Below are 68,742 nucleotides of genomic sequence, written 5' to 3'. Positions count from 1 at the left end.
TCCCTGTTATCGAGGTCTGTGTAAGCCCAGCTCAGCAGGTCCTAAGTCCACAAAGCATCTGCTCCCTGCATATCCCTGCAGGAAATCCCCGCTCTCTGGCCACCATCCCACCATTTACAGGCAGACGGTGACTGGGCAGATGGCAGCAGTGCGCAGAGTGTCCCCACAGTAACATGAGCTCTCCGCAGCCCAGTGATTCCCTACCTTCTCATGGCTTGTTTCAGGTGTTCATCTTCCCTGAGCCTGGGTGAACTACTACTTAATTAACGCTGTTAATGCCAACATTTAGGTATGCTTTTCAGTGATACTTGAAGATTTTTTAGATGTCAGACTTCAGTCCCAGGTAGTGGTCTAAATCCTGGCATCCCTCAGGTATCCATGGTCTCCTGGGTGCAGAAAAGGAACTCCTGAAGGCACTTATGGCTCAAAATAACATCTCAGGCGTACAGTGCCCCATGGACCACATGAGGTTCTACTCACGCTCCTCCTGCCTACAGTTTGGGGCAGAGGCGCCATCTTTGTCCATCCCTCTGGGTGCTGGGCACCTTCTTTCTGTGCCCAGAAACCAAGGCTTCACCTCCTCCTTCATGAGACCTGCCGCCCCTGCACTGGGGTCTGTTGCCAGCACCCAGGCATCTCCAGTTCCTCCCCACTGTGGGCATGGCCCCCACGGGTAGCCCCACAGGTTGAGAATTGGTCGTGCCCTGGGGACACGGTGGTACAGGACAGGCACCAACCCAACCATAGCACAAACAGGGGGGATGACCCTGTCTGTACTCAGCTTCCCTGGCTCCCCAAGTGCTCTGAGGCAGGGACAGCCTGAACTCTGCTCACATCGCCACTGCTCCTCACATGCAGGCCAAGGCTTTCCCAGCGCTGCAGTCCCTGGCTGTTGGAGATCTGTCATTACCCCTTGTCTGCTCCATGTGGCTTCTTGTGATGACAGAGCCTCCGTCCTCTTTGTAGCCACCCTTTAAGTAGGAGACTACTGTGATGAGGTCTCCCTCGAGCCTTCTGTTCTCCAGGGAGAAAAGATTTTCCTCCTTCAGTCTTTCCTTATAGGATAGGTTCTCTAGCCCTTTGGTCATCTTTGACACATACAAGGTGATAGCAGCAGGCGGCAGATCAGGATCAGTGGAGGCCAAGTCAGGGGACTCAGATCCCAGCAGTGGCAGCTCCCATCTCCAGCACATTAGTGACCAGGCTTTCCTAGGTGGTTTAGCCCTGGAACCTGATCTACCTGATCATCCCAGATCAAACACAATATTCCTGAGCAAGTCTCAAATAGATGTGCAAGAGAAGAGGAGGAGTAACCACACTGACTGTGTTTCTCCTGGGCAGCTTAAAAAAATATACGGCTCATGCTCAACAATAGTCATAGATGACCGTGCAGTCAATCAATCTGATCTTGGAAGCATGATAAAGTGCATCATTAGCAATATTCTACTGTATAAAGAACAGAGATTCAGAGAGATGACTGGATGTTTTTGAGGAAAAATCTCATCCTCTCACACAGGAAGAAGTTCCAGATGACTACTACAAGCATGGCCCTGATCGCAAACACAGTTTGGACACTTTCAGTGTTCCACAGCTGATAGCTCAACATGCAGTTTGGTTTATCTGGAAAGGCTTTTAACCTATGCAGAGATTGACATATGCCCTAGTAACTGAAAGAGGATAGTCCCAGGAGATGTAATTCTGGCTTCTACGCTTGCTCCATGCAGTGACAATGAGGATGTCATTCCCCAGCAAGGTTAGAAGATACATGGAGAAGATAATGGCACACGGGACCATGTGCTCACCTAGAGAGGTCGGGAAGCCCAGAGGAATGACATCAGTTACAGGCGTAACTTGTTCTCCTTTGCCATGGCTCTAAAAATTACAAAGGAGGTTATCTCAAAGTACAAAAAAAAAAGAAAAAAAGAAAAAAAAAAAAAAAGAATGTGACGGAAGGCCCTAACCAGTACAAATTTCAGCTCGAGATTGCAAATAATCACCTGCATGATCATCCACATTAAGCCAATTCTGTCCCCGGAGGAATGCGTTCTCTTAAACCAAAAGTGAACATAAATGGAATTTAAGGATGCTATAAAAATAGCAAAGTGCAGTGGGTTTTTTTCCAGTTCAGCTACTCCTGACATGTAGCTCTCAACAGTTTGAAGATGATAATGAGAATTTTTTTTTTAAATGTACTCCTTTTTGACTCTGAGCCATGCTATTCTCCCTTGTGTGATTTTATTCTTTCAAAGAATAATTGCAATTTCCCAGTTCTCAGAAAGATGTCAAATGGGAGTCTTGTCCATGTTCTTTCCTGACTGTGTTCCTTGTCCTGTCCTCCACCTTCTTACTTCTTGCTTATGTTTATGTGGGATCCACACCGAGCTGAGGGGCATTCTGAGACCAACACTCCTGTTTGTGTGTGAGAAAGTCAGAAAACCACCTCCGGGAGGACATCCTGGGGGCGATCCTACAGACGGCCATGTGGAAGAATCATCCCCTGAGCTCTCCACAGACACAACGTGCATCCAGTTTTCTAACTGTAGGTGTAGGCGAGGAAGCACAGAAGATGTGAACATGTTAACTGAGCAGGTTAATGCAGAACCTGTCTTTGCTTCTCAGTGGCCATCCACCTTTCCGTCCCTCTCAGGCACATGACACCTCTTTTCTTCACGTGCCTCATTCTCTTTGCCTCCTGATTGTCCCTGTTCTGTCTCTCCTTCTCACACATCCCAATTTGATACAGACTAAGTTCTGCCTGTCACTCCAGAAGGCTTCACTGCTTACACATACACTTTTACTGTCTCAGAAAGGAAAACTCAGCTAAACCATCTTTGTAGCCACCAGGGCTGGTTTTGTCACCTTCCCACACAGTTGCTCTCCAAGGTCAGCTCTTTGCTCCACCAAATGGATTTAGCATGACACGGTGCACAGAGGGACAAACTCATTCCTAGAAATGGACTGAACAGCTGGCTTTTGTCAGGAAATGGGGGCACCGGGATTCTCACCAGCAAAACAACGGTGATTCCCCTGAGATGGAGGAGAGACATGAAAAGCAATGGATTGGCTTGGGGCATGGGTGGGAATCCAGTAGAACAGACAGTCTTCCCTAGTCTCTGGATAATGGGTCTTTTTCACATGCCGAGGGTTTGGCTGATGTCCAGGTGCGTGGCTAGGAAGGGATTTTTCCTTCCTCGGGCTATTTTGGCTAGGAATACACCCACAAGAGCAGTCGTGTCTCACCACAAGGGCTCCTTTCTGCAAGAGTGTGCTTCAGAATGAGAGCGGGAAAAGCCAGTCAGATACATCTTCTTAATACTCATTCCCATGCCTCAGTTAGTTTCATCTCAGGGGGTTTGATGGAGCCTGTTGTGGTTCATACGGCATCCCTCAATAGCTCTCCCCCAAGTCCAGGCACTCCTTGAACTTGACGGTTTTATTGGGCTATTTTGCTTTTTTTCCCAAGACCCTGGATCTGAACTCAGACCAAAAAGTCACACCAGCATGCTGTTGCTGACCTTTGTCTTTGCTACACAGGCTGGGGAGGCAGAGACCCAGCCTCACCACAACCCCGGCATGCCACTGCTGGACAAGCTTAGGTCTACAAGCACGCAGTGCTGGGGAGGGAGACACTGCACAGGGAACACACACAGACACACTTTTTCTGTGTGATCGCGCATGCTGTGGTTACCAGTGTGGGCTCAGTGGAGAGACAGGTGGTGCTGTCCTGCAGCTTGGCATCCTGCACATGGAAAAACACCGGGGATTTCTCCACAGAAAGCACAGAGGAGAACCTCTCTGAATATACACAAGGTTTGGATTTATCCATCCACAGCAGGATCTGAGAGACCTGGGTCAGCGACCCCTCTTGCTCCAATCCTTCTAGCCTGAAAGACACATCTCACCAAAGACTGCAAGTCCCATCAGGTTTGCCAGAAAAAAAACAGGACTATGTCATGCTTTCCCTTTCACAGGTTGACCACAGAGTTTCAAGAAAGAGGGAGTTGGTGCTTGCAGGTTCACATGTTCTTCCTCTGTCTCCAAACCTCACTGTGGAGAGTAGAGAAAATCTCTTTAACTGCTGCTGCAGACAGACCTCCTTACACCCCCACACTGCTGACCCAGGGAGGCTCTCTAGAGACATGATAGACTGGTGCTCGTCCCAAGGAAAGGAATCAAGTTGCAATCTTTGCTATGTCACAGGTTCCCTAGGGCCAGGGCCAGGTCTTTCAGCACTTGGAGATTCTTACTTGAGCAGTGAGGCAGCAGCTGGGCTTTTCACAGACCTCTAAGTCAGAAGGTATTTGAGCATCCTCTCAGGCAGACATGCCTGCTGTAGAACTGCTGCCTCCAAACTCCAGGTCACATGGGACAAAGGGGCCTTGGGCACCTGAAAAGTCGTGTTGTAGATTAAGGAACAGATCATGCAGGCCACTGCCAGGCAACAGAAGGCTGCCAGGAGCCTTCCAGTATCTTGTGTGTCATGGTGATCTTCCAGGCAGCTTCTCTCCCTAGCTGGCATCATGACTCACAAGTCCATGATCCTCCCTCCTCTTCCTTAGTTTTCAGGTGACTCATGTGGAGGGAAAATTCCTACTGACTCTGGCCCAGTCCCCTCCCTCAAGACAACCTGGGGAGGTCAGCTTTTACCTCCTGATTCCTCAGGCTGAACATGAGGGGATTCAACAGGGGCATCTTTGTGGTGCAGAAGTCAGAAGACCACTCTGTCCTCGGGTACTTGAGACCATGGGCAAATAATTGGTGGCCACTACATTGAGGTAGGCAGCGCAGATGGAGAAGATATGACACTTGCCCAAGACAGAGTGGACTCTCAGGACAGACAAGATGACGCAGACGTAGGAGGTGGGGATGGAGGTGAAACGGGTGATAGTGATGATCGTGCCAAGAAAGATCACCACCCTCTCACTGAGGCTGGTGCCCCCACCAACTGGCCTTTGCACATCTTGGATGTTCTCGGGAGCTGGATGGAGCCGAAGCTTATGTTCACTCTATCCATTCAGAAAGACACGGGGAAAGGAGTAGGGATCCACACAAGGAATCTGTGGAAGAAGGGATGGGGCTGCCATTCAGTGTTTAGCATCTCAGGTCTGGGAATGATGGCCAGGATGGGGCAGTGTCTCTGGGGAAGCTCCCCAGAGCAGAGATTGCCAGTCTACTTGGAGCATCTCCATGAACACCCAGGCCAGAGCTTGGCTAGCCCTGTGCCCCAGCATGGGGGAGATGAGTCAGGTCCCTCCTTTGAATTGCTCCTTGCACTCCACAAGAGCTACAAGAGAGTTCCGAGTTGTGCACGGGCAGGCGGTAACTCAGATCTTTGTGACAGGAGGTACTTGCCACTGGTGTGGGCTGAGTTGTGCCAGACTCCCTCCTCAGGTTAAACAGGTCTCCCCTTGACCACCAAGAGTCACTAGGCCATGGCTCCACCATGCATGTCCGCCCTACTCAGAGGAAAGGCACCTCCAGGGTGCCTCTCTCCTGCCCTGTCCTGCTGACGAGGGGAGTAATAGAGTGGCTTGGTGGGCACGTGGCACCCAGCCAAGGTCGACCCACCACAGCAACACAATCCAGTGTGTCACTCTGCTGCCATCACTGTCCTTCAGAGGTCAGAAAGAGTGAGAAGAGCTAAACTTCATTGGCAAGTGGGGGAAAAGAAATCTAACTTCTCTATCAGTTCACCTTCTTAAAAGAAAGACTGAAATTACGTCGTTCAGCTGTCATCAGCTGGACTGTTTTGCCTTCATGCAAATGGCACTTGCAGTTCCACAATTAAGCAGTGAAACAATGAGGCCACTGGGAGGGGGCTGACGGACTGTGAGCGCTGTACCCTGAAGTGATGACAGTGCAGCATGGACCACCTGGACATTCTCTTCACTACAAGAAGGACATTGAGGTGCTGGAGCATGTCCAGAGAAGGGCAACAAAGCTGGTGAAGGGTCTGGAGCACAAGTCTTATGAGGAGCGGCTGAGGGAACTGGGGTTGTTTAGTCTGGAGAAGAGGAGGCTGAGGGGAGACCTTATCACTCTCTACAACTACCTGAAAGGAGGTCGTGGTGAGGCGGGTGTTGGTCTCTTCTCCCAAGCAACAAGTGATAGGACAAGAGGAAATGGCCTCATATTGCTCCAGGGGAGGGTTAGGTTGCATAGTAGGAAAAATTTCTTCACCGAAAGGGTGGTCAGACATTGGAACAGGCTCCCCAGAGAGGTGGTGGAGTCACCGTCCCCGGAGGTGTTCAAGAAGCGTGTAGACATGGCACTTTGGGACGTGGTCTAGTAGACATGGTGGTATTGGGTTGATGGTTGGACTTGATGATCCTAGAGGTCTCTTCCAACCTTAAAGATTCTAATAATTCTAATAATTCTAATTGGACAGTCAACTGCTCAAAGGAATTTCAGTTCCAGAAAGGACTTGGATCCAGCAGTTCTCAGATCTCAGTGAGTATGAGCTTCATTTCTCAGAAACACATTCTAGGATAAAATTACTGCTTCTCTAGCCTTACAAGAGAGAGTATTTCATAGAAAGTTAAGATTTTAAATTGGGGTGTGTGGGGGTGTGTGTGGGTGTGTGTATGGGGGTGCGTGTGGGTGTGAATACACTAATATTAAGGGACTATCACCAGAAAGTCTTCCACAGTCATAGACGATGCCTATTCTGTGTCTTGAGTCTGCCCGGAATGCCATCAGGAGTGGAAATGGATGTTTCCACAGAAGACAACTCAATGCTAAAGTAATAGAATAATAGAATCATAGATCATCATGCACTGGGTTGGAAGGGACGATTACTGTAGTTAGTGTCTGGGTCCCTATCTTAATCATGGTGTCCTCATATGTGGCTTGGGTCTCTGTCTCAACCATCGTGTTCTTTGATGTAGTTTGGATCCCTGGCTCAATCAAGGCATTCTCAGCTGTGTTTTGGTCCCTGTCTTAATCACGGTCCTCTGATAGAACTGAATTGTAGCTTGACAGGCACAGGCCAAGCCTCAATGCAGTGCTAAAAGCTGCTGGTTTTCACTGGGGTAGGCAAGGCATCCTTTTATTAGGTGGCATGTCAATTTACCAGGAATGCTACCTTGTTCAAGTGTAAAATCCCAGACTATGGGAGGTGATGACTGTCCTTGGCATTTGCCCAAATCCTTCCACACACCCTGCCACCCAGGGACCGGCCACCTCTCAGGGCACGTTTCACTGTTGCCGCACCCAAAAGTTGTCTCTTGTTATGCCAGCATGACACCAGATTCCGCAAACCCCACAATAAGTCAGCAGTGTTACTTAGTAGAGCTGTTACTTAAACAGCTCAAGGGTGAACAGGGTCCTCGAAGCCTGCACAACAAAACAACCCAGGTGGGAAAAGGCAGGTGTACTCCCTCATCCTCTCCACAAGACAGCTCCCCAGCACAGTAAGGGCCTCAATGCCAGGGCAAAGCACATAGCTTTTGCTTCTATTAGCCTGCTCCAAGTTCAGCCAAATAAAGAGATAAGCAGTGCAGCAAGCAAACTCCCTGACCCACACAAAGGCCTGCCAGTTAGAAACTACTACAGCCATAGCACACTCAATTCAAAACTGCCGTTGTCTCGAGCCCCATGTCGAAGGCGAAAGACTGGAGTGAGTTGCCCTTGTCTGGCCTCCCGGTGCCCATCGTGACACTCTCTCACTCCCCCTACTCAGTGGGAAATAAGACTAAAAAGTCATGGGTTGAGATAAAGGCAGTTTCATGAATAAAAGCAAAGGTTGCATGCAGAAGCAAAGCAAAAAGATTTATTCGCTACTTGCCATCGGCAAACGATTTTCAGCCCCTTCCTGCACAACAGGGCCAGAGTACGTGTAGTGGTGCCTTCAGAAGACAAACGTCCTGAAAACAAATGCCCCCCTCCCCTTTCTCCTGCATTTTATTGCTGAGCCTGACATCATATGGTATGGAATATGCCTTTGGTCAGTCTGGGTCTGCTGTCCTGGTTATGTCCCCTCCCAACCTCTTGCCCACAGCCAGCCTACTGGCCTTTAGGAGGTGGGGTTGGAGAGACACCTTTGCTGCTGTGCAAGCACTGCTCAGCAATAGCCAAAACTTTGCTGGTGCATCAACACCATTCTAGCTACAAATATGAAGCAAAGCACTATGAGGGCTGCTGTGGGGGCAGCTAACTCCATCCCAAACAGACCCAATACCTGTGTTACAGCAAAATCAAATGTAGCATGCAATTCAAACCAAGACAGTTGCTGCTAAAGACATCTATCGTATAGCCCTACCCCTGTGACAGTTAATGTTTATCCAAACAATGTGCTCTTCTTCTGTTAATTAAGATGAGATTGTCAAAAGGCAGAAGCGTAACTGATATACTGCTAGTTTTACCAAAAAACCTTGAAGAATTGCTGAGGATTGCCAAAGAAGTAGAAAACTAGGGGAAAGGTAATTCCAACGGGGGGAGACCCCAACCACCGACTTCACGGACCACCCACCCTAATTACACCACCGACTCAAAAGAAAGAACTACTAGGCATGCGAACTAATTTACACAGGAGGCTAAGGTTCATTAACCAATCATATAATGATAAATAATACATATGTAGTAGAAACATGAATATGTTAATATTAAGTGTGTAAATGACTGTTGATTTGTAGAGTCGGTGTGCTGGCTTGGGGCAGTCACCCATATCTGTGCGAATACGCAATAAAATACCTCTGCTCTGTGTGTTTATTGGCGTATCGCACACTAGGTAAACAACCCCCCAGTTTTGGGACAACACCTGTGTGCTCACATTTGAGTAAGCGTTTGTGTTGGTGGAGGTACACTGTGTGTGTTTTCACCTATGTATATGTGTGAGAGATGTGCACACACATCTATGTGCACATGCTTGGGGCAATACATGAAGGTGTGTCCAAATAACCACGTATATATGCGCACTCTTTGTGTGTGCATGTGAGCACGTTTTTACATGCACTTTGGTGTATGTGGTTGTGAAATTCCTTTCATTTGCTTATAAGTCAATAGGTGAGGTCAGGATGAAGACAAAGGGTCCAAGTGAAACCTTCAGTGAAACTGTGGTCTGACTCGGACATCCCACAGGGGCAAGATGCTGTGACTGTCCCGGTTCGCCCATGCCTGCTGCACCATTTCTAATGGATGTTATCTGGATAACAGCCCCTCTGCTTGCAGACCTCTTTGCTAAGAAGCAGGAGTGGTGACACTTGGGAATTGGACCCTCCCCTTCCTCCATCCCAGCCCAGGAGACAGGAGCAAAAGAAGGACATGTGGGGAAAAACTGAGACGACTCCTTCAGCTCAGAACAACATAACAGACCACCTGGAGAGTACCCAGTAAGAGTAAACAAGCACTCCACCAGCCCTGTCCTGGGACAGCTGAGTGGTCTTGGCCTCCAGAGATGGCAGGCATCCCAGTCTAAGAGCTCAGGGGCTAGATACGGCGTCCCCTGATTTCCTGGGGATGACAATGAGCAGGGTGAGATTCTCCCTCCCGATGCTTTTCTGCAGCCCAAAGCCAATGCCTGAGACTCTTGCAGAGGTGGAAGGGGGCATGGGGACAGTTGGACCCGTGCACGTGTGGGGGATAGGGAGGGAAGAGAGGGCCCTGCTGCTGTGGTATCCTCTATTTCCCATCAGCAAGCACGACTGTGCAATAACTACAGATGTGGAAAGTCTGTCTGGAAGAAGGGAAGCAAGTCACCAAGAGGAATAGCCCAAGGAGAAGCACAAAAGAGGACTTCCTTCCCAAAAGGGGCCAACATTTCACCATCTCCTAAAGTGTCCTTTCTTCCACTGCCAGAAGTCCCCGAGGGGAAAAGGGTATTTTCCTCATCCACCCGGGGAATAGCAGCAGGCTTTGGGGTGTGTGGCCTTCAATTAGATGTCCATTTTCCCCCAGGGTCCAGTTACTGAGACTCAAACTGAGATTTCAAGATCTTGGTGGCTGAAAACAAAAGCAGTCGTCAACTCCTTTGGCTCTCCCTGTGCTACCTACAGGGACCATTCTTCCTCTCTCAGGACAGCAACATCAGGACCTCCGTCCCTTGGTCTCAGACCCTGCCTGACTCAGAACCAAGTCAATGAGCTGCTGAGTGTACTTGGCATTGGCTTGATCATGAGAGGCCTGTGTCCAGTCGCAAACATTAATGACACTCCATCAGAAGCATCTGCTCAGGGATGGCCTGGCGGGCAGGATTCCTCAGTCCGTCTCCCTGTACATAAAGTTAATCCCACTCCTTCAGTCTCCTTAGCACTGGGGAGAGGGGACATATCCTGGCCTGGAGGAAGATGCAAAGGTGTTTACCAGCAGAGCTGAAAGACTCCAATTATTATTATGTTGAATTAAACTAAGATTCCATGCTAGTGTGAACCTGTCCTTGCTGAGGCTTGAAATTTGCTGGGGCAGAGTGTGAAATTTGGAGAGGCAGGAAAAGGAGGGCTCAGGAGACAGAGCCTGTGCACTTGGCAGATCTCTGCCGGGTCAGTGCCATCACCGTTCAGCTGCTCCTTCTGGCCTGGGGAACCTGCTGCTCTGTGATGCTCATGGCCAGAGCAGTGGAGAGCGCCCCTGCGTTGGGCGGCACGCTCCCTCATGATGAGTGGCGCACAAGGACACTCAAATACCCGTGATCATGCAGATCTATGTGGAGTCATGCACAATTTTGCGCACCCACATGCATTCACAGAGATCCATATGCGCAAGTGTCCACACAAGAAGCACACATGCATTAACAGAAGTTAACTGTGGACTTAAATGAGGGGATGCTGGATCTCACCCCAGCAGGGAAGGTCTGGAGCACCTCGAGGTAGAATAAAGCTCCGGACACATCAATGCAATAGGACTCCCAGAGACTTCCGAGACCGGGCAGGAGGACAAACAGGCTGGCAGTATTCTCAGATATTCTCAAATCAAATCCCAGCAACACCGCCCACTCACCTGAGGAAGTGACAACAAATGCCTGTCTGGCAAGCTGGGAGGGAGCAAGTTGGGAGGAAGGGATGGAGGAAGAAACAAGGGTATAACATGCCCTCTCACACAGAAGCCTTTGGGTGTCTGGCTGAGGATTGTGCAGATGCAAGTAGTTAGGTCCAGGCCACAATCACCTGGGGATGGGACCTTTCTGGCACTTTGGTCCACATCTTCTGCCTGTGTATTAACACACTCCTGTCCTTGAAATCCTTGTGCTTGTCATTCTAGCACACCGTGGGGGCTGTGGTCTCTCCAACTTGTCCAGCTGCTACTGCAGCGGAAGGTGCTTCCCCTCCTAAAGCTGCTAGCGAAGGCTCTGTCACGTGGTGACCCCTCACCATTCCCAGAGGAAAGGTAGAGTGGGAGATACTGAGTAGACCCCATTCAGGACCTGTCCCTTGGAGCTAAGGAAGGTTTCTCCAGAGCCAATGGCCATGAGGCCCTGCCTTGCTTTGTCTCTCCTGAGAAATGTCTTTGCAGCCTCAGAATATGTCCTGCAGGTGTGGACCCTGACCAGTGCTGGGCTCTGGTGAGGAGCCTGGGGCCCACAGGAGGCCCTTAGAGGGCAGCATCCCTACAGGCTCTTGTGGTCCTCTTGCTCTGCTGGGGAGGTGGCTCGGACAGAAGGTGGTGGTTAAGGATGGCACATTTTCCTGTACTGTGGGAAGAGGGAAGCGAAAGAGTTGCATCGCAGGAAGAGAGGATGGGGTGTTGCCTACATGTCCCAAGGGTGGCCAGAGGCTTACCAAATTATTGTTTTCACCAACAGAAGCCATTAGAGGATGTAATCTACCTGAGGAAGGGAAGGCCCTGAACTGCTTGCAGGAGACTGCTGAGCATGCTGACACGCATCCACTCAAAGTCCTGCTTGAAGATCTCTGCAGCAGGAATTAAACCCGTGCTCTGACCCAGCACACCTTGCAGCCCCTCACAGACAAAGCTGAAGGGGGGAGAAAGGAAAAACTGTTGAGAGGATGGGTAACCACAGATGTGAAGTGACGTGCTGATAATGCTGATAAAAAATTTCCACCTGCTAATTCACCATTTTTTGCCTGTTGAAGAGAGTATATTCGTCAGTAATTAATGCTGGAAGTAACTTCATCAGCTCAACTTCATTTCTATTTCTTCACCTCAGCATTTGCAGCTTGTGGGAAGTCAGGCTTGTCCCACACTCACAACCCACTGCTGCAGCATGGGTTCCTGCACAGAGGCTCTGGCTTGTTCCAGACCCACATGTTTACAGTCACCAGGGAGCTGCGAGGTTTCATGTATTCATTTGTGCGTTTATGTTTTGCAAACATGAGGAATTCTTGAGTCTTTGTCAAGAGGAGCAGTTCTACAGGTCTTATATTTTTTCCTTACATGCAGACAGATGTGGTCTGGCTGAATGTCTGGAGCTGACCTGGCACCTTCAACTCCAATGCTGTCCCAGCCAGATGATAACCAGGGTCAGCCCTCTCTCCCTAGCTAGCACAAAGTCCACGGCCCACACCTTGGAGCATGGGTAGCTGCACCAGCATAGGAGCAAAGCCAGCTATTCCTGGGAGAACTGACAAGATGGCACTTGGAGCCTTCCCTCCTCTTTCCAACCACACGCTCTGAGTTTGCCACAAAAGGTTTTGAACTATGGCAAAGAGGCAACGTGGGTTTGCGTTATTAGCTCTTCCCAATGAGATGATTCACCTTGCAAGGACGTAGCCAGGTAAGCAATTCGGAAATTAATGCACTCTGAAATTACCATGTCCATAATGAGTTGCCATAGGACCCTGAGATTTTGTGACAGGGAATGTTTGTCAGAGCTCTGTAAGGTCACCTTTACTTTGACTTGTTGCTCAGGCAAAGCAGAGTCAGACCTTCATTTGGGATAAACTGGTTATCATCGTTTATGACAGTGGGGGTGTTTTGGCCCTCTGATGCCAACAGAGACAATGGATTTACCCTGCCACTGCTTGGACTCCCTGTTTTTGTCTGGGCAGTCATTTTCTTTAGGCATGACAAAGATGTGCCAAAGCAGAATAAGACATTGCTTTCTATAGAATTGCAGACTGTCTACATTCCTGAGAGCTGGAGGAGGAGGGAACTGCACGTTGTGGATCCAGCTCTGATGTTTGATCACATGTCCGGGCAAAGCCTAGAATGCCACAGTCTAGAGAACACTGGAGGACTGCAGTTTGACCTTTTGGGTTTTCGGTAGGGACGGGTGGCTGTTGAGCTCCACTTCAAAGGGGCGGACTTGATCGTCCATGTCTGGAGGAAAGGTGTGTCCCAGTGGTTAGAGCAAGCACTGCTGGGAGTCATAGTGCCTTGGTCAAATTGTCAAGTCTCACAAGGAAGGGTGAGGCCAATTGCTTATAGACCCCCACACTCCCATTCCTCTCTGCTTTCCTGAAGTGTGTGGTCCAACACTTAGAGAAGCAGAGCTTGAAAGTGAAGACTTCTATGTTGCCTTCCCTTATTCAGGGTCAGGCAAGCAGTGTCCTACAATAAGAAGAGGACAGACATTCAGGCCCAAGAATAGTTCCATGGGAAGACTGAATCCCTTACCCGGTGTGGAAGAAGTCACCTCCCATCAATTGCTCCATAGGCAGAGCTCACTGACACTTTCAAAGATCATCCAGTTACTCCAGCACAACTCAAGCCTACCACAGAGCATGTCTGCCTCTCAGGGGCAAACAAGTCACTAACCACAGAACCCACAGTACCTCAAGAAAGCAAAAAGCTCCTGACCCCACAGGAAATTATGTCTCCTGAGTCAAGCCTTAGGGGCAGAAATCTTCTGGTAACCAGTCTCCCCCTTCCTGCCCTGGGATCTGGACAGGAGGAACAAGTGACCAGGAATTTTCTCTGCTCTTAAGGGGTCAGCCATTGAAGAAGATGAGTCATCCACGGCAGGAGGTAACACAAGAAACTTGCCCATGGCCATGTGGAAGATGGTCCTGGAGCTCCCTACAGCCACAATGTTTTTCCAGCTCTGGCCCCATAGGCGGCCAAAGAGACACAAAAGGCATGAGCATGTTGACTGAGCTCGTGTCTTCTGTCTGCACTTCTCAGTGACTGCTCGGTCTTGCAAAAGTCTTCCTTTAAAACCTCAAGTTTGCTTAAATTTGCTTTACGGGCCACCCGGGAGGTTATGAACATAAAGGCACTGGGAAAGACTTTTCCCATGAACAGAACCAGAATCAGATGTACAAGGGACAGAAAAATGCATTCTAGCATTAGCTAGTAGTGCCCACGTATTGTGACATAGTCACTATTATGTCTCTCAAGTTCCCTTTTCTCATGAAACCCTGAACCCTCCCTCACGCATCTTTGAGTTTTTACTAGGCATGAACAGAACGAGAATCATTCTCCTACTGGGACCCAGACCACAATTTTCTTACCCTGTTTTTGTCTGCAAATGAACCTACTCATTCACCTTCCAGTTTCCTACAGACATAGACCACCTCTTTTCTCCAGGTTCTTCATTGTCTTTGCCTAACTCTGATTCTCCTGTCTCTCCTTCTGAACCAACCCACTCCCGCCTTGGCACAAAGACTGAGTTTTGTGTGTCACCTTGTTATAAGTGAGACCATACAAATATCTTGGTCTAGCCAATTATTTTATTAATCAAGTAAGCAGGCACAAGCAAAACAGCGCTGGGCGGCTGGGGAGTCTCCGCTCCGCCACAGCCCGCAACTCCCCTTTCCAGAGTCTCTGTTTTATAGCATTCAAATTCCGGCTTGTTGGGGCTTGTTAAGTTGTCTGAGGCTGCGCAGTCCGTTGCTGAGGAGGGGGTCGTTACCTCTTCTGGTGATCATGCGTTGTGCTCGTGTTCAGGTGGGGGGAGTGAAGTGCGAGACAGGATGTGTTGTGGTGGGGTATTTCTCACGGTCTTCTGTTTTCACAAGGATGTTTACCCGATACCCCCTTCCCCACTATCTACTTTCTTAATCCTCCCTCCATGACAAGGCCGTAAATTGCGAAACCTTATCTCCTTAGCTGATTATTTATTTTACAGACAATGAACAAATCCTCTGTAATTCATCACAACCTCAGAAGACCTCACTGCAAACTCTTGCATGTTTACTCCTTCAGGAAAGAAAATCCAGCTAATTACTCCTTTTGGTCACCATGGCTGCTTTGGTTGTCTTCCAGCACAGCTGCTCTCCAGGGCCACCAAAGAGAAATGGCCCAAAGCACGGTGCACAGAGGAAGAAAACAGTCCACAGATACAGGAATCTACCAGGACTTAATGAACAGACGGGCTCCACTTTCTGCCACACTGGTCATTCTCCAGTACTGGAGAGGAGATACTACAAGGAGTAGAACAGCTCACAGTGGTGAAGGGGGTGCAGGGTGTGAGAGGGAGAGGTTAAACAGAGTATCTTCTCCTTTGTGTAGCTGATGCCTGATGCTAACAGTCTCAGCGTGTCTTTTCTGCTCAGTTGGCCTTCAGCTCCCGGCAAGCAGGCTTTCTTTCTGTTGGCCTTCCTGACATCTAGACATGATGTCATTCTGTGGTCCAAAAGTCATCAATCATTTCCTCTGTGATAAAGATTCCTGCCTAGCCCTCTCCTGCACTGACACAGCACTCTATCTCACTTGCATGATACAGCTCTCTCTATCTCACTTGTCTGGTACAGCTCCAACATGTTCCTTGATATCAAACTGTCAGTGCAGAACTGACAGAAAGAAAGAGAAAGAGAGAGAGAGCGAGAAAGAGAGAGAGAAAGAGAGAAAGAGAGAGAGAAAGAGAGAGAGAAAGAGAGAAAGAGAGAAAGAGAGAGAGAGAAAGAGAGAGAGAGAGAGAAAGAGAGAGAGAGAGAGAGAAAGAGAGAGAGAAAGAGAGAGAGAGAGAAAGAGAGAGAGAGAGAAAGAAAGAAAGAAAGAAAGAAAGAAAGAAAGAAAGAAAGAAAGAAAGAAAGAAAGAAAGAAAGAAAGAAAGAAAAGTCGGATTTACAAACTCAGAAACAAGAAAGTGAAGCGAAAAGTCCAGGGAGGATTTCCCAGAAGAAGTAAGGTAGTTTTTCAAAGTGCCTCGGTGTGAGCAAGCATATTAATTCCCTCCTAACTTCTGCCCATTAGCAGTCCATCATTCAACTATTCCATTGGCTTGGCTGTAGAAACACTTCAATGCATTTGGCAAAGTCATCAAAAAAAAAAAAAAGGAATTTCTCTCTCCAAATGTAGACCCCTGAAATGGAAAATGGGTAACAAGTCATTCTTTACACTCAATGGAAGGAGATTAGCTCTTCAAAAGAGCAGTTGATTTCAACCTCCTTAGGAATTTTATTTCAGAACAAGAGGAATCATGCTTTCAAAGTTCTTCCCTCTGCACAGGGATGATCAAACGAGTCCATGTGAGCATGTCAGGTGGAGACATCACCATGGCAGCTGGGGGAAAAAAACCCAAACCACTATAGCTTTCATTTCACCTAACCATAGAGGTCTCCAGGTGAGACACTTGAGTCAGAACTGATTGTGTGCTCCTCCCCTCTAGAAGCAGCAGTACTTCTGGAGATGACTCATGTATGTCCTCTGTACATGTGTTCTGACATGGGAGAAATTTCTCTCTAAACGTACCGATTTTCATGCACATGTGCTGATTCGTGCGTGTTCTGAAGACTCCAGGGCATCTACATATCAGCAGCAATGTGGGGCAATTGAACCAAGCCTCCAAGGCAAATTCTGTCCTTTGTGTTCTTGCTTCTTGCAGAGAACATCTGTAAAAGTTGATCTTACCTTCTCAGGGTAGGAAGGTAAGGGAGGACTAATAGAGTAGTGCAGGCTGTCTTAAAGGAACTGGGTAATGCTTACTGGGCAACAGACTCAAATCGATAGACAGACTCCACTTGCGGAGTCAGTAACTTTTAGCTGAGCATCCATATGTCCTGCTGGGGTCTGCCCTGCTGTAATTTTTCTTGGTCTCACATTCAGCACCTCCTTTCCCCAAGCTGGCTCCTGGTCTGGCTCCAGGCTGCCAGGAAGCCAGCTGGGTCACCATGGACAGGGCTCCAGGCACTTGGATATGAGATCTGCAGCGGGGCCCATGTACCTGTGCCCAAGGACGTGGCAATGACCAACCTCATCAGCTCTGCTGTCCTTGATGGTAGTTGTGGAAAAGCTTTAGAAAGCCTGCTGAGGTTGGACCATACCCGCGCTGGGGTGTCTGTAACTGCTTCCTTTGCTGGGTGGGATGATGTTTCATTTGGGGGTGAATTCTACCTATTGAGTGTTAGAGCCCTCTTCAGCCCCGGAGAGCAACCAAAAGCAGGACCTCAGACGTCTAAGGGGCCTGAGGCACAGATGAGTGCAGGACACTGAGGGCTGCAGACAATTCCGCATCAGTTTAATCGGTAGTCCCCTGACATAACCTGGGTTATGCAAGGCCCTGCTTAGGGCTGGCAGTGAGGACCCAGGACCTCTAGGAGAGGCAGGTTGACCTGGCCCAGCAGCGTAATGCCAACGGGGTACCCTAGGCCCTCTAAAGTGAACTGGATATCCTTCCTGAGACACAGGCCCAAATCCATAGGACGTGATCCAGAAGGAAAGTCAGCACCCTCCAGCTGAGCATCCACATGCAGTACTAGGGTGGGATTGCCTGAACACGAGACCCTGGAAGCAGTTCTATTGCCCATGGACTGTTTGAGGCATCCATATGGGGCAGAGAGCTACAACACAAGAGTTGGAGGCAACTCTGCCCCTCTTGGATTGCCAGTGGGAGGCCAAAGAGGCCCGCTAGGCAGTGGAAACGCTCTAGTGCACAGGTGACAGTCTCCCTCCTTCAGCCACTACTAACCAGATGAGGATCACACATGTGGAGTCCGGACGTGGGCATCTCCATGCTGGTGCTCACAGTTCAGAGTGTGAACTCTCAGCAGAAACTCACCCTTCACTTTGAGATTCATTTCACCTGTCCTGAAGAGCCAGAGAACAAAAATCCATTTGCACTGGGGCCACCCTTTCCTGTCTTGCCAGGAAGTGGAGAGACAAACCAGTTAAGGCACTTTGGACTTCTCATTCTGAAAAGATGATTCAAAGCTATGGGGACATATGGGCAGCTCAGCTCCTTTCAACCCTGATGGGTCTAGCCCCTAGGCACCAGAGTGAGGTTTGGTCCGGTCCTCTGAGCACAGAGACTGGCACCCCCAAAGGTGACTTATCCCATCCCACCTTGCAGATCACCATGAATTGGAGACAGTGCCTGCTGCTTGTTTCTTTTTCTCCCCACTGAGCATTGGTAGACACGGGAAAGATGGCTGTCACGAGCCACAGCTGCCTCATTCTGAAGGAGTCATTTCCAATGTAGTCTTCTGTTGGGGGAGATCTGAATCCCCTTCCTGGGGTCTCCCTTGTCTTTGCTGCAGTGTTTACAGAAGTCATTGCTTATTATTCTGCCTCAGATTTGCTCTCCCTCAGAGCAGGCTGAATTACCACAGAGGTCTGGGGAGGGGTAGCCCTTGCTGGAGTTGTTGACACACTTTCCACCAGCTCACTATCCCCAGGGACTAGTTACACAGAGCTCGCTCCCTGTAGTCCCAAGGAGAGAGGAGATGCAGCAGGACCCTTCAGGATCCTGATTCCTTCTGTAAGCCGTGGGAGACTTTGGAGAGCAGGTACATTCAGGTGCTGTTGATAACTCACAGCAGAAACTGCTGGAAGCAGAGGACAGGAGTGTAGCTGCCTGTGTGGAAGGAGTTGAGGTCTGGAGAGATAAGAAGGAAGGGAAGGAAGTGCACAGGAAGAAATTGAGAGTAAGAGCTAGTCCCTGGGTTTTGTTCAAAGGTACCATCAGAGAAGTCAGTTCTTCATGCCGAGGGTTACAGGTAGACACAGTATTTGCACAGGCAAATTTAGTGTTGTTACTTAGCTCATGGGAGTTTGCGTGGTGTCAGTTATACAAGACCTGTGCCTCTGTCTTGTCCTTTCCTAGGTGACTTCCAGGGCTCACTCCTTCCTCCAGATATTGCCTCTGTGTCCTTACCATTGCTGAGCTCTCGGGCAGTGAGGCTGTTACTGCTCAGTTGGAGCCGTGCTGCTGCTGTGCAGAAGCCAGCCTGGGGGCACTGCCATACCTCAGCTGAGCTGTAGGTGTGTGGGTTCAGGGTGCTTGCACATGTCAGTTCATCTCTCACACTGAAATTCCACTTTTTCTTTACCTTTACCTTTATCATCTTTATCATCTTTATGTCTCTCTCTATCTTACTTTTGTCTCAGGGATCAGTTTCTCATCTTCAGCTTTCTCACATTAGACCGCACGCTACTCTCCAGGTACAGCACTTATTTTGGGGCCCTCTCTCAAGAGGACTACCTCACAGAGCAGCTCTTCCCAGCCCAGGAGAGAGCTGGCATGCAGTTGGTGTGATTCCCCTTCCCCTTTTTACTTACAGACAACAGGAAAACTCTCAGGGGGGTGTGAACATCCAACATCAACAAGAGCTCTATCTTGCAGCTCACCTACCTGGCGAGTGGGAAGAAGAAAGATCTACAACACAGCATGCAGAGAGGAAAATGGGTCAGCCAGACACTGCTGATGGAGTTCCTCTTGCTGGGACTGGGGGATGCCCGTGAGCTCCAGACACCTCTCTTTCTCCTCTGTCTGGCCACATACACAGTGACCATGGTTGGGAAGATCCTCATCATTGTGCTGGTGGTCAGAGACCCACATCTCCACACACCCATGCACTTCTTCCTGATGAATCTGTCTGGCCTGGAGACCTGCTACAACTCCACCATCCCGCCCAGGCTGCTAGCCAGCTTCCTCACTGGAGACACGACCATCTCTGTGCAGGGATGTATGGCTAGTTTTTCTTCTCCCCTGCTCCCACCTTTTCCCCTGAGCAGACCAGAAGACTTGCCACAGAAGGAAGGAGGACTCGGAGGCCCAGGCTTGAATGCAGCACAACTTTAATGAGTCTAAAGAAGAGAAGGAGGTGGCTCACTGGGAGCACCAGGGTCAGCCACTAAGAAGCAGAAGAGCTCTTGCAGGGTGTTGTCCGTCGGCCTGCCCTGCAGAGGGAGAGACGCCAACAGGTCCCCGCCAGGCTAGTGTTGAGAGACAGCAACAGGAAAGGAAAGAGAGAGAGGAGAGTGGAAGAAGGAAACAATGGCCCAAAGCTCTACATAGAATGCCCTGAATCTCTGCCTCCTCTCCAGCAGCATGTTCTGAGGTCTTGGGAGGATCTTGACAGGGGAAGCTGCCAGCAGATTTAGCAGGGTTGACACCTGTTGCCACAGTAGCGGCTGGTGATGCAGGAGAGGTCACAGCACCCAGAGGTGATGGGCACTCCGTCACGGCTGAGGATGCTGCCAACAGCAGCGGAGGTGGAGGAGCCCACAACGGTGTTCTGTGGGAAGGAGCTGAGGATGGGGCCGGGCAGGGTCACCACCACGGGGGAGGGCTCAATGACGACTATGGAGTTCTGGCACTGCCTGACACAGGGCTCATTGCAGCTGTTGGCCAGCGGGGTTGGGCCGCAGGGCTGGCAGGGCTGGCACTGGTTGTAGCAGGACATTTCTCTGGGCCAGAGGTACACCTGGGAGAGAGGGTAGAGACTAATCAGAGCACAGGTACATGTGAGGAGCAGTTTGTCGCGAGTCCAACACCCCACTGTGAGCATGTGAAAGGCGCCTGCAGTGAGGGAAAAGGGTTTCTTGGCCTCATCCGGACATGGTACTGCCAAGTGCCACCAGCCCCAAGGTGGCTGATGACTATCTCTTAAAAGAAGAGCCTCCTCAGGCAAGTCCCAGACACTCGCTGTTGCCCTTCTCCCCCCTCCCATGACAAGCAGCGCCACAACCCAGCACAGGATGGAGGAGCACGCATCTGCATGACCAGAAAAAGGGCGTGGGGAAAGGGCTTCAGACTCACCTGCTTCCCAAGGAGAAGGAGACAAGAGAAGTGGATGAGAGAGCGAGGAGTCGCACTGGCTTTTATGGTGGCCCTGACCTGCCCCAGGCCCAGAGGCAGCTTCTACGGAAGTGGCAATCTTCTAAGGTGCTCGTGACGAACAGAAATCATCTCAGCTAATGACATGGGCTGGGTGGTTGTTTTCCCCAACACTACCTATTCATTTCCTGGCTCTTGCCATACCCATTCCCTCACAGAGGCGGCTTCTGAGTGCTGGGATTGAGAGGCCCCAGGATTTCCGGGGCAAGAATGTGTCAGTGCCGGCAAAAGACTCAGCTCAGGTGCCGGATAGGTGCAGGGCAGGCAAGTGATGTTGGCCTGGGGCACGCTCGTGGGGTTGCCTGTGGCTGCATTGACAGGAAGGGGCCCAGCTGCTCCCAGCCCTGCAATTCCTGGCTGGTCGCCCAAGGGCTTTCCTTGCGTGAGGACATGCTGTGTCTTTCTCTTTCCCTCCCTCAAACACAGCTGGGGCAGAGGAAGCAGCAGTCCACCATGTGCTTCCATTGAGCACACGTACCCTGGGGTACAACACTAACATTTCCGTAGCTTGCTTCAAAACAGCATATGCACACCTAGAGCTTTATAATAATATCAGCTTCTTGCAGTCTAGAGAAAAGTGTAATTTAGAAGTTAAAGGCACTGCTCTAAATGCAACAAACAGAGGGAAGACCAATTTTGAGGCACTGAGGGATCGATCTGAGTGACAGATGTCATCTACCTGGACGTGTGCAAAGCATTTGACACTATCCCACATGACATCCTTGTCTCTAAATTGGAGAGACATGGATTCCACAGATGGACCACTCGGTGGACAAGGAATTGGCTGGACGGTCGCACTCAAAGAGTTGTGGTCAACAGCTCAATGTCCAAGTGGAGATCAGTGACGAGTGGCGTTCCTCAGGGGTCGGTACTGGGACCGGCGCTGTTTAACATCTTTGTCGACGGCACGGACAGTGGGATCGAGTGCACCCTCAGCAAGTTTGCCAACGACACCAAGCTGTGTGGTGCAGTCGACACGGTGGAGGAAAGGGATGCCATCCAGAGGGAGTGCCTGGGAAAAGCTGTTCCCAGCCTTTTGGCCTTGGATGAGATGCAGGAGACTTAGCTTCAGGGCCCCATGGTCTGGGGAAGGCGAGGGGAACTCCCGCATCAGCTGGCATCACCACACAGGGGAAACCGCCACCGGTTTGGCTCTGAAAAGCTTTTCCTTAAAAGCAAGCATCCTTGCAAAATGATTTGGCATTTGCCCAATGAAGTCTTTCATCTGGAGAAGCTGCAGCCACATGCTCTGACTGCTCTAATGTGATTCCTGACAGGTCCAGTTGGCTGTTGTCAGTCTTTCCAGGCTGCCCCCAGTCTTCCTTTCCCAGGACACTTACTTTCCTGGAAACACCGCTACCACATTTGTTGTCCCCTGTAACCTCAAAGCTTTTACATGAGTCATGACCCTGGGAAACAGCTCAGCCCCTCAAGGCTGCCTGGAGGCAGCATGGAAAGAGTTGGCCAGGGTTCGAGGTCCAGTGAGACCTGAGTGCTGTGTCCCCGTCTGCGTCCCCATAGACAACGAGGGGCTGAGAGTGTGACTGAGGAACTGCTGGGGACCTCCCTGCCAGAGCAGGGATGGGGCAATCTAAGCAGGACAGATGCACAGGCAACATTGTTAAGACAAGTCTTATGTTAAGTCTGGACAGAGACCGTCCACAGAGAGGAGGAGGCCAAAGAGGTTGGCAGCTTCCTCCTGACGACAGATTAAGGTAAAAGAGAGTTGAAAAGCTGAAGTGCCCATCAGATTCCTCCCTGATGCCTTCAGTCTGCCATCCCAAGCTTTCCATTGTTACTGCTGGTTTCCCTTCCTTCCCAGGCAGCAGGTCATCCAAGGACAGCAGAGTGCATCCCCTGCTCCAGGGGCACCATGAAGCAGAGACCTTTTGTTTTGTTTATGTGTCCAGACTCTTCTCAGTAGTGCCCACTGGCAGGATGAGAGGCAATGGGCAAAAAAAACCCCAAATAACATTCCATCTGAACACAAAGAAAAAACTTTTTGCTGTGAGGGATGTCAAACACCGGAACAGGTTGTTCAGAGAAGTCATGGAGTCTTCCTCTGTGGAGACAGACAAAACCTGTCTGGACGTAGTTGTAGACAACATGGTCTAACTGAGCTGGAGGGCATTTGGGCCTCTCCCCACAATCGATGAACCCTCAAGGCTGTCAACCCCAAAGAGGTTGGCAACTTCCTCCTGAGGGCAGCTTAAGGTACAAGCGAGTTGAAAAGCTGAAGTGCAGCCTGCCTGCCCGGGAAGACACAGCCACTGACTGTTGGCATGAGCCATGAGGGAAGGAAAGAGGAGCACAGGGCACATACTCACAGGAGCCCTTGGGGGACAAGCCAAGGATTGCAGGCCTGGGAGCACTGGGGCTCTTCCTGTCAGCAGGATGAAAAAAGAAACCCACCAGAGTGCCCCAGGCAGACATCACCTGCCTCCACTGGACCCCTCTGGCACTTAGTCCATGTCTTCTGCCCACTCTGAGGCATGCTTGTCCCGGAAATCCTGGGGCCTCTCATCCCAGCACTCATGAGGAGCATCCGTGCGGGAATGGGCATGACATAACCAGGAAATGCAAAGGCAGCATAGAGGGACACAGCAACACATCCCTGGGATGTTTCCGTTCATTCGGAGCAGGCAGGAAAATTGTAGCTTATGCAGCACTGCCTTTGGGCCTCAGGCAGTCTAGAGGCCAGTATAAAAGCCAGACCAGCTGGTCGCTCTCTCAACCACTTCCATCACCGCCTCCTCCTTGGGAAACAGGTGAGTTGGAACCCCCTTTTCTCCTCCGCCTCCTCCTCTAGGACGGACTCTTGCCTTCCACGACATCCCAGGTGATACCTGCTCCTTGGTCTTCTGTTAGTGTTCTGCGATCATGATCGTGGGAGAGAGCAGAGGCGAGATGGTCTGTCATGGAGATAGGCTGGGGCTAGGCTGGGGTAGCTTCTTGGCTATAGGCTAGGCAGGAGGATCCCTGGGCCTGGCTGCTGTCTGAAGAACCCTGCTGGGCTCAGGCAAAGAAGCCCTTGTTCCCCCCTGCACAGCCTCTACCTCCCCACCCAGCAGGTGCCTTGGCTTCCTGTTGGTGGGGTTGCAGGCTCTTCCTCAGTTATCCCTGTGCTCTGCTTCCCCCTGTCCTCTCTCCCAGGTTCACCTCCACCTTTGAGACATGTCCTGCTACAACCAGTGCCAGCCCTGCCAGCCCTGCGGCCCGACCCCGCTGGCCAACAGCTGCAATGAGCCCTGTGTCAGGCAGTGCCAGAACTCCACCGTTGTCATTGAGCCCTCCCCCGTGGTGGTGACCCTGCCCGGCCCCATCCTCAGCTCCTTCCCACAGAACACCGTTGTGGGCTCCTCCACCTCCGCTGCTGTTGGCAGCATCCTCAGCCGTGACGGAGTGCCCATCAACTCTGGGTGCTGTGACCTCTCCTGCATCACCAGCCGTTACTGTGGCAGCAGAAGGTGCCCCCCTTGCTAAAGCCACTGGTGACAGCTTGGACAAGCACCCCCAGGAATCCAGATCTAGATTGTCAACTGAGAGCAGAGCTCCTGGCCATCGATTTCAGAGAGGCTGAGCATCCAGTGCTGCCCTTCAAAGGAGGGCAGCTGGGGCTCTCTGAAAACATGGCCGAAGTCTAACTCCATGGCCTTCTACCCTCTTCCATCTCTGTCTTGTCTTCTGTTCTTCTGGGCCGCAAAACCCCCGGAGCCAACCTGAGGCATCTGCTGACCCCTCTCAGGACAGGCAGATGGATGCCTTGAGGGATCTCCACCGTGGGCAATGGGCACAGACTTTCTGCAGCTGCTGGTGCTCTCCCTGCACTGGCAGCCTCCTCTAGAACTGACCTTGTTTCCCACGTCAGAGTCATTAAAGTTTTCCGCATCACATCCTCTGCCTCCACGTAATCCTTTTCTGGTGTCCTTGTCTCGTGTTTCCAAGGAAGAAAGGCATTGCCTTGGGTGGTGGGGGGGAAGGTGCGGGCACAAGCAGACCTTTCATCATTGCCAGGGGAAGGGGAGGGTGGGACAGAGGATAATGGGTCCCTTCCAGTCACTGTTCCTTGGAGCTAAGGAAGACATACTCAGCTGCTCCTAAGCCTGTAGCAATCAGTCCCTGCATTCTGGCATCAGGCGTTTGACACGGTCCCCCACAACATCCCTCTGTCTCAATTGCAGAGAGATGAGTTTGATGGGTGGACTGTTCAATGGATGAGGAACTGGTTGTATGATCACCTCCAGAGGGTAGTGGTCAACGGCTCAATGCCCAGATGGAGATCAGTGACAATTGGTGCCTCTCCGGAGTCCATACAGGGACCAGTACTGTTTAACTCAGCAGGTTATTTCATGTGTTCTGCCTGCACTTCTCAGTGACTGCTTCGAGTCCACAGCAGCAATATTGAGTATCATAGAATCATAGAAAGGCTTGTGTTGGAAGGGACCTTAAAGATCAACTGGTTCCAACCCCCCTGCCATGGGCAGGGACACCCTCCACTAGACCAGCTTGCCCAAAGCCCCATCCAACCTGCCCTTGCACACTGCCAGGGATCCAGGGGCAGCCACAGCTTCTCTGGGCAACCTGTGCCAGGGCCTCACCACCCTCACAGGGAAGAATTTCTTCCTAACATCTAATCTAAATCTACTCTCCTTCAGTTTAAAGCCCTTACCCCTTGTCCTATCACTACATGCCCTCGTAAAATATATTAGAAGATAAGGAAGAAGTGTTTGGACTAATGACTATAAATGACTATAAAACCTAGAGGCAGGGATAGATGGTGGGACAGCATGGCCCACACAGTGACGGATCCTGGGCTTCCAGGCGTCATGAGCAGGGTGTCTGCAGTCCTTCTACCATATTCTGTATCTTTAAGAGAAAGTGTGGTCTGAACAGTAATGGAGTCTGACAACACATAATCCAAATTCTATTGAGGCAATAAAACAGATAATCAACAACATGCCTCTATGGTGACCCGATCACTGGTAGTAAACACATAAGCAATGCCATGGCTCTGGTGGACTGTCAGGGATACTGAATGTCCAAGTCACCTGACAGCAACAGTAAATCTCACAAATATTTCTTGAATGCGGGCAAGAGTTCCACAGTCCCTTGGCTCCACCAAGGGTAGCGTGACTTGAGAGAATACCTTACATGGATAATGTGGGCCACATCCTGCCTATGCTGCCAATGCTGGTGAAGCACAGGGTGTCAGTAGGCACTATGTTAGAAAGATATAGGATAGGATGGGATGGGATGGGATGGGATAGGACAGGATAGTTTTCTGGCAGGGACCTACGACGATCATCTAGTCCAACTGCCTGACCACTTTAGGGCTGACCAAAAGTTAAATCATGGTATTAAAGGCATTGTCCAAATTGGGAACTGCAGCGCACAGACCTTCTGTGCATGACCTATCAAGCTAGAAACTCATTTTTACACTGCCTGACTGTGTATCCAGCTATCCCTCACTTTATCAGCTCACTCATTCCGCTCATTGTCCACCTCACTTTCTATAATCTAGAAAACGCTGATCCATGTCTCTGTACAATCTTATATTGCAGGCTGATGTCAATCCTGATACATAAGTCTGCCAGATCATACTGCTTTCAACAGCATCTCACAAGGGTCTGAGTTTTTTCCATATCAACTAATGACCTGTAGTTTCTCATTCAGAGGAAGACATAAACTTTCCTGCTTCTCATTCTGCTTGTGCTTCTTACCAAATATTTTTATAATATGCCACATTATCTGCCAATGCCTGGTACTTCAGCATATCATCTTTTTAGCACCGAACTAGCTTTCTTTGTACGGCTTAGAGGACTTCATCAATTCCTATATATGTATACCTCTTTTTCACAGAATGCTAGAATCATAGGATGGTTTGGGTTGGAAGGCACCTTTAAATACCACCTTGTCCAAACACTCTGCCACGAGCAGGGACATCTTTCATCACATCAGCTGCTCAAAGCTCCATCCAACCTGATTTTGTTTTAGTCAATATTTCTAGAAGAGAAGGTCTATATGGTCACTACTTCTTTCTTCCTCTAAACATCTATGTAAGAACAATACATCAAAAGGAACTTGCAGACATTAAAAAAAGTGTGGAGTCTGAGGGCTCCTTTTATGCCCAATCGTTCTTACATGGAAAATATGTCGGCTCTCAGCAGAACAAGTCAGGTTTGCAGGGCTCGGAGCAGATGGGGCTCTTCCTGTTCAGCCGGAAGAGCACTGAGGCATGCTTGTCCCGGAAATCCTGGGGCCTCTCATCCCAGCACTCATGAGGAGCATCCGTGCGGGAATGGGCATGACATAACCAGGAAATGCAAAGGCAGCATAGAGGGACACAGCAACACATCCCTGGGATGTTTCCGTTCATTCGGAGCAGGCAGGAAAATTGTAGCTTATGCAGCACTGCCTTTGGGCCTCAGGCAGTCTAGAGGCCAGTATAAAAGCCAGACCAGCTGGTCGCTCTCTCAACCACTTCCATCACCGCCTCCTCCTTGGGAAACAGGTGAGTTGGAACCCCCTTTTCTCCTCCGCCTCCTCTTCTAGGATGGACTCTTGCCTTCCACGACATCCCAGGTGATACCTACTCCTTGGTCTTCTGTTAGTGCTCTGCGATTGTGATCGTGGGAGAGAGCAGAGGCGAGATGGTCTGTCATGGAGATAGGCTGGGGCTGGGCTGGGGTAGCTTCTTGGCTATAGGCTAGGCAGGAGGATCCCTGGGCCTGGCTGCTGTCTGAAGAACCCCGCTGGGCTCAGGCAAATAAGCCCTTGTTCCCCCCTGCACAGCCTCTACCTCCCCACCCAGCAGGTGCCTTGGCTTCCTGTTGGTGGGGTCGCAGGCTCTTCCTCAGGTGTTCCTGTGCTCTGCTTCCCCCTGTCCTCTCTCCCAGGTTCACCTCCACCTTTGAGACATGTCCTGCTACAACCAGTGCCAGCCCTGCCAGCCCTGCGGCCCGACCCCGCTGGCCAACAGCTGCAATGAGCCCTGTGTCAGGCAGTGCCAGAACTCCACCGTTGTCATTGAGCCCTCCCCCGTGGTGGTGACCCTGCCCGGCCCCATCCTCAGCTCCTTCCCACAGAACACCGTTGTGGGCTCCTCCACCTCCGCTGCTGTTGGCAGCATCCTCAGCCGTGACGGAGTGCCCATCAACTCTGGGTGCTGTGACCTCTCCTGCATCACCAGCCGCTACTGTGGCAGCAGAAGGTGCCCCCCTTGCTAAAGCGCCTGGTGACAGCCCAGACAAGGAGCCCTGTGAACGCAGAAGATGATGCCAGACTGAAGGACGGAAATCGTGGCCATTGCTTGGAGAGGGGCTGGGCATGTCCCGCTCCTCTGGCAAAGGGTGTCAGCCCTTTGGAAGGGGCCAGCCTGGGCTCTCTGAAAACATGGCCGATGCCTCTCGTTCCCTTCCTCCACTCTCTCCTTTCCCTCCTTTTCCTTTGTCATTTTCTGCTCCCCTGGGCCATGAGGCCAGCCAAAGGCAGCTTGGGGGCACCTGCCTGCCCCTCTCCCTCTGTGGGGCACTGACTCTTGGCTGCCCGTGGTGATCCTTCCACTGCGGGCTCCTCTTGGAGACATCTTGTTTCCCTCTTTGGACTCATTAAACCCTGCTGCATCCCAGCCTCGGGCTCTGTGTGGTCCTTTGCTCTCTGGATGCTCTCTAAAGCTGTCCAGGGAGACAGGAGATCTGCTGGGAGGGAACAAACGGGTGAGCTGGTGGAGCTCTTCTCATTCCTAGAGGACTGGGAGGGCAGGACACACTCTCTGTGGGCCTGCTTCACTCCCTGTCCCTTGCAGCTCAGAACAACAGTTTCCTCTGCACATTTTTCCCTGCTCCAGTGTGAGCACTTCCCACAGGTTGCAGTCTGTCAAAACCAGCTCCAGCATGGGTCCTGTCCACAGGCTGCAGTCCTTCCAGATAAGACTGCTCCGGCGTGGGTCCTCCAGGGGCCACAGTTCTGCCAGCAGCCTGCTTCAGCACGGGCCCTGCACAGGCCACACTTCCTGCAGGGGATATCCTAGAATCCTGGAGTGGTTTGGGCTGGAAGGGACCTCAAAGCCCATCTAGTTCCAAACCCCCTGCCATGGGCAGGGACACCCTCCACTAGACCACGTTGCCCAAAGCCCCATCCAGCCTGGCCTTGAGCACTTCCAGGGATGGGCCATCCACAAGTTCTCTGGGCCTGTCCCAAGGATGTCACGTGGCACAAAGTCAAATGCTTTGCACAAGTCCAGGTGTACAGCACCAGTTGCTCTTCCCTTATCCACTAACGCTGTAACCCCATCGTAGAAGGCCACCAAATTTGTCAGGCACGATTTGCCCTTAGTGAAGCCATGTTGGCTGTCACCAATCGCCTCCTTAATTTCCATGTGCCTTAGCAGAGTTTCCAGGAGGATCTCCTCCATGACCTTGCCAGGCACCGGTAAGACTGACCGGCCTGTAGTTCCCCGGCTCTTCCTTTCTTCCCCTTTTTAAAAATGGGGATTGTGTTTCCCCTTTTCCAGTCAGTGGGAACTTCACCACACTGGCACAGCTTCTCAAATACGATGTAGAGTTGCTTAGCCACTTCATCCATGAATTCCCTCAGGATGTGTGGAGGCATCTCATCAGGTCTCATGGACTTGTGCGTCTTCAGGTTCCTTAGATGGTCTCGAACGTGATCTCCTCTGACAGTGGCTGGTTCTTCATTCTCCCAGTCCCTGCCTTTGCTTTCTGACTCTTGGGTGGTGTGGCTAGAGCACTTGCCAGTGAAGACTGAGGCAAAAAGTTGTTGAGTACCTCAGTCTTCTCCTTGTCCCAGGTAACCAGGTCTCCCATTTCATACGGGAGGGGTTCCACATTTTCCCTAGTCTTCCTTTTATCACTGACGTACCTATGTAAGATTTTCTTGTTGTCCTTGACATCCCTGGCCAGTTTTAATTCTGTCAGGGCTTTAGCCTTTCCTAACCTGATCCCTGTGTGCTTGGACAATTTCTCTCTATTCCTCCCAGCCTACCTGCCCTTGCTTCCACCCTCTGTAAGCATCCTCATTGTGTTTGAGTTTGTCCGGGAGCTCCTTGCTGATCCCTGCAGGCCTCCTGCTGTTTTTACCTGCCTTCCTCTTTGTTGGGATGCATCGTTCCTGAGCTTGGAGGACGTGATCCCTGAATCCTTGTGTCTAAATTGGAGAGACATGCATTCCATGGATGGACCACTCGGTCTACAAGGAATTGGCTGAATGGCCGCACTCAAAGAGTTGTGGTCAACGGCTCCTCCTCCAGAGGAGGCCATGAAGCTGATCAGAGGGCTGGAGCACCTCTCCTGTGAGGACAGGCTGAGAGAGTTGGGGTGATTCAGCCTGGAGAAAAGAAGGCTCCAGGGAGATCTGACTGCGCCTTTCCAGTATCTGAAGGGGGCCTACGGGAAAGATGGTGCGGGTACTGTTTATCAAGAAGTGTAGTGACAGGATAAGGGGTAGAGGGTTTAAGCTGAAGGAGGTTCGATTTAGATTAGATGTTAGAAAGAAATTCTTTACTGTGAGGGCGTTGAGGTACTGGAACAGGTTGCCCAGGGAGGTTGTGGAGGCCCCATCCCTGGAAGTGCTTAAGGCCAGGTTGCACGAGGCTTTGGGCAATGTAGTCTAGTGAAGGGTGTCCCTGCCCATAGCAGCAGGGGGGTTGGAACTAGGTGATCTTTGAGGTCCCTTCCAACCCAAACCATTCTATGATTCTATGATTCTATGCGTACTGGCAAGCTTTCTTGGGCCTCTCTTCCCTCCAGGGCTACTCTCCCAAGCAGGTCCCTGAAGAGGCCAAAGTCTACTCTCCTGAAGTTCAAGGTAGCGAGCTTGCTGTGCGCCCTCCTGGCTGCCCTAAGGATCTGGAAATCCACCATTTCATGGTCACTGCAGCCAAGACTGCCCTTGAGCTTTCTTGGTGAGAACAAGCTCCCGCATGGCACCTCTCCTCGTAGCCTCCTCTGTCACTTGGAGAAGAAAGTTATCCAGGAACCTCCTGGATGACTTACACCCTGCTGTGTTGTCCTTCCAAGAGATAGTGGGGTGGTTGAGGTTCTGCATGAGGACCAGGGCTTGTGAACACCAGGCTTCTCCTTTCGGTCTATAGAGGGCCTCATCTGCCCGGTCTTCCTGGTCGCGTGGCCTCTAGCAGACCCTCACCATAATGCCACCGGTCCCTGCCCTCCCTTTAATCCTGACCCATAAGCTCTTGGTCGGTGCAGCTGGTCCAGCATGGGCTCCTCCCTGGGCTCCTCACTCTCCTTCACCCCATCCCCACCTCTTTTTCACAGACTTCCCTCCTTCATTCTCGGCTCGTCTATTTCCTCCATCCCAAGCAGCGCAGTGGGATGCGGAATGGGGGGTTGTGGTCAGTGCATAACAGCTCCTTTCTGCACAAAGTGGGACTTTCCCTGTGTCGCTCATGAAGAAGCAGCAGTGTTTCAGTGGCTTGTCCTAAATCGCATGTCCCTGCCTTCACAGACACAGTTGCTAGGCCCTCAGACTCAGGATTTTATGGGGGATATGGAATTCCTGGTGCTTGACCACCAAAGGTGTTTGAATCAAAGCTCTTGGCTTTCTTGGCCTTTCTCCCTGTACATAAAGCAAGAAGTGGAGGGCACAGGAGGCAGAGACTGCATTTCAACTGGCAAGGGCAACCCGCTACTCTGCGGTGCTCATGGACACACCAGGGGAGCAGGAGAGAGTCCCCGTGCTATGACCTGCGCATGCCCTCGTGATGAGGGTCACACAAGTACAGACCGACACACGTGTGCTCGTGCACGCCTGCATGGAGCCATGCCAAAATCTGTACGCTCACATAAAGCCAGGAAAACATCAGCAGCTGTGGCCTCTGCTGAGGAGATGCTGGGGACCCTGATGGCAGGACACGACTCAAGTACCCCGGGGAAGGACCGGGCCCCAGACATGCTCACGGTGTTGCCTGAGGACCTGCAGAGTCTGCACAGAGAGGGGATGAGGCCAAGGAGCCCAGCAAACTCGTCCTGACAGCACTGTTAGTGTTGCAATAGGGTCAAACCCTCCCAGCAGAAGCCCACCGGTGTGCAACAATGAGCGACCGTCAGAGAGATGTGCCATGTCCTCTCAAATGGCAGTCCTTGGGCATCCGGTGCCCACATCCTAACCACAAACAAGCCCACAGGAATGACCCAGGTGCACATCAGTTGCCTGCACAGGACGCCATCAGCACTGGAGCTGAGTCTTCTGCCTGCGCTGATGTGTTTCTGCCCTGGAAATCCTGGGGCCTCTCGTCCCGGCACTTACAGAAGCCTTCACGTGGGGAAGCACGTGGCACAAGCCAGGAAATGAAAAGGCAGCAGTGCAGGAAACCAGGACACAGCCCATGCCATTAGCTGGGATGCTTTGCATTAGGCATGAGCTTGTCAGAACATTATTATTTCCACAAGGGGTGCCTCCGGGCCTGAGGCAGCACGAGACTCCTATAAAAGGCAGCCCAAGTCTCTGCTCTCTCATCCACTTCTCTCGCCTCCTTCTCCTTGGGAATCAGGTGAGTGGGAAGCCTCTTCTCCTCCTCCTTCGAGATCAGGTCTTTCCTCGATGCATGTCTCCGCTGATATGGACTGCCCTAGCCCAGGGCTGGGAGCTGCTTCTCATGGGAGAGGCAAGGGCAGAGAAGGTCTTCCACAGAGAGGGGCTGGGACTTAGGTGAGGCAGCTCCTGGGCTGTGAGCTGGGCAGCGTCTGCTGGGCCAGAAGGTGCCCTGCCTCCCGTGTGGCTGGGTGCAGTGCTGCTTCTCAGGTGCCCCTGTTTTCTACTTCTCCCTACCCTCTCTCCCAGGTGAACCTCTGGCCCAGAGACATGTCCTGCTCCGACAGGTGCCAGCCCTGCCAGCCTTGCCTGCCCTGCCAGCCCTGTGGCCCAACCCCGCTGGCCAACAGCTGCAATGAGCCCTGCGTCAGGCAGTGCCAGAACTCCATAGTCGTCATTGAGCCCTCCCCCGTGGTGGTGACCCTGCCCGGCCCCATCCTCAGCTCCTTCCCACAGAACACCGTTGTGGGCTCCTCCACCTCCGCTGCTGTTGGCAGCATCCTCAGCCGTGACGGAGTGCCCATCACCTCTGGGTGCTGTGACCTCTCCTGCATCACCAGCCGCTACTGTGGCAACAGGTGTCAACCCTGCTGAATCTGCTGGCAGCTTCCCCTGTCAAGATCCTCCCAAGACCTCAGAACATGCTGCTGGAGAGGAGGCAGAGATTCAGGGCATTCTATGTAGAGCTTTGGGCCATTGTTTCCTTCTTCCACTCTCCTCTCTCTCTTTCCTTTCCTGTTGCTGTCTCTCAACACCAGCCTGGCGAGGACCTGTTGGCGTCTCTCCCTCTGCAGAGTGGGCAGGTAGACAGTCGTGCCTTCAGGTGCTCCCTGTGAGCCACCTCCTTCTCTTCTTTAGACTCATTAAAGTTGTGCTGCATTCAAGCCTGGGCCTCCGAGTCCTCCTTCCTTCTGTGGCAAGTCTTCCAGTCTGGTTATGACAAAAGGTGGCTTCTTGGGGAGAATTAGCTTGGGCGCAAAAGAGGACCCTTCCTCATTCCCAGAAGATGGGAAGGGTAGGACTCACTGCCCTGGGTTGTCTTTTTTGCCCTGTCCTTGGAGTTGAGGAAGATATTCTTGGCTACTTCACAGCAGATGGCCACCATTCCTTCCAGCCTTGCTGTATATCTTCCTAGATGGGCCTGAAGCACTGCTTCCTGGATCACATTCTGTGAATGGGGAGACCAAGCCCTGTGTGAGGAGCCCATGGCTGCCAATGGATGAGGTCAGCAGCCCCTCTGGCACTCTGGGAAGGGATCTCCTCTAGCTCTGGATTGAGCTGTGCTGGGGGATGAGGCTCGAATAGAGGATGGCTCCAAAGGGTTGAGGAGTGGGCATATGGAGTCAACAATACCACAATTTCATCCCCACCTTCCCCTCCCCTCCATTACCCAGTCTAAGGTCCATGGCCAGCACACATGGGCACAGGCTGACAGGCGCCTCATACAGTCCTTCAGCACCTGGCATGGCCCAGGTGCTGTCCAGGCACGCAGGGCTGAGGTAATGCACAAGTTAGGATTGGTAGCAACCACACAATGGAGTCCCCACTCTCTGTGAACCCAGCACCCCCATGGGCCGCTGCAGCTCTGGGAGAGCACCCAGTGCCCAAATACCCGTGGCTGCTCTGTGGTTCCTTGTCTCCTTTAAGCCTAGGGCAGCTTTCCTGAGCCTTTAAGGTTGTACCACTGCCAGATCCCAGCTCTGCTCTGGAAAGGCTCGGTGCAAGAGCAGTTACCCCCTCCATCCCCACTGGGCCACTGCGGCAACAGTGGGACACATTTCTGTGCTCAGAAGCTTCTCTGATCTGTCTCTGCTGGGCCATTCGCATGTCTCCTGTGTTGGCTGTTATTCTCAGGCACCAGCTGGACCAAAAGCCTTGGCATATCAGAGGCCTTGGCCAGGAGGAGGTGCCAAGGCAGAAGGGTGGCCATGCACATCGGGAGCTCTGTGGACTGCCTTCCCCGCAGCAAAAGGTGAAATTCCAGCAGAGGGGCTTTCTGCCTGGAGGCTCAGTTATGAGATCCTTCATCTGCCTCCTAGCCACCCAACTGTGAAGCAAAGCGATGAAGGCGTTGAGGCACTGACCCCATCTTCCCTGTTATCGAGGTCTGTGTAAGCCCAGCTCAGCAGGCCCTAAGTCCACAAAGCATCTGCTCCCTGCATATCCCTGCAGGAAATCCCCGCTCTCTGGCCACCATCCCACCATTTACAGGCAGACGGTGACTGGGCAGATGGCAGCAGTGCGCAGAGTGTCCCCACAGTAACATGAGCTCTCCGCAGCCCAGTGATTCCCTACCTTCTCATGGCTTGTTTCAGGTGTTCATCTTCCCTGAGCCTGGGTGAACTACTACTTAATTAACGCTGTTAATGCCAACATTTAGGTATGCTTTTCAGTGATACTTGAAGATTTTTTAGATGTCAGACTTCAGTCCCAGGTAGTGGTCTAAATCCTGGCATCCCTCAGGTATCCATGGTCTCCTGGGTGCAGAAAAGGAACTCCTGAAGGCACTTATGGCTCAAAATAACATCTCAGGCGTACAGTGCCCCATGGACCACATGAGGTTCTACTCACGCTCCTCCTGCCTACAGTTTGGGGCAGAGGCGCCATCTTTGTCCATCCCTCTGGGTGCTGGGCACCTTCTTTCTGTGCCCAGAAACCAAGGCTTCACCTCCTCCTTCATGAGACCTGCCGCCCCTGCACTGGGGTCTGTTGCCAGCACCCAGGCATCTCCAGTTCCTCCCCACTGTGGGCATGGCCCCCACGGGTAGCCCCACAGGTTGAGAATTGGTCGTGCCCTGGGGACACGGTGGTACAGGACAGGCACCAACCCAACCATAGCACAAACAGGGGGGATGACCCTGTCTGTACTCAGCTTCCCTGGCTCCCCAAGTGCTCTGAGGCAGGGACAGCCTGAACTCTGCTCACATCGCCACTGCTCCTCACATGCAGGCCAAGGCTTTCCCAGCGCTGCAGTCCCTGGCTGTTGGAGATCTGTCATTACCCCTTGTCTGCTCCATGTGGCTTCTTGTGATGACAGAGCCTCCGTCCTCTTTGTAGCCACCCTTTAAGTAGGAGACTACTGTGATGAGGTCTCCCTCGAGCCTTCTGTTCTCCAGGGAGAAAAGATTTTCCTCCTTCAGTCTTTCCTCATAGGATAGGTTCTCTAGCCCTTTGGTCATCTTTGACACATACAAGGTGATAGCAGCAGGCGGCAGATCAGGATCAGTGGAGGCCAAGTCAGGGGACTCAGATCCCAGCAGTGGCAGCTCCCATCTCCAGCACATTAGTGACCAGGCTTTCCTAGGTGGTTTAGCCCTGGAACCTGATCTACCTGATCATCCCAGATCAAACACAATATTCCTGAGCAAGTCTCAAATAGATGTGCAAGAGAAGAGGAGGAGTAACCACACTGACTGTGTTTCTCCTGGGCAGCTTAAAAAATATACAGCTCATGCTCAACAATAGTCATAGATGACCATGCAGTCAATCAATCTGATCTTGGAAGCATGATAAAGTGCATCATTAGCAATATTCTACTGTATAAAGAACAGAGATTCAGAGAGATGACTGGATGTTTTTGAGGAAAAATCTCATCCTCTCACACAGGAAGAAGTTCCAGATGACTACTACAAGCATGGCCCTGATCGCAAGCACATCCACCAGTTAGTTTGTGTCGTGGTTTAGGCCCAGCTGGCAGCTGAGCGCCACGCGGCCACTCACTCACCCCTCCCCCAGCGGGATGGGGAGGAGAAGTATAACAAAAGGCTTGGGTTGAGATAAGGACAGGGAGAGATCACTCACTAATTATCGTCACGAGCAAAACAGACTGAACGTAGAGAGGAGATTCATCTAATTTATTACTAAGCAAAACAGAGCAGAGGAATGAGAAATAAAATCTTAAAACACCTCCCCCCACCCCTCCCATCTTCCTGGGCTCAACTTCACTCCCGGCTTCCACTTCCTCCCCCCTCAGCAGCACAGGGGGGGCGGGGAATGGGGGTTGCGGTCAGTTCAGCACACATTGTCTCTGCCGCTTCTTTGTCCTCAGGGGGAGGACTCCTCTCAACATTCCCCTGCTCCAACATGGAGTCTCTCCCACGGCTACAGTCCTTCACAAACTGCTCCAGCGTGGTCTCTCCCACGGGGTGCAGACCTTCAGGAGCAAACTGCTCCAGCGTGGGGTCCTCCACAGGCTGCAGGTGGAATGTCTACACCCCCTCATCCTTCCTCCATGGGCTGCAGGGGGACAGCCTGCTTCACCATGGCCTTCACCACGGGCTGCAGGGGGGATCTCTGCTCCGGTGTCTGGAGCACCTCCTCCCCCTCCTTCTTCACTGACCTTGGTGTCTGCAGAGTTTCTTACACCTTCTCACTCCTCTCTCCGGCTGCAAAAGCTCCTCCAACTGTTTTGTTTTCCTTCTTCAATATATTATCACAGAGGCGCTGATTGGCTAGGCCTTGGCCAGGGGCAGGTCCATCTTGGAGCCGGCTGGCATTGGCTCTGTCAGACACAGGGGGAGCTTCTAGCAGCTTCTCACAGAAGCCACCCCTGTAGCCCCCCCGCCTCCGCTACCAAAACCTTGCCACGCAAACCCAACACAGTTTGGACGCTTTCAGTGTTCCACAGCTGATAGCTCAATATGCAGTTTGGTTTATCTGGAAAGGCTTTTAACCTATGCAGAGATTGACATATGCCCTAGTAACTGAAAGAGGATAGTCCCAGGAGATGTAATTCTGTCTTCTACGCTTGCTCCATGCAGTGACAATGAGGATGTCATTCCCCAGCAAGGTTAGAAGATACATGGAGAAGATAATGGCACACGGGACCATGTGCTCACCTAGAGAGGTCGGGAAGCCCAGAGGAATGACATCAGTTACAGGTGTAACTTGTTCTCCTTTGCCATGGCTCTAAAAATTACAAAGGAGGTTATCTCAAAGTACAAAAAAAAAAGAAAAAAGAAAAAAAAAAAAAAAAGAATGTGACGGAAGGCCCTAACCAGTACAAATTTCAGCTCGAGATTGCAAATAATCACCTGCATGATCATCCACACTAAGCCAATTCTGTCCCCGGAGGAATGCGTTCTCTTAAACCAAAAGTGAACATAAATGGAATTTAAGGATGCTATAAAAATAGCAAAGTGCAGTGGGTTTTTTTCCAGTTCAGCTACTCCTGACATGTAGCTCTCAACAGTTTGAAGACGATAATGAGAATTTTTTTTTTAAATGTACTCCTTTTTGACTCTGAGCCATGCTATTCTCCCTTGTGTGATTTTATTCTTTCAAAGAATAATTGCAATTTCCCAGTTCTCAGAAAGATGTCAAATGGGAGTCTTGTCCATGTTCTTTCCTGACTGTGTTCCTTGTCCTGTCCTCCACCTTCTTACTTCTTGCTTATGTTTATGTGGGATCCACACCGAGCTGAGGGGCATTCTGAGACCAACACTCCTGTTTGTGTGTGAGAAAGTCAGAAAACCACCTCCGGGAGGACATCCTGGGGGCGATCCTACAGACGGCCATGTGGAAGAATCATCCCCTGAGCTCTCCACAGACACAACGTGCATCCAGTTTTCTAACTGTAGGTGTAGGCGAGGAAGCACAGAAGATGTGAACATGTTAACTGAGCAGGTTAATGCAGAACCTGTCTTTGCTTCTCAGTGGCCATCCACCTTTCCGTCCCTCTCAGGCACATGACACCTCTTTTCTTCACGTGCCTCATTCTCTTTGCCTCCTGATTGTCCCTGTTCTGTCTCTCCTTCTCACACATCCCAATTTGATACAGACTAAGTTCTGCCTGTCACTCCAGAAGGCTTCACTGCTTACACATACACTTTTACTGTCTCAGAAAGGAAAACTCAGCTAAACCATCTTTGTAGCCACCAGGGCTGGTTTTGTCACCTTCCCACACAGTTGCTCTCCAAGGTCAGCTCTTTGCTCCACCAAATGGATTTAGCATGACACGGTGCACAGAGGGACAAACTCATTCCTAGAAATGGACTGAACAGCTGGCTTTTGTCAGGAAATGGGGGCACCGGGATTCTCGCCAGCAAAACAACGGTGATTCCCCTGAGATGGAGGAGAGACATGAAAAGCAATGGATTGGCTTGGGGCATGGGTGGGAATCCAGTAGAACAGACAGTCTTCCCCAGTCTCTGGATAATGGGTCTTTTTCACATGCCGAGGGTTTGGCTGATGTCCAGGTGCGTGGCTAGGAAGGGATTTTTCCTTCCTCGGGCTATTTTGGCTAGGAATACACCCACAAGAGCAGTCGTGTCTCACCACAAGGGCTCCTTTCTGCAAGAGTGTGCTTCAGAATGAGAGCGGGAAAAGCCAGTCAGATACATCTTCTTAATACTCATTCCCATGCCTCAGTTAGTTTCATCTCAGGGGGTTTGATGGAGCCTGTTGTGGTTCATACGGCATCCCTCAATAGCTCTCCCCCAAGTCCAGGCACTCCTTGAACTTGACGGTTTTATTGGGCTATTTTGCTTTTTTTCCCAAGACCCTGGATCTGAACTCAGACCAAAAAGTCACACCAGCATGCTGTTGCTGACCTTTGTCTTTGCTACACAGGCTGGGGAGGCAGAGACCCAGCCTCACCACAACCCCGGCATGCCACTGCTGGACAAGCTTAGGTCTACAAGCACGCAGTGCTGGGGAGGGAGACACTGCACAGGGAACACACACAGACACACACAGACACACTTTTTCTGTGTGATCGCGCATGCTGTGGTTACCAGTGTGGGCTCAGTGGAGAGACAGGTGGTGCTGTCCTGCAGCTTGGCATCCTGCACATGGAAAAACACCGGGGATTTCTCCACAGAAAGCACAGAGGAGAACCTCTCTGAATATACACAAGGTTTGGATTTATCCATCCACAGCAGGATCTGAGAGACCTGGGTCAGCGACCCCTCTTGCTCCAATCCTTCTAGCCTGAAAGACACATCTCACCAAAGACTGCAAGTCCCATCAGGTTTGCCAGAAAAAAAAACAGGACTATGTCATGCTTTCCCTTTCACAGGTTGACCACAGAGTTTCAAGAAAGAGGGAGTTGGTGCTTGCAGGTTCACATCTTCTTCCTCTGTCTCCAAACCTCACTGTGGAGAGTAGAGAAAATCTCTTTAACTGCTGCTGCAGACAGACCTCCTTACACCCCCACACTGCTGACCCAGGGAGGCTCTCTAGAGACATGATAGACTGGTGCTCGTCCCAAGGAAAGGAATCAAGTTGCAATCTTTGCTATGTCACAGGTTCCCTAGGGCCAGGGCCAGGTCTTTCAGCACTTGGAGATTCTTACTTGAGCAGTGAGGCAGCAGCTGGGCTTTTCACAGACCTCTAAGTCAGAAGGTATTTGAGCATCCTCTCAGGCAGACATGCCTGCTGTAGAACTGCTGCCTCCAAACTCCAGGTCACATGGGACAAAGGGGCCTTGGGCACCTGAAAAGTCGTGTTGTAGATTAAGGAACAGATCATGCAGGCCACTGCCAGGCAACAGAAGGCTGCCAGGAGCCTTCCAGTATCTTGTGTGTCATGGTGATCTTTCAGGCAGCTTCTCTCCCTAGCTGGCATCATGACTCACAAGTCCATGATCCTCCCTCCTCTTCCTTAGTTTTCAGGTGACTCATGTGGAGGGAAAATTCCTACTGACTCTGGCCCAGTCCCCTCCCTCAAGACAACCTGGGGAGGTCAGCTTTTACCTCCTGATTCCTCAGGCTGAACATGAGGGGATTCAACAGGGGCATCTTTGTGGTGCAGAAGTCAGAAGACCACTCTGTCCTCGGGTACTTGAGACCATGGGCAAATAATTGGTGGCCACTACATTGAGGTAGGCAGCGCAGATGGAGAAGATATGACACTTGCCCAAGACAGAGTGGACTCTCAGGACAGACAAGATGACGCAGACGTAGGAGGTGGGGATGGAGGTGAAACGGGTGATAGTGATGATCATGCCAAGAAAGATCACCACCCTCTCACTGAGGCTGGTGCCCCCACCAACTGGCTTTTGCACATCTTGGATGTTCTCGGGAGCTGGATGGAGCCGAAGCTTATGTTCACTCTATCCATTCAGAAAGACACGGGGAAAGGAGTAGGGATCCACACAAGGAATCTGTGGAAGAAGGGATGGGGCTGCCATTCAGTGTTTAGCATCTCAGGTCTGGGAATGATGGCCAGGATGGGGCAGTGTCTCTGGGGAAGCTCCCCAGAGCAGAGATTGCCAGTCTACTTGGAGCATCTCCATGAACACCAAGGCCAGAGCTGGGCTAGCCCTGTGCCCCAGCATGGGGGAGATGAGTCAGGTCCCTCCTTTGAATTGCTCCTTGCACTCCACAAGAGCTACAAGAGAGTTCCGAGTTGTGCACGGGCAGGCGGTAACTCAGATCTTTGTGACAGGAGGTACTTGCCACTGGTGTGGGCTGAGTTGTGCCAGACTCCCTCCTCAGGTTAAACAGGTCTCCCCTTGACCACCAAGAGTCACTAGGCCATGGCTCCACCATGCATGTCCGCCCTACTCAGAGGAAAGGCACCTCCAGGGTGCCTCTCTCCTGCCCTGTCCTGCTGACGAGGGGAGTAATAGAGTGGCTTGGTGGGCACGTGGCACCCAGCCAAGGTCGACCCACCACAGCAACACAATCCAGTGTGTCACTCTGCTGCCATCACTGTCCTTCAGAGGTCAGAAAGAGTGAGAAGAGCTAAACTTCATTGGCAAGTGGGGGAAAAGAAATCTAACTTCTCTATCAGTTCACCTTCTTAAAAGAAAGACTGAAATTACGTCGTTCAGCTGTCATCAGCTGGACTGTTTTGCCTTCATGCAAATGGCACTTGCAGTTCCACAATTAAGCAGTGAAACAATGAGGCCACTGGGAGGGGGCTGACGGACTGTGCGCGCTGTACCCTGAAGTGATGACAGTGCAGCATGGACCACCTGGACATTCTCTTCACTACAAGAAGGACATTGAGGTGCTGGAGCATGTCCAGAGAAGGGCAACAAAGCTGGTGAAGGGTCTGGAGCACAAGTCTTATGAGGAGCGGCTGAGGGAACTGGGGTTGTTTAGTCTGGAGAAGAGGAGGCTGAGGGGAGACCTTATCACTCTCTACAACTACCTGAAAGGAGGTCGTGGTGAGGCGGGTGTTGGTCTCTTCTCCCAAGCAACAAGTGATAGGACAAGAGGAAATGGCCTCATATTGCTCCAGGGGAGGGTTAGGTTGCATAGTAGGAAAAATTTCTTCACCGAAAGGGTGGTCAGACATTGGAACAGGCTCCCCAGAGAGGTGGTGGAGTCACCGTCCCCGGAGGTGTTCAAGAAGCGTGTAGACATGGCACTTTGGGACGTGGTCTAGTAGACATGGTGGTATTGGGTTGATGGTTGGACTTGATGATCCTAGAGGTCTCTTCCAACCTTAAAGATTCTAATAATTCTAATAATTCTAATTGGACAGTCAACTTCTCAAAGGAATTTCAGTTCCAGAAAGGACTTGGATCCAGCAGTTCTCAGATCTCAGTGAGTATGAGCTTCATTTCTCAGAAACACATTCTAGGATAAAATTACTGCTTCTCTAGCCTTACAAGAGAGAGTATTTCATAGAAAGTTAAGATTTTAAATTGGGGTGTGTGGGGGTGTGTGTGGGTGTGTGTATGGGGGTGCGTGTGGGTGTGAATACACTAATATTAAGGGACTATCACCAGAAAGTCTTCCACAGTCATAGACGATGCCTATTCTGTGTCTTGAGTCTGCCCGGAATGCCATCAGGAGTGGAAATGGATGTTTCCACAGAAGACAACTCAATGCTAAAGTAATAGAATAATAGAATCATAGATCATCATGCACTGGGTTGGAAGGGACGATTACTGTAGTTAGTGTCTGGGTCCCTATCTTAATCATGGTGTCCTCATATGCGGCTTGGGTCTCTGTCTCAACCATCGTGTTCTTTGATGTAGTTTGGATCCCTGGCTCAATCAAGGCATTCTCAGCTGTGTTTTGGTCCCTGTCTTAATCACGGTCCTCTGATAGAACTGAATTGTAGCTTGACAGGCACAGGCCAAGCCTCAATGCAGTGCTAAAAGCTGCTGGTTTTCACTGGGGTAGGCAAGGCATCCTTTTATTAGGTGGCATGTCAATTTACCAGGAATGCTACCTTGTTCAAGTGTAAAATCCCAGACTATGGGAGGTGATGACTGTCCTTGGCATTTGCCCAAATCCTTCCACACACCCTGCCACCCAGGGACCGGCCACCTCTCAGGGCACGTTTCACTGTTGCCGCACCCAAAAGTTGTCTCTTGTTATGCCAGCATGACACCAGATTCCGCAAACCCCACAATAAGTCAGCAGTGTTACTTAGTAGAGCTGTTACTTAAACAGCTCAAGGGTGAACAGGGTCCTCGAAGCCTGCACAACAAAACAACCCAGGTGGGAAAAGGCAGGTGTACTCCCTCATCCTCTCCACAAGACAGCTCCCCAGCACAGTAAGGGCCTCAATGCCAGGGCAAAGCACATAGCTTTTGCTTCTATTAGCCTGCTCCAAGTTCAGCCAAATAAAGAGATAAGCAGTGCAGCAAGCAAACTCCCTGACCCACACAAAGGCCTGCCAGTTAGAAACTACTACAGCCATAGCACACTCAATTCAAAACTGCCGTTGTCTCGAGCCCCATGTCGAAGGCGAAAGACTGGAGTGAGTTGCCCTTGTCTGGCCTCCCGGTGCCCATCGTGACACTCTCTCACTCCCCCTACTCAGTGGGAAATAAGACTAAAAAGTCATGGGTTGAGATAAAGGCAGTTTCATGAATAAAAGCAAAGGTTGCATGCAGAAGCAAAGCAAAAAGATTTATTCGCTACTTGCCATCGGCAAACGATTTTCAGCCCCTTCCTGCACAACAGGGCCAGAGTACGTGTAGTGGTGCCTTCAGAAGACAAACGTCCTGAAAACAAATGCCCCCCTCCCCTTTCTCCTGCATTTTATTGCTGAGCCTGACATCATATGGTATGGAATATGCCTTTGGTCAGTCTGGGTCTGCTGTCCTGGTTATGTCCCCTCCCAACCTCTTGCCCACAGCCAGCCTACTGGCCTTTAGGAGGTGGGGTTGGAGAGACACCTTTGCTGCTGTGCAAGCACTGCTCAGCAATAGCCAAAACTTTGCTGGTGCATCAACACCATTCTAGCTACAAATATGAAGCAAAGCACTATGAGGGCTGCTGTGGGGGCAGCTAACTCCATCCCAAACAGACCCAATACCTGTGTTACAGCAAAATCAAATGTAGCATGCAATTCAAACCAAGACAGTTGCTGCTAAAGACATCTATCGTATAGCCCTACCCCTGTGACAGTTAATGTTTATCCAAACAATGTGCTCTTCTTCTGTTAATTAAGATGAGATTGCCAAAAGGCAGAAGCGTAACTGATATACTGCTAGTTTTACCAAAAAACCTTGAAGAATTGCTGAGGATTGCCAAAGAAGTAGAAAACTAGGGGAAAGGTAATTCCAACGGGGGGAGACCCCAACCACCGACTTCACGGACCACCCACCCTAATTACACCACCGACTCAAAAGAAAGAACTACTAGGCATGCGAACTAATTTACACAGGAGGCTAAGGTTCATTAACCAATCATATAATGATAAATAATACATATGTAGTAGAAACATGAATATGTTAATATTAAGTGTGTAAATGACTGTTGATTTGTAGAGTCGGTGTGCTGGCTTGGGGCAGTCACCCATATCTGTGCGAATACGCAATAAAATACCTCTGCTCTGTGTGTTTATTGGCGTATCGCACACTAGGTAAACAACCCCCCAGTTTTGGGACAACACCTGTGTGCTCACATTTGAGTAAGCGTTTGTGTTGGTGGAGGTACACTGTGTGTGTTTTCACCTATGTATATGTGTGAGAGATGTGCACACACATCTATGTGCACATGCTTGGGGCAATACATGAAGGTGTGTCCAAATAACCACGTATATATGCGCACTCTTTGTGTGTGCATGTGAGCACGTTTTTACATGCACTTTGGTGTATGTGGTTGTGAAATTCCTTTCATTTGCTTATAAGTCAATAGGTGAGGTCAGGATGAAGACAAAGGGTCCAAGTGAAACCTTCAGTGAAACTGTGGTCTGACTCGGACATCCCACAGGGGCAAGATGCTGTGACTGTCCCGGTTCGCCCATGCCTGCTGCACCATTTCTAATGGATGTTATCTGGATAACAGCCCCTCTGCTTGCAGACCTCTTTGCTAAGAAGCAGGAGTGGTGACACTTGGGAATTGGACCCTCCCCTTCCTCCATCCCAGCCCAGGAGACAGGAGCAAAAGAAGGACATGTGGGGAAAAACTGAGACGACTCCTTCAGCTCAGAACAACATAACAGACCACCTGGAGAGTACCCAGTAAGAGTAAACAAGCACTCCACCAGCCCTGTCCTGGGACAGCTGAGTGGTCTTGGCCTCCAGAGATGGCAGGCATCCCAGTCTAAGAGCTCAGGGGCTAGATACGGCGTCCCCTGATTTCCTGGGGATGACAATGAGCAGGGTGAGATTCTCCCTCCCGATGCTTTTCTGCAGCCCAAAGCCAATGCCTGAGACTCTTGCAGAGGTGGAAGGGGGCATGGGGACAGTTGGACCCGTGCACGTGTGGGGGATAGGGAGGGAAGAGAGGGCCCTGCTGCTGTGGTATCCTCTATTTCCCATCAGCAAGCACGACTGTGCAATAACTACAGATGTGGAAAGTCTGTCTGGAAGAAGGGAAGCAAGTCACCAAGAGGAATAGCCCAAGGAGAAGCACAAAAGAGGACTTCCTTCCCAAAAGGGGCCAACATTTCACCATCTCCTAAAGTGTCCTTTCTTCCACTGCCAGAAGTCCCCGAGGGGAAAAGGGTATTTTCCTCATCCACCCGGGGAATAGCAGCAGGCTTTGGGGTGTGTGGCCTTCAATTAGATGTCCATTTTCCCCCAGGGTCCAGTTACTGAGACTCAAACTGAGATTTCAAGATCTTGGTGGCTGAAAACAAAAGCAGTCGTCAACTCCTTTGGCTCTCCCTGTGCTACCTACAGGGACCATTCTTCCTCTCTCAGGACAGCAACATCAGGACCTCCGTCCCTTGGTCTCAGACCCTGCCTGACTCAGAACCAAGTCAATGAGCTGCTGAGTGTACTTGGCATTGGCTTGATCATGAGAGGCCTGTGTCCAGTCGCAAACATTAATGACACTCCATCAGAAGCATCTGCTCAGGGATGGCCTGGCGGGCAGGATTCCTCAGTCCGTCTCCCTGTACATAAAGTTAATCCCACTCCTTCAGTCTCCTTAGCACTGGGGAGAGGGGACATATCCTGGCCTGGAGGAAGATGCAAAGGTGTTTACCAGCAGAGCTGAAAGACTCCAATTATTATTATGTTGAATTAAACTAAGATTCCATGCTAGTGTGAACCTGTCCTTGCTGAGGCTTGAAATTTGCTGGGGCAGAGTGTGAAATTTGGAGAGGCAGGAAAGGGAGGGCTCAGGAGACAGCCTGTGCACTTGGCAGATCTCTGCCGGGTCAGTGCCATCACCGTTCAGCTGCTCCTTCTGGCCTGGGGAACCTGCTGCTCTGTGATGCTCATGGCCAGAGCAGTGGAGAGCGCCCCTGCGTTGGGCGGCACGCTCCCTCATGATGAGTGGCACACAAGGACACTCAAATACCCGTGATCATGCAGATCTATGTGGAGTCATGCACAATTTTGCGCACCCACATGCATTCACAGAGATCCATATGCGCAAGTGTCCACACAAGAAGCACACATGCATTAACAGAAGTTAACTGTGGACTTAAATGAGGGGATGCTGGATCTCACCCCAGCAGGGAAGGTCTGGAGCACCTCGAGGTAGAATAAAGCTCCGGACACATCAATGCAATAGGACTCCCAGAGACTTCCGAGACCGGGCAGGAGGACAAACAGGCTGGCAGTATTCTCAGATATTCTCAAATCAAATCCCAGCAACACCGCCCACTCACCTGAGGAAGTGACAACAAATGCCTGTCTGGCAAGCTGGGAGGGAGCAAGTTGGGAGGAAGGGATGGAGGAAGAAACAAGGGTATAACATGCCCTCTCACACAGAAGCCTTTGGGTGTCTGGCTGAGGATTGTGCAGATGCAAGTAGTTAGGTCCAGGCCACAATCACCTGGGGATGGGACCTTTCTGGCACTTTGGTCCACATCTTCTGCCTGTGTATTAACACACTCCTGTCCTTGAAATCCTTGTGCTTGTCATTCTAGCACACCGTGGGGGCTGTGGTCTCTCCAACTTGTCCAGCTGCTACTGCAGCAGAAGGTGCTTCCCCTCCTAAAGCTGCTAGCGAAGGCTCTGTCACGTGGTGACCCCTCACCATTCCCAGAGGAAAGGTAGAGTGGGAGATACTGAGTAGACCCCATTCAGGACCTGTCCCTTGGAGCTAAGGAAGGTTTCTCCAGAGCCAATGGCCATGAGGCCCTGCCTTGCTTTGTCCCTCCTGAGAAATGTCTTTGCAGCCTCAGAATATGTCCTGCAGGTGTGGACCCTGACCAGTGCTGGGCTCTGGTGAGGAGCCTGGGGCCCACAGGAGGCCCTTAGAGGGCAGCATCCCTACAGGCTCTTGTGGTCCTCTTGCTCTGCTGGGGAGGTGGCTCGGACAGAAGGTGGTGGTTAAGGATGGCACATTTTCCTGTACTGTGGGAAGAGGGAAGCGAAAGAGTTGCATCGCAGGAAGAGAGGATGGGGTGTTGCCTACATGTCCCAAGGGTGGCCAGAGGCTTACCAAATTATTGTTTTCACCAACAGAAGCCATTAGAGGATGTAATCTACCTGAGGAAGGGAAGGCCCTGAACTGCTTGCAGGAGACTGCTGAGCATGCTGACACGCATCCACTCAAAGTCCTGCTTGAAGATCTCTGCAGCAGGAATTAAACCCGTGCTCTGACCCAGCACACCTTGCAGCCCCTCACAGACAAAGCTGAAGGGGGGAGAAAGGAAAAACTGTTGAGAGGACGGGTAACCACAGATGTGAAGTGACGTGCTGATAATGCTGATAAAAAATTTCCACCTGCTAATTCACCATTTTTTGCCTGTTGAAGAGAGTATATTCGTCAGTAATTAATGCTGGAAGTAACTTCATCAGCTCAACTTCATTTCTATTTCTTCACCTCAGCATTTGCAGCTTGTGGGAAGTCAGGCTTGTCCCACACTCACAACCCACTGCTGCAGCATGGGTTCCTGCACAGAGGCTCTGGCTTGTTCCAGACCCACATGTTTACAGTCACCAGGGAGCTGCGAGGTTTCATGTATTCATTTGTGCGTTTATGTTTTGCAAACATGAGGAATTCTTGAGTCTTTGTCAAGAGGAGCAGTTCTACAGGTCTTATATTTTTTCCTTACATGCAGACAGATGTGGTCTGGCTGAATGTCTGGAGCTGACCTGGCACCTTCAACTCCAATGCTGTCCCAGCCAGATGATAACCAGGGTCAGCCCTCTCTCCCTAGCTAGCACAAAGTCCACGGCCCACACCTTGGAGCATGGGTAGCTGCACCAGCATAGGAGCAAAGCCAGCTATTCCTGGGAGAACTGACAAGATGGCACTTGGAGCCTTCCCTCCTCTTTCCAACCACACGCTCTGAGTTTGCCACAAAAGGTTTTGAACTATGGCAAAGAGGCAACGTGGGTTTGCGTTATTAGCTCTTCCCAATGAGATGATTCACCTTGCAAGGACGTAGCCAGGTAAGCAATTCGGAAATTAATGCACTCTGAAATTACCATGTCCATAATGAGTTGCCATAGGACCCTGAGATTTTGTGACAGGGAATGTTTGTCAGAGCTCTGTAAGGTCACCTTTACTTTGACTTGTTGCTCAGGCAAAGCAGAGTCAGACCTTCATTTGGGATAAACTGGTTATCATCGTTTATGACAGTGGGGGTGTTTTGGCCCTCTGATGCCAACAGAGACAATGGATTTACCCTGCCACTGCTTGGACTCCCTGTTTTTGTCTGGGCAGTCATTTTCTTTAGGCATGACAAAGATGTGCCAAAGCAGAATAAGACATTGCTTTCTATAGAATTGCAGACTGTCTACATTCCTGAGAGCTGGAGGAGGAGGGAACTGCACGTTGTGGATCCAGCTCTGATGTTTGATCACATGTCCGGGCAAAGCCTAGAATGCCACAGTCTAGAGAACACTGGAGGACTGCAGTTTGACCTTTTGGGTTTTCGGTAGGGACGGGTGGCTGTTGAGCTCCACTTCAAAGGGGTGGACTTGATCGTCCATGTCTGGAGGAAAGGTGTGTCCCAGTGGTTAGAGCAAGCACTGCTGGGAGTCATAGTGCCTTGGTCAAATTGTCAAGTCTCACAAGGAAGGGTGAGGCCAATTGCTTATAGACCCCCACACTCCCATTCCTCTCTGCTTTCCTGAAGTGTGTGGTCCAACACTTAGAGAAGCAGAGCTTGAAAGTGAAGACTTCTATGTTGCCTTCCCTTATTCAGGGTCAGGCAAGCAGTGTCCTACAATAAGAAGAGGACAGACATTCAGGCCCAAGAATAGTTCCATGGGAAGACTGAATCCCTTACCCGGTGTGGAAGAAGTCACCTCCCATCAATTGCTCCATAGGCAGAGCTCACTGACACTTTCAAAGATCATCCAGTTACTCCAGCACAACTCAAGCCTACCACAGAGCATGTCTGCCTCTCAGGGGCAAACAAGTCACTAACCACAGAACCCACAGTACCTCAAGAAAGCAAAAAGCTCCTGACCCCACAGGAAATTATGTCTCCTGAGTCAAGCCTTAGGGGCAGAAATCTTCTGGTAACCAGTCTCCCCCTTCCTGCCCTGGGATCTGGACAGGAGGAACAAGTGACCAGGAATTTTCTCTGCTCTTAAGGGGTCAGCCATTGAAGAAGATGAGTCATCCACGGCAGGAGGTAACACAAGAAACTTGCCCATGGCCATGTGGAAGATGGTCCTGGAGCTCCCTACAGCCACAATGTTTTTCCAGCTCTGGCCCCATAGGCGGCCAAAGAGACACAAAAGGCATGAGCATGTTGACTGAGCTCGTGTCTTCTGTCTGCACTTCTCAGTGACTGCTCGGTCTTGCAAAAGTCTTCCTTTAAAACCTCAAGTTTGCTTAAATTTGCTTTACGGGCCACCCGGGAGGTTATGAACATAAAGGCACAGGGAAAGACTTTTCCCATGAACAGAACCAGAATCAGATGTACAAGGGACAGAAAAATGCATTCTAGCATTAGCTAGTAGTGCCCACGTATTGTGACATAGTCACTATTATGTCTCTCAAGTTCCCTTTTCTCATGAAACCCTGAACCCTCCCTCACGCATCTTTGAGTTTTTACTAGGCATGAACAGAACGAGAATCATTCTCCTACTGGGACCCAGACCACAATTTTCTTACCCTGTTTTTGTCTGCAAATGAACCTACTCATTCACCTTCCAGTTTCCTACAGACATAGACCACCTCTTTTCTCCAGGTTCCTCATTGTCTTTGCCTAACTCTGATTCTCCTGTCTCTCCTTCTGAACCAACCCACTCCCGCCTTGGCACAAAGACTGAGCTTTGTGTGTCACCTTGTTATAAATGAGACCATACAAATATCTTGGTCTAGCCAATTATTTTATTAATCAAGTAAGCAGGCACAAGCAAAACAGCGCTGGGCGGCTGGGGAGTCTCCGCTCCGCCACAGCCCGCAACTCCCCTTTCCAGAGTCTCTGTTTTATAGCATTCAAATTCCGGCTTGTTGGGGCTTGTTAAGTTGTCTGAGGCTGCGCAGTCCGTTGCTGAGGAGGGGGTCGTTACCTCTTCTGGTGATCATGCGTTGTGCTCGTGTTCAGGTGGGGGGAGTGAAGTGCGAGACAGGATGTGTTGTGGTGGGGTATTTCTCACGGTCTTCTGTTTTCACAAGGATGTTTACCCGATACCCCCTTCCCCACTTTCTACTTTCTTAATCCTCCCTCCATGACAAGGCCGTAAATTGCGAAACCTTATCTCCTTAGCTGATTATTTATTTTACAGACAATGAACAAATCCTCTGTAATTCATCACAACCTCAGAAGACCTCACTGCAAACTCTTGCATGTTTACTCCTTCAGGAAAGAAAATCCAGCTAATTACTCCTTTTGGTCACCATGGCTGCTTTGGTTGTCTTCCAGCACAGCTGCTCTCCAGGGCCACCAAAGAGAAATGGCCCAAAGCACGGTGCACAGAGGAAGAAAACAGTCCACAGATACAGGAATCTACCAGGACTTAATGAACAGACGGGCTCCACTTTCTGCCACACTGGTCATTCTCCAGTACTGGAGAGGAGATACTACAAGGAGTAGAACAGCTCACAGTGGTGAAGGGGGTGCAGGGTGTGAGAGGGAGAGGTTAAACAGAGTATCTTCTCCTTTGTGTAGCTGATGCCTGATGCTAACAGTCTCAGCGTGTCTTTTCTGCTCAGTTGGCCTTCAGCTCCCGGCAAGCAGGCTTTCTTTCTGTTGGCCTTCCTGACATCTAGACATGATGTCATTCTGTGGTCCAAAAGTCATCAATCATTTCCTCTGTGATAAAGATTCCTGCCTAGCCCTCTCCTGCACTGACACAGCACTCTATCTCACTTGCATGATACAGCTCTCTCTATCTCACTTGTCTGGTACAGCTCCAACATGCTCCTTGATATCAAACTGTCAGTGCAGAACTGACAGAAAGAAAGAGAGAAAGAAAGAGAGAAAGAAAGAGAGAAAGAGAGAGAAAGAGAGAGAGAAAGAGAGAAAGAGAGAAAGAGAGAGAGAAAGAGAGAAAGAGAGAAAGAGAAAGAGAGAGAGAGAGAAAGAGAGAGAGAAAGAGAGAGAGAGAGAAAGAGAGAGAGAGAAAGAGAGAGAGAGAGAGAGAGAGAAAGAAAGAAAGAAAGAAAGAAAGAAAGAAAGAAAGAAAGAAAGAAAGAAAGAAAGAAAGAAAGAAAGGAAGAAAAGTCGGATTTACAAACTCAGAAACAAGAAAGTGAAGCGAAAAGTCCAGGGAGGATTTCCCAGAAGAAGTAAGGTAGTTTTTCAAAGTGCCTCGGTGTGAGCAAGCATATTAATTCCCTCCGAACTTCTGCCCATTAGCAGTCCATCATTCAACTATTCCATTGGCTTGGCTGTAGAAACACTTCAATGCATTTGGCAAAGTCACCAAAAAAAAAAAAAGGAATTTCTCTCTCCAAATGTAGACCCCTGAAATGGAAAATGGGTAACAAGTCATTCTTTACACTCAATGGAAGGAGATTAGCTCTTCAAAAGAGCAGTTGATTTCAACCTCCTTAGGAATTTTATTTCAGAACAAGAGGAATCATGCTTTCAAAGTTCTTCCCTCTGCACAGGGATGATCAAACGAGTCCATGTGAGCATGTCAGGTGGAGACATCACCATGGCAGTTGGGGGAAAAAAACCCAAACCACTATAGCTTTCATTTCACCTAACCATAGAGGTCTCCAGGTGAGACACTTGAGTCAGAACTGATTGTGTGCTCCTCCCCTCTAGAAGCAGCAGTACTTCTGGAGATGACTCATGTATGTCCTCTGTACATGTGTTCTGACATGGGAGAAATTTCTCTCTAAACGTACCGATTTTCATGCACATGTGCTGATTCGTGCGTGTTCTGAAGACTCCAGGGCATCTACATATCAGCAGCAATGTGGGGCAATTGAACCAAGCCTCCAAGGCAAATTCTGTCCTTTGTGTTCTTGCTTCTTGCAGAGAACATCTGTAAAAGTTGATCTTACCTTCTCAGGGTAGGAAGGTAAGGGAGGACTAATAGAGTAGTGCAGGCTGTCTTAAAGGAACTGGGTAATGCTTACTGGGCAACAGACTCAAATCGATAGACAGACTCCACTTGCGGAGTCAGTAACTTTTAGCTGAGCATCCATATGTCCTGCTGGGGTCTGCCCTGCTGTAATTTTTCTTGGTCTCACATTCAGCACCTCCTTTCCCCAAGCTGGCTCCTGGTCTGGCTCCAGGCTGCCAGGAAGCCAGCTGGGTCACCATGGACAGGGCTCCAGGCACTTGGATATGAGATCTGCAGCGGGGCCCATGTACCTGTGCCCAAGGACGTGGCAATGACCAACCTCATCAGCTCTGCTGTCCTTGATGGTAGTTGTGGAAAAGCTTTAGAAAGCCTGCTGAGGTTGGACCATACCCGCGCTGGGGTGTCTGTAACTGCTTCCTTTGCTGGGTGGGATGATGTTTCATTTGGGGGTGAATTCTACCTATTGAGTGTTAGAGCCCTCTTCAGCCCCGGAGAGCAACCAAAAGCAGGACCTCAGACGTCTAAGGGGCCTGAGGCACAGATGAGTGCAGGACACTGAGGGCTGCAGACAATTCCGCATCAGTTTAATCGGTAGTCCCCTGACATAACCTGGGTTATGCAAGGCCCTGCTTAGGGCTGGCAGTGAGGACCCAGGACCTCTAGGAGAGGCAGGTTGACCTGGCCCAGCAGCGTAATGCCAACGGGGTACCCTAGGCCCTCTAAAGTGAACTGGATATCCTTCCTGAGACACAGGCCCAAATCCATAGGACGTGATCCAGAAGGAAAGTCAGCACCCTCCAGCTGAGCATCCACATGCAGTACTAGGGTGGGATTGCCTGAACACGAGACCCTGGAAGCAGTTCTATTGCCCATGGACTGTTTGAGGCATCCATATGGGGCAGAGAGCTACAACACAAGAGTTGGAGGCAACTCTGCCCCTCTTGGATTGCCAGTGGGAGGCCAAAGAGGCCCGCTAGGCAGTGGAAACGCTCTAGTGCACAGGTGACAGTCTCCCTCCTTCAGCCACTACTAACCAGATGAGGATCACACATGTGGAGTCCGGACGTGGGCATCTCCATGCTGGTGCTCACAGTTCAGAGTGTGAACTCTCAGCAGAAACTCACCCTTCACTTTGAGATTCATTTCACCTGTCCTGAAGAGCCAGAGAACAAAAATCCATTTGCACTGGGGCCACCCTTTCCTGTCTTGCCAGGAAGTGGAGAGACAAACCAGTTAAGGCACTTTGGACTTCTCATTCTGAAAAGATGATTCAAAGCTATGGGGACATATGGGCAGCTCAGCTCCTTTCAACCCTGATGGGTCTAGCCCCTAGGCACCAGAGTGAGGTTTGGTCCGGTCCTCTGAGCACAGAGACTGGCACCCCCAAAGGTGACTTATCCCATCCCACCTTGCAGATCACCATGAATTGGAGACAGTGCCTGCTGCTTGTTTCTTTTTCTCCCCACTGAGCATTGGTAGACACGGGAAAGATGGCTGTCACGAGCCACAGCTGCCTCATTCTGAAGGAGTCATTTCCAATGTAGTCTTCTGTTGGGGGAGATCTGAATCCCCTTCCTGGGGTCTCCCTTGTCTTTGCTGCAGTGTTTACAGAAGTCATTGCTTATTATTCTGCCTCAGATTTGCTCTCCCTCAGAGCAGGCTGAATTACCACAGAGGTCTGGGGAGGGGTAGCCCTTGCTGGAGTTGTTGACACACTTTCCACCAGCTCACTATCCCCAGGGACTAGTTACACAGAGCTCGCTCCCTGTAGTCCCAAGGAGAGAGGAGATGCAGCAGGACCCTTCAGGATCCTGATTCCTTCTGTAAGCCGTGGGAGACTTTGGAGAGCAGGTACATTCAGGTGCTGTTGATAACTCACAGCAGAAACTGCTGGAAGCAGAGGACAGGAGTGTAGCTGCCTGTGTGGAAGGAGTTGAGGTCTGGAGAGATAAGAAGGAAGGGAAGGAAGTGCACAGGAAGAAATTGAGAGTAAGAGCTAGTCCCTGGGTTTTGTTCAAAGGTACCATCAGAGAAGTCAGTTCTTCATGCCGAGGGTTACAGGTAGACACAGTATTTGCACAGGCAAATTTAGTGTTGTTACTTAGCTCATGGGAGTTTGCGTGGTGTCAGTTATACAAGACCTGTGCCTCTGTCTTGTCCTTTCCTAGGTGACTTCCAGGGCTCACTCCTTCCTCCAGATATTGCCTCTGTGTCCTTACCATTGCTGAGCTCTCGGGCAGTGAGGCTGTTACTGCTCAGTTGGAGCCGTGCTGCTGCTGTGCAGAAGCCAGCCTGGGGGCACTGCCATACCTCAGCTGAGCTGTAGGTGTGTGGGTTCAGGGTGCTTGCACATGTCAGTTCATCTCTCACACTGAAATTCCACTTTTTCTTTACCTTTACCTTTATCATCTTTATCATCTTTATGTCTCTCTCTATCTTACTTTTGTCTCAGGGATCAGTTTCTCATCTTCAGCTTTCTCACATTAGACTGCACGCTACTCTCCAGGTACAGCACTTATTTTGGGGCCCTCTCTCAAGAGGACTACCTCACAGAGCAGCTCTTCCCAGCCCAGGAGAGAGCTGTCATGCAGTTGGTGTGATTCCCCTTCCCCTTTTTACTTACAGACAACAGGAAAACTCTCAGGGGGGTGTGAACATCCAACATCAACAAGAGCTCTATCTTGCAGCTCACCTACCTGGCGAGTGGGAAGAAGAAAGATCTACAACACAGCATGCAGAGAGGAAAATGGGTCAGCCAGACACTGCTGATGGAGTTCCTCTTGCTGGGACTGGGGGATGCCCGTGAGCTCCAGACACCTCTCTTTCTCCTCTGTCTGGCCACATACACAGTGACCATGGTTGGGAAGATCCTCATCATTGTGCTGGTGGTCAGAGACCCACATCTCCACACACCCATGCACTTCTTCCTGATGAATCTGTCTGGCCTGGAGACCTGCTACAACTCCACCATCCCGCCCAGGCTGCTAGCCAGCTTCCTCACTGGAGACACGACCATCTTTGTGCAGGGATGTATGGCTAGTTTTTCTTCTCCCCTGCTCCCACCTTTTCCCCTGAGCAGACCAGAAGACTTGCCACAGAAGGAAGGAGGACTCGGAGGCCCAGGCTTGAATGCAGCACAACTTTAATGAGTCTAAAGAAGAGAAGGAGGTGGCTCACTGGGAGCACCAGGGTCAGCCACTAAGAAGCAGAAGAGCTCTTGCAGGGTGTTGTCCGTCGGCCTGCCCTGCAGAGGGAGAGACGCCAACAGGTCCCCGCCAGGCTAGTGTTGAGAGACAGCAACAGGAAAGGAAAGAGAGAGAGGAGAGTGGAAGAAGGAAACAATGGCCCAAAGCTCTACATAGAATGCCCTGAATCTCTGCCTCCTCTCCAGCAGCATGTTCTGAGGTCTTGGGAGGATCTTGACAGGGGAAGCTGCCAGCAGATTTAGCAGGGTTGACACCTGTTGCCACAGTAGCGGCTGGTGATGCAGGAGAGGTCACAGCACCCAGAGGTGATGGGCACTCCGTCACGGCTGAGGATGCTGCCAACAGCAGCGGAGGTGGAGGAGCCCACAACGGTGTTCTGTGGGAAGGAGCTGAGGATGGGGCCGGGCAGGGTCACCACCACGGGGGAGGGCTCAATGACGACTATGGAGTTCTGGCACTGCCTGACACAGGGCTCATTGCAGCTGTTGGCCAGCGGGGTTGGGCCGCAGGGCTGGCAGGGCTGGCACTGGTTGTAGCAGGACATTTCTCTGGGCCAGAGGTACACCTGGGAGAGAGGGTAGAGACTAATCAGAGCACAGGTACATGTGAGGAGCAGTTTGTCGCGAGTCCAACACCCCACTGTGAGCATGTGAAAGGCGCCTGCAGTGAGGGAAAAGGGTTTCTTGGCCTCATCCGGACATGGTACTGCCAAGTGCCACCAGCCCCAAGGTGGCTGATGACTATCTCTTAAAAGAAGAGCCTCCTCAGGCAAGTCCCAGACACTCGCTGTTGCCCTTCTCCCCCCTCCCATGACAAGCAGTGCCACAACCCAGCACAGGATGGAGGAGCACGCATCTGCATGACCAGAAAAAGGGCGTGGGGAAAGGGCTTCAGACTCACCTGCTTCCCAAGGAGAAGGAGACAAGAGAAGTGGATGAGAGAGCGAGGAGTCGCACTGGCTTTTATGGTGGCCCTGACCTGCCCCAGGCCCAGAGGCAGCTTCTACGGAAGTGGCAATCTTCTAAGGTGCTCGTGACGAACAGAAATCATCTCAGCTAATGACATGGGCTGGGTGGTTGTTTTCCCCAACACTACCTATTCATTTCCTGGCTCTTGCCATACCCATTCCCTCACAGAGGCGGCTTCTGAGTGCTGGGATTGAGAGGCCCCAGGATTTCCGGGGCAAGAATGTGTCAGTGCCGGCAAAAGACTCAGCTCAGGTGCTGGATAGGTGCAGGGCAGGCAAGTGATGTTGGCCTGGGGCACACTCGTGGGGTTGCCTGTGGCTGCATTGACAGGAAGGGGCCCAGCTGCTCCCAGCCCTGCAATTCCTGGCTGGTCGCCCAAGGGCTTTCCTTGTGTGAGGACATGCTGTGTCTTTCTCTTTCCCTCCCTCAAACACAGCTGGGGCAGAGGAAGCAGCAGTCCACCATGTGCTTCCATTGAGAACACGTACCCTGGGGTACAACACTAACATTTCAGTAGCTTGCTTCAAAACAGCATATGCACACCTAGAGCTATATAATCTCTCAGATGCCCTGCAAGACCATTGTCTTTATCTTGACACGGTCTCTCTGATATCTGTGAGGCATCCAGGGGACTGGGACACCTCTGCTCAGTGAGTTGATGGGCTAGTGTCTGCCAGATGAGCACATCGTGCAGTTTGCATCATCAGGCCCTAAATCCTACAGCTTCTTGCAGTCTAGAGAAAAGTGTAATTTAGAAGTTAAAGGCACTGCTCTAAATGCAACAAGCAGAGGGAAGATCAATTTTGAGGCACTGAGGGATCGATCTGTGTGACAGATGTCATCTACCTGGACTTGTGCAAAGCATTTGACACTGTCCCACATGACTTCCTTGTCTCTAAATTGGAGAGACATGGATTCCACAGATGGACCACTCGGTGGATAAGGAATTGGCTGGATGGTCGCACTCAAAGAGTTGTGGTCAACAGCTCAATGTCCAAGTGGAGATCAGTGACAAATGGTGTTCCTCAGGGGTCGGTACTGGGACTGGCGCTGTTTAACATCTTTGTCGATGACATGGACAGTTGGATCGAGTGCACTCTCAGCAGATTTGCCAGCAACACCAAGCTGTGTGGTGTTGTCGACATGCTGGAGGGAAGGGATTCCATCCAGAACAACCTTGACAGGCTTGAGAGATGGGCTTATGAGAACCACATGAAGTTTAACAAGGCCAAGTGCAAGGTCCTGCACATGGGTTGGCACAATCCAAAGCATAACAGCAGGCTGGGCGGAGAATAGATTGAGAGCAGCCCTGAGGAGAAGGACTAGGGGGTGTTGACTTTCAAAAGCTCAACAGGAGCTGGCAGTGTGCACTAGCACCCCAGAAAGCCAACTGTATCCTGGGCTGCATCAAAAACAGCGTGACAAGCAGGTCAGTAGAGGTGATCCTCCCCCTCCACTCTACTCTTGTGAGACCCCACCTGGAGTACTGCATCCACCTCTAGGGGCCCCAGTACAGGAGAGAGGTTGAGCTGTTGGAGCGAGCCCAGAGGAGGGCCACGAAGCTGATTGGAGGGCTGGAGAACCTGTCCTATGAGGACAGCTGAGAGAGTTGGGATTGTTCAGCCTGGAGAACAGTGGTGGTCAATGGAGCACAAGGGCCACTTCAGCCCCAGGGTTCTGGGAAGGAGCTTGGTGCCTGGGGAAAGACACTCCAATGTGTGCCCTGTGATTGGGCTGGTGTGTGCCTTGTGCCATTCAGGGACATCTCACAGATCTTACTGACCACAGACTCAGGTCCCACTGTCACTGCCATGTCTCAGCAGAGCACCTTTCTGGACCAGATTTGGGCTGAGGCACTTGTAGGACCATAGAGTTCTCAGGCCTGAGGAAAACTACTCTGTATTTGGGGAAGACAGCACAGAGCAGTGTTGCATGTTTGGGCATCAGTCACTGTCCTTGGGCTGTCTTCACCCAAGAGGGTGTTGGGTTCAGAGGGGCAGGGGACTCCAGTGGGTGGTCTGTTGTTTCTGATACTAACACGGCCTTGTGAATATCTCAGCCATCAGCTTGGAAACAGATGGAAAATGCCACATGCTGTACTGGGAAGCTGTCCCTGCTGTCCATGCCCAGGCATGATGACCATGGGCTGTAGCTCAGGTGATGGAGGGGTGGAACCAGTGGAGCAGGGACTATGGGCCATCCCCAAGGCTATTTTACACATTCCCAGTTCCAGCTATCCTTTGGCAACATTTTTTTGACTCTCCTTCCCCAGTCAGTTCCAACCAAAGCAAGAGGACCACTCTTTCCCATGACCTTGTGGGGCTGTGACCTTGTGGGCCTCCCACATGCCCACAGTTCCTCTCTGGGGGACAGCAGTTGTCAAGATTCCTGTTCACATGACGTGCTCCAGGGCCAAAGGGGGTATTTCTGAGAGGAGACGCAGCAAGGCAAGGAGTGAGGGCCATTGGCTGTGGAGTAACTAGGATTGTCTTGCTCAACTTCAGGAGGAAGCGCCCAAAAGAAGACCTGCTGCAGTGTGTCCCTCCCTCTAATGCTTATATAGGAGTGATGAAGGGTCACCTTGTTCCCCCACCTAATTACCCCTCAAAGCAATGTCTTTCTCAACAGTCAGTAGGCAGATGGAATGACCACCTGTGGGATACAGACAAGGTTGCATCAATTTATTACCGAGTTTAAAGAGGGAAATGAGGTCACTGCAAGTGGAGGCCCCCAGTGCGGGGAGGAGCAGGAGCAGCCAAGAATCTGTTTCCCTTTTCCTGTTGACAGAGTTCCCCCAGGACCAACCTGTCGACCTGCCTGGCAAAGGGAGGCAGGCGAGGAGATTACTCCATGCTGGTTTCTGGGGTCCTCACAGCAGGCTTTGAGGGGAGCACAAGACACCAAAGACAAGAGAGGAAAAGGGTGAGGGGAAGAGAGGAAAGGTAGGCATTGGCTGTGTTTTCAGAGAGCCCAGGCTGGCCCCTTCCAGTCTGTCCTTGCCGAGCAAGCCAGAGATGGTCAGCTGCCCTTAAAACAATGCCACAAAGCTTGATCCTCTGCCCAGCATCATGTTCTGAGTTCCTGGGGGTCCTTGTCCGAGGCCATTGCCAGTATCTTTAGCAGGGCAGGCATCTGCGGCCACAGTAGCGGCTGGTGATACAGGAGAGGTCACAGCATCCAGAGGTGATGGGCACTCCGTCACGGCTGAGGATGCTGCCAACAGCAGCGGAGGTGGAGGAGCCCACAACGGTGTTCTGTGGGAAGGAGCTGAGGATGGGGCCGGGCAGGGTCACCACCACGGGGGAGGGCTGGATGACGACGGTGGAGTTCTGGCACTGCCTGACACAGGGCTCATTGCAGCTGTTGGCCAGCGGGGTTGGGCCACAGGGCTGGCAGGGCAGGCAGGGCTGGCACTGGTCGTAGCAGGACATGTCTTGGGGCAGAGGTTCACCTGGGAGAGAGGGTAGGGAGGAAATAAAACATGGGGATGTGTGAGGAGCAGCCTGTCACCACACCATGAGGGAGCCAGAGAACATGCAGGACCAGGAGGTGGAGGCTCGGCAGAGATGTATGAGAGCTTCTTGGCCTCGTCCTGCCAGGGCCCATAAAAGCCACAGAGCTCCTATGCAGCCACTGTTTAGCCCCTGAGTCCAGAAGCCACCTCAGTACAGTCCCAGCTTCCCTCCATGCCTAACCTTCTCCCCACTTCCCTCTCTCGTGACAAGCAGCCCCAACATCTGGCACAGAACAAAGCTGGTGTCACCTGAGAAGCCCACTGAGATGAGACCTCCTTTTAGAGAAATCAGAGAAGGAGAAGGAGCTTCCGACTCACCTGGTTCCCAAGGAGAAGGAGGCAAGAGAAGTGGCTGAGGAAGTGAGGAGTTGGGCTGGCTTTTATCATGGACCTTTACTGCCCCAGGCTGCCAGAGGCATCCCTTGTAGAGGTGATTATTTTCTGACAAGCTCATCTTGAATGCAGATCATCCCAGCAAATGCTGTGGGCTGTGTTCTGGCTTCCTGCACTGCTGTACCTCTTCATGTCCTGCTTTATGCCAGATGCCTCAGTGAAGGCATCTTTTGTGTGACAGGATGAGAGGCCCAAGCATTTCTGGTGCAGAACACGTCAGTGTGGGCAGAGGACTCATCTCACATGCTGGAAGAGTCTAGTAAAGGCAAATTATGTCAGTCCGGATCACTCCTTTGGGGTTCTTTGTGGCCCTGTTGCTGAGAAGCGGCTCAGCTCCTATATTTAACCCTGTCCTGCCTAACAAGATCTCAGGAAACTTCTGCTGGCTGGTGTTGCCTCCTCTTTTCTGCACCAGAAAGAGGGATGTGGGCCCCATGTCTGGGTCCTTGTCCTTCCCCAGAATCCTCTAGCCTTGCCACAGTTGTCCCCAGATGTCCATAGCAGAGTCCACAGTTGTGTTCCTATGTGTATTGTTGTCTTATGTGTTTTTGTGTGCAGTTCTGTTTGAGTGAATTCACATGGGTGAAGAAATTTGTGCATGATTCCATGCTGGTGTGCATGAGTATGTGTGTGTGTGTTTCCCTCTTCATGAGGGATTGTTCTGCTCATGGCAGCAGCACTCTCCACTGCTCTGTCAATGAGCTCCACAGAGCAGCCAGTCAGGAGGAGCCTGAGTGCAGCTGAACTATAGCAGAACAAACCTAGCAGAGAATTGTCTTCAACACAGGCCCTGAAATGCAGCCTTCTGTATCTTCAGTCCTCTTTTTCCTACTCCTCCAAAGCTCACACTATGCTGCTGCTGATTCTAGGCCCCAATAAGGACTGTTTCACATCAGTTTGGAACCTTAGTTTAATTCTGTTTAAACAATATTATGAATGCCTCAGATGGTTGGGAGGTGCCACTCCTTGCTTCTCCAGGCCAGGACACAGCTCTCCCCAGATCTAGGGAGATCAAAAGGATGGGGTTTGCTTTATGGACAGGGATAAAGCCTGGGAAATTCTGTCAACCTCCTTCAGGCTATGCCCAAGTGGATCTGCTTCCAGTGCAGTGTCAGTGCTGTCTGGTGTGAACCATGTCTTATGTCCAAGTCAATGTCAGATGTACCTGTGCAGACCATCAGTCTGGTGCTGTCAGGCAGGGGCTGAGAACCTGTACCAAACAGGTACTGAACTAAAGGAACATAGCACAGAGAAAAGACTAGAGTACTCAATGGATAATTGTCCTCAGTTTTTACTGGTATGATTTCTCCTCAGGCCCATGACATCCCTGAGCTTCCCAGTAGACTCCCTGGGAATGAAGCAGCACCCACAATAGAAGAAAAATTAAGGAGCTTTTACTACCATTTGGACATACATGTGTGCACACATAGAGGTATGTGTACACATTTCCAAAGGAGTCTATGTGCAGACACATGCGCAGTCACCCCGTCATACCAATGTGTATGCACAGATACTCAAACACACATGCTTACACATGCATGCTCCTGCACACATACATTTACATAGATATATGTGTACACTTCTGCACACAAATGATAATACATAAAAGCACACATACCCACACACCTATGTGCACACACGTATACACAGACCAATGTCACGCATGTCCATACCCACCTGCACGAAGGTATGCGCATGTGCTAAAACACATACATACTCATGAACAGGTGTGCCCAAACACACACACAATATTTGTACACAGTCATGCTTGCATGTATATTACTGCAGCGTGGTGAGTTGACCCTGGCTGGACACCAGGTGCCCGCCAAAGCCATTCTATCACTCCTCTTCCTCAACTGGACAGGGAAGGGAAAATATAACAAAAGGCTCGTGGGTTGAGATAAGGACAGGGAGAGATCACGCACCAGATACTGTCACGGGCAAAAGACTTTGGAAAATTAATTTATTTCATTACCAATCAAATCAGACTAGGATAATGAGAAATAAAACCAAATCTTAAAAACACCTTCCCCCTACCAGTCCCTTCTTCCCGGAATTAACTTCACTCCCAATTTCTCTACCTCCTCCCCCCACAGCAGCACAGGCGGACTGGGAATGGGGGCTGCGGTCAGTTCATCACACCTTGTCTCTGCTGCTCCTTCCTCCTCAGGGGGAGGACTCCTCACACTTTTCTGCTGCTCCAGCGTGGAGTCCCTCTCACACGAGACAGTCCTCCATGAACTTCTCCAATGTGAGTCCTTCCCACAGGCTACAGTTCTTCATGAAATGCTCCAGCATGGGTCCCTTCCATGGGGTGCAGTCCTTCAAGACCAGACTGCTCCAGCGTGGGTCTCCCACTGGGTCACAAGTCCTGCCAGCAAATCTGGGCTCCTCTCTCCACAGGTCCGCAGGTCCTGTCAGGAGCTTGCTCCAGCATGGGCTTCCCATGGGGTCACAGCCAGCTTCAGGCATCCACTTGCTCTGACATGGGGTCCTCCATGGGCTGCAGGTGGATATCTTCTCTACCATCATCCTCCATAAGCTGCAGGGGGACAGCCTGCTTTACCACGGTCTTCACCACATGCTGCAGGGGAATCTCTGCTCTGGTGCCTGGAGCACCTCCTCCTCCTCCTTCTTCACTGACCTTGCTGTCTGTAGAGTTGTTCCTCTCATATATTCTCACTCCTCTCTGGCTGCAAATTGCTCCTGGGTTTTTGTTGGGTTTTTTTTTTCCTTCTTAAATACGTTATTACAGAGGCATTACCACCATCACTGATTGGCTTGGCCTTGGCTGATGGTGAGTCTGTCTTGGAGCTGGCTGGCATTGGCTCTGTCAGACACAGGGGAAGTTTCTAGCAGCTTCTCACAGAAGCCACCCCTGTAGACCCCTGCTACCGAAACCTTGCCAGGCAAACCCAATACACCCAGGCACACATCTGTACATGTGAATGCACACGAGTACAGCCAGATGAACAGATATGTGACCATGAACATGCACACATAATACTGAAAACCAGGGTGTCAGACACCAGCTTTCAGCCTCTTGGGATGATTATAGCAAGTCCTTCAGACCCTACAGTTAAGGCAACGAATAAGGCACTGGCCAGCCCCATCAGCTCTAGTGAGCTCAAGGGTTTGACGGTGGTTCAATCAGCTGATTTCCCACTGACAGAGAGAAATCACAGCAGAATCCAAGCTGTCATGGCCTTTGCAGACATTGAACATATCCAAGTCTCAAGTTTGTGTGTGAAGGATAATATAAAACTAGAATATCCCTATTGCTCTAGGCCTCCCAAATACCCCTTTTACAAACAAAAAACAACTAAAAAATCTTACAGCCTTAGAAGCTCGCACTTGTCTTAATGATCTCCTCAAGGGTCTGGGACCAGCCCGCGCAAAGGAGAGCAGCAGTGACACAATCATGTGGCAGCAGAGGGTTGTGCGCCTGGAACAAGCCAGATTCCCCTTGGGCTGCAGACACTGAAGCTGGGACATCAGAAGTGATTTGTAATAGTGATGCTTTCTCTAGACTCACTTTAGGGTAAATACCCTCTCTTCAAAAGGAAGAGAAATGCAGAAACAACATTAATTTACAGAGCAGATGAAAAAAATGGTTTGGCTACCCTATGAATGTTCATGTATTCTTTTTTGATGTTGTTTTCCTTGCTTTAGTTGATGTGGTAGTCTTTTTTCCTTTTGTGTTTTGCATGCAGGTGCAGGTGGTGTAATTGCCTGTAGCGAGTGGGAGCTGCCTGCAGCCTCCTCTGTCACCATGAGCTGGATGAGTTTATCCTGGGGCCGAAGTTCTTACATAGAAAAGAGTTTCTGCACATAATATCGTAAGAGTAAAGATAGTATATTGGATTTACGTTGCAAGGCTTTTGTCATGGGGGGCCTGCAGGAATGGCTTCTGTGAGAAGACACCCAAAGCTGCCCCCATGTCAGACAGAGCCACTTCCAGCTAGCTCCAACACGGACCCACTGCTGGCCAAAGTTGAATGAATCACTGAAGCTGGTGGCACCTCTAGAAAAACATATTTAAGAAAGGGTAAAGAATGCTGTGCAGCAGTTGTGAGAGAGGAGTGAGAAAATGTGAGAGAAACAACTATGCAGACACCAAGATCAGTGAAGAAGGAGGAGGAGGAGATGTTCCAGGTGCCAGAACACAGATTCCCTGCAGCCTGTGGTGAAGACTATGGTGATGCAAGTCGCATCCCTGCAGACTGTGGTGGAGTAGCTATCCACACTGCAGCACATGGAGGACCCCATGATGGAGCAGGTGGATGTGTCCTGAAGGAACCTGCAGCACATGGAGAGCCCACACTGGAGCAGTCTCCTGGCAGGAACTGTGGCCCATGGAGAGGAGCCCCCACTGGAGCAGTTTTTCTGGGAGGAACTGTAGCCCATGGGGAGGAGCCCCCACTGGAGCAGTTTTTCTGGGAGGACCTGTGGCCCATGGGAGACCCACAGTGGAGCAGTCTGTTCTTGAAGGACTGTACCCCACAGGTACAGTCTTGAAGAAATGTAGCCTGTGGAAAGGACCCATGTTGGAGAAGTTCGTGAAGGAACCGTGGATGGGACAGCAGGGGAAGAGTGTGAGGAGGAAGGAGCAGCAGAGAGCAGCATTATGAATGTGTTATGAATCTCTGTGTCCTTATCTTCACCCATGAGTTTTTCATTGTATTTTCTCCCATTATGTGGTTGATGGAGGGCGAATGATAGAGTGGCTCGGTGGATACTAGGCAGCCAGCCTAGATCGACCCACCACAGGCAGTTTAAACAAACATTAGTTGTGAAAGCTCATGTATAATAGCAGTGGTTCTGAGATAAGTTCATAAGCCACAATTCCCTCTTGGTGGAGGGCAGTGGTGTGGGGATTTCTGTTCTTCCACTTGTAGGCTTTTGTCAGGACATCTGGATTTTGATATAGAAAATAGGATATGAAACTGTAGTGGCTGCCAAGAGACATTTCCACCCATCAGAAAGGATGAGATTTACATGTAAAAACATCTCCACCCAGAACAGCAGCCAGTTCCTGAGCATAAATTCTCTGGGGAGACCCATGAAGCAGTCAAGGGCTCTGCACCCACTGCAGCTCTCTTGAGAACTGCACCCAGTACCCTCATCCTTGCTGATCGTCACATTCTCCTGCAAGCTCTGTATCAGAGCAATTTGGTCTCCCTCAGAAACACACTCTTTCTCTGTCCCCATTTCTGTGCTGACTGCCCTTACCTCCCACATGATTAGTTCCAACTTCCAACCTTGATGTATTCAGCAGCTACTCCTTGTAATAGCATGTTCCTGCTACTCCTGCCCATGCGTGCTGGCCATGTCCCCTAGATTGGACAGTGGAGGGGAGATGAAGGTGGAGTAGTGGCTATGGGTCATCCCAAAGGCTCTTCCCTGCATTACTACTCCTGCCATTCTGCAAAGCAAACCATCTTTCAGAGCCCCACATCCACTGCCAACCACCCCAGTGCAGGTCTGGCGACTGCAAGAGGAACACCCTTCCTCAAGAGTTCATGGGGATGCTGACCCCTCAGGGCCTCCTGCCTTTCTGGGCTTTTGTGGGCAGAGACAAGGCAAGGCAAGGCCTGATGGTCACTGGCAGCAGAGCATCCAGGGATGTCTTCCTCAGTTCCAAGTGACAGTGTCCAAAAGAGGAGCCACTGCCAGCTGTCCCAACATCCCATTCCTCTGTGAATGGAGAATGTGCCCTCACCCCCTTCATCCCCAGAGCAACACCCTTCTCCTTTGGCAGTGTGGGGAGTGTCCACAGAGGGAAGGACCACATGGAGGCCAGGCTTGAATGCAGCAGAACTTTAATGAGTCAAAAGAGGGAAACAAAGTCGCTCCAAGTGAAGGAGAGCAGTGCAGGGACCCCTGGAAGCAGTCAAGAGTCTGTGGTCCTTGGCCATGGAGAAGTTCCTGCGTGCTGTCTTTCCGCCTGCCCCATAGCTACAGAGGAGACAGATAGTGCCCACCAGGCTGCTCTTGGTGAGACCTTGCTGCCAAGGGGAACCAAAGCAAACAAGGAAGAGGGAGAGAAAAGCAAAACCCTCCAGCTATAGTGAAATCAACATCCAAAATCTCAATCCTCTGCCCAGCACCATCTTCTGAGTTCCTCAAGGTCTCTCAGTGGGGTGTTTCTAGCATCTTTCTCAGAGGAGGCACCTCCTGCCACCATAGCGTCTGGAAATGCCAGAGAGGTCACAGCACCCAGAGGTGATGGGCACTCCATCACGGCTGAGGATGCTGCCAACAGCAGCAGAGGTGGAGGAGCCCACAACGGTGTTCTGTGGGAAGGAGCTGAGGATGGGGCCGGGCAGGGTCACCACCACGGGGGAGGGCTGGATGACGACAGTGGAGTTCTGGCACTGCCTGACACAGGGCTCATTGCAGCTGTTGGCCAGCGGGGTCGGGCCGCAGGGCTGGCAGGGCTGGCACTGGTTGTAGCAGGACATGTCTCAAAGGTGGAGATGAACCTGGCAGAGAGGACAGGGGGAAGCAGAGCCCAAGCGTAGGTGAGGAGCAGACTGCTTACCCTGTTGCAAAGGAGCCAAGGCCACCAATAAGTGGGAACATAGAGACTATGCCAGGAGCCACACGGTCTTCATTGCCTCATCTGGCCAGGGACCTAAAAAGAGCAGCCTGACCCAAGGAAGCTCTCTCCTGGCTCATAAATCAAAAGCCACCAGAGTTACATCCCAGCCTCTCTCTAAGATGACCTTCTCCTTATTTCCCTCTGTCAAGACAAGGTGCTCCAAGCCCCAGCACAGAACAGAGACAACATCAGCTGAGAAGTTCATTGAGGGGAGATCTCACTTTGGAAGAGGAAGATGAAGGGGTTTCAGACTCACCTGATTCTCAAGGAGAAGGAGGCAAAAGAAGTGGATGAGAGAGCAGGGGCTTGGGCTGGCTTTTATACCGGTCCTTCATTGCACGCAGGACCAGAGACACCCTTTGCAGAGGTAACAATTTTCTGACAAGCTCATCTTGAATGCAAACCATCACAGCTAATGATATGGGCTGTGCTTTCATTTCCTGCACTGCTGCCTCTTCATTTCCAGGTTTGTGCCATGCCCATTCCCCAGTGAAGGCTTCTTCTGAGAACTGGGATGAAAGGCTCCAGGATTTCTAGGGCAGGAATGCAGCAGGGTGGGTATAAGTCTCAACTCAAGTGCTGGGTAGGTTCAGATTAGACAAGTGATGTCAGCCTAGGTCACTCCAGTGTTTGAAGTGCTGTTCACAGGCGGAAGCTCCAGTCATCCTCAGCTGGAAGCCCATGGGTTTCTGTGCATAAGGATGTATCCTATCCTTCTCTTTCCCTCCCAACGTTCACTTGTTGTTGCCTTCCCAGGTGTGTGCATTGTGCTGTTAGGTTTTGACCTCATCCTACCTAACATTGCCCTCAGGAAAAATTTCTGGCTTGTTTTGACTCATTCCCTCTCTGTACATTCTGTGAGTATACAAACAATGCCATGGGCATGCCTGGGGCCTTGTCCTTTCCCAGAATGCCCTAGCCCTGTCACGGTTTCCCTGGCTGTCCTCAGCAGACTCCACTGCTGGTTGTGTTCCTACAACCTTGACTTTGACAGGCTAGAGAGGTGGGCCCATGTGAACCTCATGAAGTTCAACAAGGCCAAATGCAAGTTCCTGCCCATGGGTTGGTGCAATCCCAAACATGGATACGGGCTGGGTGATGAGTGGCTTGAGAGCAGCCCTGAGGAGAAGGACTTGGGTGTGTTGGTGGATGAAAAACTGAATACGAGCCAACAATGTGCGCTTGCAGCCCAGAAAGCCAATCGTATCCTGGGCTGTATCAAAAGCAGTGTGACCAGCAGGTTGAGGGAGGGGATTCTGCCCCTCTGCTCTGCTGTCATGAGAACCCTCCTGGAGTACTGTGGTCAGCTCTGAGTCCCCCATCATAAGAAGGACGTGGACCTGTTGGAGCGAGTCCAGAGGAGGGCCACGAACATGATCAGAGGTCTGGAACACCTCTCCTGTGAAGACAGGCTGAGATAGTTGTGAGTGTTCAGCCTGGAGAAGAGAAGGCTCCAGGAAGACCTTATAGTAGCCTTCCAGTACCTGAAGGGGTGCTACAAGAAAGCTGGAGAGGGACTGGGCATGTAATGATAGGACAAGGGGTAACGGTTTCAAACTGAAAGAGGGTAGATTTAGATTAGATATGAGGAAGAAATTCTTCCCTGTGAGGGAGGTGAGGCACTGGAACAAGTTGCCCAGAAAAGCTGTGGATTCCCCCTCCCTGGAAGTGTTTGAGACCACATTGGATGGGACTTTGGGTAACCTGGGCTAGTGGAGGGTGTCCCTGCCCATGGCAGGGGATGGGAGCTAGGTGATCTTTAAGGTCCCTTCCAACCCAAACCATTCTATGTTTCTATGATGCTATGACTCTATGATTCTATGATTCTATGATT

The 68,742-nt window shown here is 50.9% G+C and overlaps 5 protein-coding genes and 3 pseudogenes across 5 annotated transcripts; 5 read left to right on the top strand and 3 right to left on the bottom strand.

Annotated features, from left to right (window-relative positions):
• Positions 1-1,758, top strand: part of LOC129195262 (cyclin-Y-like protein 1) — a 2,024-nt pseudogene extending 266 nt beyond the window's left edge.
• Positions 1,759-20,153: 18,395 nt separating this feature from the next.
• On the bottom strand, positions 20,154-21,392 carry LOC129195261 (feather keratin Cos2-3-like). The gene is made up of 3 exons (XM_054801074.1): positions 21,372-21,392; positions 20,816-20,917; positions 20,154-20,480 (listed from the first exon to the last, which is right to left on the bottom strand). Exons 1-3 carry the CDS (start codon positions 21,390-21,392, stop codon positions 20,154-20,156), a joined length of 450 nt encoding a protein of 149 aa, XP_054657049.1.
• A 2,675-nt stretch (positions 21,393-24,067) lies between these two features.
• On the top strand, positions 24,068-24,376 carry LOC129195384 (feather keratin Cos2-3-like). Its single transcript, XM_054801323.1, has one exon. It carries the CDS (start codon positions 24,068-24,070, stop codon positions 24,374-24,376), a length of 309 nt encoding a protein of 102 aa, XP_054657298.1.
• Positions 24,377-27,340: 2,964 nt separating this feature from the next.
• Positions 27,341-28,119, top strand: LOC129195391 (feather keratin Cos2-3-like). Its single transcript, XM_054801332.1, has 2 exons — positions 27,341-27,404; positions 27,809-28,119. Exon 2 carries the CDS (start codon positions 27,811-27,813, stop codon positions 28,117-28,119), a length of 309 nt encoding a protein of 102 aa, XP_054657307.1. The 5' UTR covers positions 27,341-27,404; positions 27,809-27,810.
• Positions 28,120-32,289: 4,170 nt separating this feature from the next.
• Positions 32,290-33,058, top strand: LOC129195378 (feather keratin Cos1-1/Cos1-3/Cos2-1-like; annotated as a pseudogene).
• Positions 33,059-35,316: 2,258 nt separating this feature from the next.
• LOC129195260 (cyclin-Y-like protein 1) lies at positions 35,317-37,258 on the top strand (annotated as a pseudogene).
• An 18,409-nt stretch (positions 37,259-55,667) lies between these two features.
• LOC129195259 (feather keratin Cos2-3-like) lies at positions 55,668-56,906 on the bottom strand. The gene is made up of 3 exons (XM_054801072.1): positions 56,886-56,906; positions 56,330-56,431; positions 55,668-55,994 (listed from the first exon to the last, which is right to left on the bottom strand). Exons 1-3 carry the CDS (start codon positions 56,904-56,906, stop codon positions 55,668-55,670), a joined length of 450 nt encoding a protein of 149 aa, XP_054657047.1.
• Positions 56,907-59,513: 2,607 nt separating this feature from the next.
• Positions 59,514-60,310, bottom strand: LOC129195388 (feather keratin Cos1-1/Cos1-3/Cos2-1-like). Its single transcript, XM_054801328.1, has 2 exons — positions 60,226-60,310; positions 59,514-59,848 (listed from the first exon to the last, which is right to left on the bottom strand). The coding sequence occupies exons 1-2, from the start codon at positions 60,296-60,298 to the stop codon at positions 59,514-59,516; spliced, it is 408 nt and encodes a 135-aa protein (XP_054657303.1). The 5' UTR covers positions 60,299-60,310.
• Between the last annotated feature and the right edge of the window lie 8,432 nt (positions 60,311-68,742).

Source organism: Grus americana, chromosome 22, assembly GCF_028858705.1.
Source record: "Grus americana isolate bGruAme1 chromosome 22, bGruAme1.mat, whole genome shotgun sequence".
NCBI classification, from domain to species: domain Eukaryota; kingdom Metazoa; phylum Chordata; class Aves; order Gruiformes; family Gruidae; genus Grus; species Grus americana.
Note: the sequence above shows the minus strand (reverse complement) of the source record. Positions and strands in the feature narration are given on the sequence as shown.

Coding starts and splice junctions, on each gene's coding strand:
- LOC129195261 (XM_054801074.1), bottom strand. CDS start 21,392: ATGTTAGTGTTGTACCCCAGG. Junction 20,918..21,371: donor TGTTAGTGTTGTACCCCAGG/GTACGTGTGCTC, acceptor CCACTTCCGTAG/AAGCTGCCTCTGGGCCTGGG. Junction 20,481..20,815: donor TCCTTCTCCTTGGGAAGCAG/GTGAGTCTGAAG, acceptor CCTCTCTCCCAG/GTGTACCTCTGGCCCAGAGA.
- LOC129195384 (XM_054801323.1), top strand. CDS start 24,068: ATGTCCTGCTACAACCAGTGCCAGCCCTGCCAGCCCTGCGGCCCGACC.
- LOC129195391 (XM_054801332.1), top strand. CDS start 27,811: ATGTCCTGCTACAACCAGTGCCAGCCCTGCCAGCCCTGCGGCCCGACC.
- LOC129195259 (XM_054801072.1), bottom strand. CDS start 56,906: ATGTTAGTGTTGTACCCCAGG. Junction 56,432..56,885: donor TGTTAGTGTTGTACCCCAGG/GTACGTGTTCTC, acceptor CCACTTCCGTAG/AAGCTGCCTCTGGGCCTGGG. Junction 55,995..56,329: donor TCCTTCTCCTTGGGAAGCAG/GTGAGTCTGAAG, acceptor CCTCTCTCCCAG/GTGTACCTCTGGCCCAGAGA.
- LOC129195388 (XM_054801328.1), bottom strand. CDS start 60,298: ATGATAAAAGCCAGCCCAACTCCTCACTTCCTCAGCCACTTCTCTTGC. Junction 59,849..60,225: donor TCTCCTTGGGAACCAGGTGA/GTCGGAAGCTCC, acceptor CCTCTCTCCCAG/GTGAACCTCTGCCCCAAGAC.